The 72,089-nt window shown below is 33.2% G+C and overlaps 3 protein-coding genes across 3 annotated transcripts; 2 read left to right on the top strand and 1 right to left on the bottom strand.

Annotated features, from left to right (window-relative positions):
- The first annotated feature begins 26,313 nt into the window (after nucleotides 1-26,313).
- On the top strand, nucleotides 26,314-28,656 carry LOC139858467 (uncharacterized). The gene has a single exon (XM_071847320.1). The coding sequence runs from the start codon at nucleotides 27,704-27,706 to the stop codon at nucleotides 28,094-28,096; it is 393 nt and encodes a 130-aa protein (XP_071703421.1). The 5' UTR covers nucleotides 26,314-27,703; the 3' UTR covers nucleotides 28,097-28,656.
- Nucleotides 28,657-35,812: 7,156 nt separating this feature from the next.
- On the top strand, nucleotides 35,813-40,339 carry LOC139858457 (CO(2)-response secreted protease-like). Its single transcript, XM_071847312.1, has 9 exons — nucleotides 35,813-36,056; nucleotides 36,841-37,106; nucleotides 37,274-37,385; nucleotides 37,544-38,042; nucleotides 38,145-38,251; nucleotides 38,547-38,789; nucleotides 38,936-39,050; nucleotides 39,381-39,591; nucleotides 39,691-40,339. The coding sequence occupies exons 1-9, from the start codon at nucleotides 35,899-35,901 to the stop codon at nucleotides 40,239-40,241; spliced, it is 2,262 nt and encodes a 753-aa protein (XP_071703413.1). The 5' UTR covers nucleotides 35,813-35,898; the 3' UTR covers nucleotides 40,242-40,339.
- A 274-nt stretch (nucleotides 40,340-40,613) lies between these two features.
- Nucleotides 40,614-52,625, bottom strand: LOC139858448 (GDSL esterase/lipase EXL3-like). The gene is made up of 5 exons (XM_071847300.1): nucleotides 52,312-52,625; nucleotides 41,789-41,919; nucleotides 41,442-41,675; nucleotides 40,944-41,199; nucleotides 40,614-40,825 (listed from the first exon to the last, which is right to left on the bottom strand). Exons 1-5 carry the CDS (start codon nucleotides 52,595-52,597, stop codon nucleotides 40,635-40,637), a joined length of 1,098 nt encoding a protein of 365 aa, XP_071703401.1. The 5' UTR covers nucleotides 52,598-52,625; the 3' UTR covers nucleotides 40,614-40,634.
- Nucleotides 52,626-72,089: the final 19,464 nt, after the last annotated feature.

Genomic DNA, 72,089 nt, shown 5'->3' with positions numbered 1-72,089 from the left:
ATGATTTCAGATAAGAATAGTTATGAAAATATCTTCAGAAATATGGAGGATATTTATAATGAAAGATACGATGATATCTTTGAATATCTAAGATCAGAGAATGATGGAGACTATTGTCTGCAAGGATTTAGAGTAACGAGCAAGATATTCGCTAAAGACTTCAGCAGACATTGAATCATTTAGATTCTTTGAAGTCAAACTTATTCTTTGTGATTTGTCCACGACTTTCTTCATAGTTTCGCATAACCTGCTTTTCGGTACTAAATTTTCTCTTGAATGTTTCCAATATAATGATACACAGGAAGCACGATGAGGTATATAATTTCAGACGAGAATATTTTTGAAAATATCCTCAGAAATATCGAAGATATTGATGATGATATTTTTGAATTTCTAAGTTCGATGGTTGATGAAGAAGATTTTCTGCAAGATTTTAACATGAGTACGGAGCAAGATATTCGTTGAAGGTTTCATCGGATCCAGATTTACCTGGATTCTTTGAATATATGGTATGGTCCTTCTATTTGTCCTTGGTCTCCTTTGTGGTTAGCTCAATCCGTTTTCCAGTTTCAATTTTTCTGAGCTTTTCCAACATACTATTCTTTATCATCAAACTTCCAATGATTAAGGTCGTTTACGGTTGTCTATGGTTTCTGCTGCTTCATTCAGCTTTTTCAACATTCAAAGTATTGGTTTGTGACTGAGTGCTTTTCAAAATTTCAGAATGAGAGGTCATAATTCTAAGAGATAAATGTCATACATATAACTGTTGATGTAGATATGCTGTGAGTTTTCAAAGTACTGATTGCTGATTCTCGGTATTTGGTACGACAGTTCTTCTAATCAGATACATATGAGTAGATGATAGGATTTTAATGAATATGGTAATTTTTCATAAAGTCAAAGATCAATGATGTTGCTGGTAAGTTTACTGTTAATGTAGTGGAATACAAACAGTTTTTCGGTATCGATGACGAAAGGCAACTTATATATATCAGGGTTATAATAAGCTAATACGATTGAAAAGTCGAAGCTGACTTGCTGGAGCTGTGAAAAAGCTGGCTATCTTGAACAGCAGATGCAAAGTTATTTTCGGTAATAATAACGCTAAAGGAATTAGCACAGCTACGTGTTAAACGTTTACTCAGGTTCCGAGTGTTTTCAGGTGCATAACTATATGCATCAATCGTTTCTCCCGTAAATGAAGTGCGGTTGGTTCATCCTATCGATCGAGGTGTTTTCAAGAATCATGAAAGGTTTGAACGTGGATTGTAATCGTCAAGTTACAAATGAGATTTAAGATGAAATCAAGTGGCAAACTTGAAGAATTGTTTAGTTTCATATGTTATAATCAATATTTTAATTCATTTTAATTGTCCAATGTTATTAGTCCACAGTCGATAGTCCACAGTTGACAGTCTAATCATTCATATATATAGTTTAATATATAATATTCGAATTAATTAATACGTGTCGTGACCCGTATACGTCTCAGACTCGATCACAACTCAAAGTATATATATTATTATAGAATCAACCTCAACCCTGTATAGAGAACTCGATCATTACTGCATATAGAGTGTCTATGGTGATTCCAAATAACATATATAGATGTGTCGATATGATATGTCAAAACTTTGTATACGTGTCCCGATATTTAAAGTGCGTAAAATAAATAACGGAAATTAAATAACAATAAATAAAATTGCGAGAATTAAATTGCGACAAAATAAATTGCGATAATTAAATTGCGATAAATAAAATGTAATACGGAATTAACAGTTAGCTAGGAACAGTTAGCTAGGATTTTGTTAGCGTGGATTCTTAACAAAATTTCATGTTGTTAATTAGTCTGTTTCTAATCAATTTTTATTGTATCCATTTTTTCTTCATTATGCCACTTGTTGGATTCTGATATGTCAAAATCCTAATATTAAATTGAATTTGAATGAAAATAGTTATTCTTTGGTGAACGGATACGTATATCAGTGGATGTAAGTAGGATAGTAAATGACTGTTGAAACAGATTCGAAGAACGTACAATGTAACTTATTAATGTGAAATTTAAATATTCCTCGGGTATTACCTACCCGTTAAAATATTTTCACCATTAACAGTTTGTACAAGGAAATTTTTAATTAAAATATTTATGAAAACATATATACATATATATTTTCTTCAGATGTATTTATGGATTTAAAGAATTAATATGATATTAAACTCATTTGCTTTTCGGTTGGAACTAGAATAAATAATCTCTAAAACTTTAGAGATTACATATTCGCCATGTCGAACGAAGATAAAGGAGGTAGAACGATACGTATAACAATGCGTAGAACGAAGATCATACTCAAAGTACAGATGATGATATTGAAGCATGGATTGTTGATGGTACTGGTGCTATTATTGATGGTACTGTTGGTGCCGGTGATGTTGCTGAAGCTGGTACATTTTGCACCGTATTCTCCGAATTGATTTTTCAATCGCGAAGTTCGTTGACTTATTACTCCAGGATGATTGTCGGTTGGAACGAGCGGATGAATAAGGTTCAGAATTGTGGATAGAATATAATCTTGTCGAGTTACCCTGGAAATGAGACTGAAAATGGTGTCTCAAACAGGTTCGCCGGTAAACGCTTCAAGTTCATTGTCAAGAGGTGAATTCGGTTGGTGGAAGGGATTGCCTTCTGTGCGTTTCCATTAATTAAGTCGACTACGAACCCATCAGATGAATTAATAATGGCTGATTGGTTGATTCATGCCGATGACGCTGTTTTCGGAGCTTAGGTGAACGTCTATGTCGGAATAGCTGTCGGAATAACTATCGGAATAGCTATCGGAATCTGAGGGACTCGAACTGGTTGAGGGATTCATCTCATACGATCAGATGAAGGATTTTTGATAAGAAATAAGTTATAGGATGTAGATTAGTACTCTGCAATAAATAATTTACATTTGCATATATAATACTAAAATCCCATAAGTTACGGAGGAATCTACGGAAGCTGTCAGGCAATGTCTACAGTAACAGATATGCTAAGATATGAATTAGCAGATACGCTAAGATACGAATATTGTTTATACACTATTCATGCAATCATTGCAGTAAGATGTGTCTAGACTAAGAATGATAAGCAGGTAATTTCCTAAGGATGATAAGCAGATGATTTCCGACACGAAATGATAAGCAAAACTTTTGACATGCAGACACGGTCGAAGTCCAGACTCACTGATGCATCTAAACAACTATCAGTTAGACACACTAATACAAGACCTGGTTCGCTAAGACCACCGCTCTGATACCAACTGTAGTGACCCGTCCTAATCCATCCGAACAAAGTCCACATAGATTATAAACGATTCACAATAGTTGATTACATCGCGAGGTACTTGACCTCTATATGATACATTTTACAATCATTGCATTCGCTTTTGAAAAGACAATTTTTCATTTCATCGAAAGTTGACAACATGCATACCATTTCGTAATATATCTTACTATAATTGACTTAATAATAATATTGATTGAACTCCACGACTCGAATGCAACGTCTTTTGAAATATGTCATGAATGACTCCAAGTAATATCTCTAAGATAAGTAAATGCACAGCGGAAGATTTCTTTCATACCTAATGTATTTTGTAGTAAAAATACATATGACTATATTGAACAATGCAGGGTTGGCCTCGGATTCACGAACCTTTGTAATATTAAAAAGAGTAAAACTGCCCGAGACGGGACTCGAACCTGCGACCTCCCGTTCCCACACAACACCCCTTGCCATCCGTCTGTTAATGCTTTTCTGATAATCAACCCTCTTAAACTAAATATAACCCGTGAAAAACTAATCACTCCTGTCCTTCATCTTCTTCCTTTGCAGTTACTTGTGGTTTGTAAAATAGTGATGTATCCTTTATTGACTGATTTGGATTTAGTTATAGCACAAGGGTCGATTAGTTCCTTGAAACAGATAGGAAAAAAAATAAAAAAAAATAAAAAAAAAAGTTGATGTTGAGTGGTAACAGATTTTGGCTGGAACTGTAATTGATTCAAGATTGGTACGAAATTAGAGGTTCAAATCAAAATTATGCACAGCTTAATTGGTACTTTCTCTGACTTGTTATAATTCATATATATATATATATATATATATATATATATATATATATATATATATATATATATATATATATATATATATATATATATATATATATATATATATATATATTGATAAAGAATAAATATACAAGTATTAATAATAATAATTCTAATAATCTTAAATAATTAATAATAATAATAATAATAATAATAATACTAAAATATTATTAATAATAATAATAAGATACTTATACTTGTTAATAATTATTATCATAAACATAATATTTGGTATAGTGATATTAATATTTATAATAATAATGATATTAACAATGCTAGCAATGATATTAATAATTATAACTAATCAAATCGTATCACTTTTGTATTATAATTTTTAATAAAATTAATAGTATTGCTATTGCTATTAATATTGATAATAATAATAAATGTAATAATAATATTACTATATATCTGCTCTACTTAATATTTTATTGTCATAATTTATTTCCTAATTAATGTTTACTTAATTATATAATGTATAACTTAATATTTATATACTACCTATATTACAAAATACATTTAATATTAATTATACATGGAAATTATATTTATTTATATTTACATTATAATTATTTTGTATTTTGTTTTACATTTTCATTATATTTTATTATTTCAAATTTTCATATATCTTTACATTTATATAAAATATATACATATTTATTTTCAAACGTTTGTTCGTGAATCGTTGGGAATAGTCAAAGTCAAATGCATTCATGTAAACTGTTCCAAAGTTTTCGAGACTCAATATTACAGACTTTGCTTATCGTGTCGTTTATAGATTAAGATGATGTAACAGACTGAAACCCGGGCTAGTTGTAAGTGGACTATTTTTGCCCTTAGGGTTTGTGCTTAGTCTTAAGTGATTTTTATTTTAATTATTTTATTAGTGTTTTATTATAATTGTGTTGTGACCAGTTTGTGACAAGGGTCCCAGAACAGGTTTGTTTATTTTATTTGGACTTCGTTTGGGTTACCTAACCTTGTGCGAAAGATATCAGATAACTGGTAAATACCCGTGTGTTGAGAGGTATTGTGATATAACACAATTAAGTGTTATACCAGCTTCCACTTTCTCATTTTCTTCCCATTTTTAGAAAATACACCGTACCTTCATCCCTCCCATCTACCAAACCCTAATCCTTAAACATTGATCTTGAGCTCAAATTGGTGTTAGAATCGTGTTTGTTATCATTTACTAAGTCTATCAAGGTAAGTAACATGTGTTTTTGTGTTCAATTCGTTGTTAAATTCATGGTTTTGTGTAAGTTTGGTAAAAAGCTTAAATTTGTGTCAAAACAAGTGATTTAAGTGTTGTTATGGTCAAATTGTTGTGGGTTTTGAGTCTATAACAAGTAGTGAACAAGTTGTGGTCGATTTTGGTGTTTAAAACGAGCTCTAGATCGAGATTTGAGGATTTCATCGTGAAGTCCGTAGCCTTTGTTCAGTTTCTGAGGAAGATGAACACAGTCGGCCGACTGTCGGACGACAGTCGACCGACTGAGGGTGAACCGACCGACTGGCGAGTGAACCGACCGACTGAGATTTGCCTTCGGCCGATTGATGTATTACCCAATGAATCGACCGACTGGACAGGTCAGTCGACCGATTGTGTCGACAGTCGACCGACTGTAAGTGTCAGCCGACCGACTGTGTGTACAGGGCAGAACGTTCTACCAAAGTGCCTTTTTCTAGCCGTTATGCTGCCCGTTTATATTTTGGTGTTCAGGATGTAAATTTTGAAAGTGCATAAGTGTTAAGCATGAAAATTTTAGCGGACGCATTTTTTTATGAATTTGCTATAATTCGCTGTCAGTGTGTCTAATCTTGATGGGAACACTATTCTAACTTGGTTTTTGCTGTTCTCAGGAGATAAGGACAAGGAAGAAGCTCAGAAATAAAAACTGAGCAGTTGCTGGTAATTGGTGAGTGGGTCTATCTACGGATAGAGTTTAAGTAGCATATCATGCTACTGTGGTTGACTCTTTTACCATGCATAGTGTAGGAATTGCCAAGATAGAATAATATCGTTTGCCTGATGTTGTATGTGAATTATGTGTACACTGTGTGAATGGCACCAGTCGGGCCTAGGGAGACTGGGGACTCGAAACCGTGCCTAGGAGAGGTTAGAGTCCGTATGAGGTAAACCGTGCCTAGGAGAGGTTAGAGTCCGTATGAGGTCAACCGTGCCTAGGGGAGGTTGGGTCCATAGGCTACTAATTGTGGAGTATAGTGTGAATGATGCACCCCCTGCATCTGGATAACTATACTGTGAATTGAGTAGCAGGGACTATCGGTAGACTCAGGCCCGATCAGCTGGGAGTCGTGTGCTCGTACAAGCCGCCGATCCTCGTATTGTCTTATTGTGTGCTAGTTGGTAGTTAGCAAGTGTTGTTGTTAGTATATAGCTTGTGTGTGGCTTAAGCTATATCTGTTAGATAGATTCCATTCACTTAGCGGTGCGCTAATCCCCCACATATTCTCCCCTTGCAGGTTTAGGTACTGCTAGTCAGGATGGGTATTGATGCAGAAGACATGTTTGACAACCCAACTCTGATGTGGAATTTTGTATAAATAATGCTTTGTGAAAACGTAACACCGTTGTGTAAACTTAAACGTAATGACGTGATTTATATTGTGTTTGTTAATAAAGTCTTCCGCTGTGTATTTAAAAAAAAAAAAATGGCCGGTGTTACAGATGAAGTTTAAATTTGGTCGGAAATTCCCGGGTCATCACAGTGTAGGTAATGTAACATCCCATGTTTTTCCGTTAAATTTATTTTTTTAACACTATCTTTTTTTTAAATAATACCTTTCGTTATTTAAATTCGTAGTTTCCGTTGACCAACGTTTTTAAAATATTCGTTTGGTTAATTCCCGCACCCGCTTTGAAACTTGAGGGACCGAGGTTGCCAAGTGGGCAAACTAGTTGACTAGGTCAACTAGTCAACCCACCTTATCCATCCATTCATTTCACCTCCCACCTTCTTCCTCTTTTCTCTCTACTTCCCTTTCATGAACTCAAACACCCATCTTCATAAAATCATCATCTAAATCCGGATCGAGAAGCAAACTTCAAAACAAATTACATTTTCGTGATCCTCTCTTCATCCTCTACATTTTGGTACCAATTTCTTCACATTTAGGTAACATTTCTAAAACTCTAGATTTTCTCTAAATTCGTTTTATATACTTGAAATGGTGTTAGTTAGTGTCTATGGCTCGTGTATAACATGAATATATATTTTGTTTGTTCGATTTGTTGATTTGAGTAACTAGTTTGAACACTTGAAAATGGGTTTGCTTAATCTTTGATTTTGGAAGATTAAAGGTTGTTAAATTGTTAAAGTTCATGTTTTAATTGTGTTACTAGTATCACTAGCTTCAATTTGAAGTGTAGGTTGTTTTAGAAAACTTCATAAACTTGATTATTGGTTTTGGTGGATTTGGGTTAGGGTTTGATGAACTTGAAATGAACTTTTGATGCTTTGAATGACATGAAATGTTATTTGTAAGTGTTAGGTTGTATTGTATGCTTGATCACCTTCGAAACGGCATATCATTCATATAAATTGGTTGCCGAATCATCGAATTTCATTTATGAACTTGAGTGCATTTAATGAGGAGCTTTGAATGTGATTTTGGTTGTGGTAAAAGTAAATTTGATGGATGAAATGTATTTAGTTGTTTTCCTTGTCAAAATACCTTTCCGATGATATAAGATACATGTTTTGGTTGTTTGCGGGTCATAAATGGTGATTGGTTGAAGTTAGGTTCATGCATAAAACTTAAAAACTGCCAGAATTCTCTGCACAGGTAATGGCGCGGCGCGCCATATACCCGCGCGGCGCGCCAAAGTGGTCTGTCCAACTTTGTCGATTTTTGAATAATGTTTGCTATGCTACGCACCTCCGATTCACATGTAACTTGTTCTAACATGCTCATATATGATTAAAAACCTCAGAAAAATAGTTCGGGACCAGACCCGAACGTGTTGACTTTTCGTTGACTTTGACCGACCGAAGTTCGACTTTTTGTCAAACTTAACCAAATGATTGTGCAATCTTCCTAACTTGTTTCTATACTTGTATCTTGCATGAAACTTGACAAATTGATTCACATGCTATATTTAATCGAGTCGTAACGAGCCATAGGACTAATTGAACACATTTCGCCCGACCTTGTGACGTAACCGGTTAATTAATACAACTTACTTGTTTAGGTCAAGGCTAAGCAACTATCATGCACACGTTTACTTTGTGAAGTACTTTTATACTCGTGCACTCGAGGTGAGATCATAGTCCCATCTTTCAAACAACTTTTATGCTTTAAACTATGGAATGAGAAACATATACGTATCATACTTTTATACATTGAACACAAGTACGAAAATGAACATTCCACGTACGGGTTTGAACAAAAAGCCTCAATTCAATTATCATTAGTTACACTTGCAGGGTGTAAACATGAACTTATATTATGTGATCACATGGGCTTGACGAGCCTCATTCGGACGGTTCGCTACCGTTAGCGGATGAAATATATTTTCGGGTCTAGTGTATGTTCTAACACTACGCAAAGGGTGCAAAACAATTTAGTTTGATAATTGGGTGCACGGGATACAAACAACAACTTTGGAATGCAAATGATTTTGATAATCATCTTATACTAAATCGTGTGGTTCAAATACAACGTCTACTAAAACACCTATGATTTCACCAACGTTTTTCGTTGACAGTTTTCTATATGTTTCTCAGATTCATACTTGGCTATTTGATACATGCTTCCGCGTACACTCATACTTGCTTGGAGTCAACCATGCATGCATACACTCTGATTTCTTGCTTGGGGTCAAGCATACATACATACATACACTAGTGATAGCACCTTTGGATTCAAACATATTGTTTACATACTTACGCTATTTATAGCAACCGCGATTTTAAACTAATTATGTCGCAAGTTACCTCATTTATAATTTATACTTTTGCAAACTTAAAATTGTTGTCGAACGGTTTTGTAAACTAAACTTTGCAAGCATGATACGTTTCAAAAGAATGCGACATAATTTTGGTCAAACGAGTCTCATATAGGGACTACGACCAAGTTTCGGGACCTCAGTTAGCGACGCCGTCAATGACGATTTTGGTCGGGTCGCCACATTCGCCGGTAAGTGCTTCAGGTTCTTCGCTAAGAGGGCAATGTGGTGGATGGAAGGGATCACCTTCTTCTTGTCTCCAATGATTAAGGAGGCTACGAACTCATCCCCAATTCATCCAGAATAGATGATGACTAATTGGTTGATCCATTCCGGTCACACTGCTTTCGGAACTTGAGTGGGATTCCATTTCGGAATCCGAGGGACTTGAACTAATGAAGAATTTCATTTCGTACGATTGAATAAAGAATTTTTCGATATGAAATGATTTTCCGGCTATCGGGTGGTATTCTAATTATATAGAGCAAAAGGTTTCGTAGATTACGGAGGAATTTACTGAATATGTCAGGCAAAGTTTACAGTAACAGATACACTAAGATATGAATTAGCAGATATGCTAAGATATGAATTTTGTCTATACACTATTCATGCAATCAATGCAATAAGATGTGTCTAGACTAAGAATGATAAGCAGGTAATTTCCGACAAAAATGATGAGCAAAACTTTTGACATGCAGACACGGTCGAAGTCCAGACTCACTAATGCATCCTAACGACTATCAGTTAGACACACTAATGCAGACCTGGTTCACTAAGACCACCGCTCTGATACCAACTGAAAGGACCCGTTCATATACATTATAAACGATTCACAATAGTTGGTTACATCGTGAGGTATTTGACCTCTATTTGATACATTTTACAAACATTGCATTCATTTTTAAAAGACAAACTTTCTTTACAACGAAAGTTGACGGCATGCACACCATTTCATAATACATCCAACTATAATTGGCTTAATAATAATATTGATGAACTCAATTACTCGAATGCAACGTCTTTCAAAATATGCCATGAATGACTCCAAGTAATATCCTTAAAATGAGCTAATGCACAGCGGAAGGTTTCTTTAATACCTGAGAATAAACATGCTTTAAAGTGTCAACCAAAAGTTTGGTGAGTTCATAGGTTTATCATAACAATCATTTCAATATATTAATAGACCACAAGATTTCCGTTTATAAATATATGTACACTCGCAAGTGTATAAAAGTATTCTATAAGTTGTAGGCACCTGGTAACAAGCCTTAACGTTCATGTTTTACCCTCTGAAGTACACCAGATCAGGTGTGTTTAAAATAACCTCGAAGTACTAAAGCATCCCATAGTCAGGATGGGGTTTGTCAGGCCCAATAGATCTATCTTTAGGATTCGCGCCTACCGTACATAGACAAGTAGTTTAATGTTACCAAGCTAAGGGTATATTTCTGGTTTAAACCCACATAGAATTATTTTTAGTACTTGCGCCTATTTCGTAAAACATTTATAAGACAGCGCATGTATTCTCAGCCCAAAAATATATATAAAAAGGGAGTAATGAAACTCACAATACTGTATTTCGTAGTAAAAATACGTATAACGTCATTTAACAAGTGCAAGGTTGGCCTCGGATTCACGAACGTATCAATATTGAGATTCAATATTGCAGGAAAGTACGTAGACGCAACGGAGATGATAAACACTAGATTGACCTCACGAGCATACCCATGAACCATACCCATCACCTCCATAGCTATAACCCATAATTTCCTTAGCTTCGACTCATTCAAAAAAACTATTTTGAAATCACTCGGACAGTACTCCGTCGTAATATTTTATGTATACTAATAATATCTTGAAATAATACAGAGCAATATATATATATATATATATATATATATATATATATATATATATATATATATATATATATATATATATATATATATATACATACATATATATAAATCGATTGAGAGAGTTTAGAGAAATATATTTTCAAGTTTCTATGAAATAATGAAACCTATTGAATTCTATTTATAATAGATTTTTGAATTATTAAAGTGAATTATTAAAGTATGAATTATTAAAGTGAATTATTAAAGTATGAATTATTAAAGTGTGAATTATTAAAGTATGAATTATTAAAGTGAATTATTAAAGTATGAATTATTAAAGTGAATTATTAAAGTTAAAGTAAAGTAAAAGTAAAGTAAAGGTAAAGTTAAAGTATAGTAAAAGTATAAAAACTATGTATGTATAATACGCGTATAAATATATATAATATTAATTTAAATTGTTATATATATTTAATGAAATAAAATATAAATATCGTTATATTTATTATACTGGTTAAGTAATGATGTGATGACCCGGAAATTTCGACTAAATTTAAACTTAATCTTAAATGATTAATGACTTTGACACGATAAGCAAAGCCTATGAAGTTGAATCTCAAAATTTTGAACTATTCAATTACCCTTAGGTTGTTCTCAACGATTCGCAAACCATTATATGTAAATAGATACATATATATACTATAACTTGAAAACGTAACAAAGTTTTAATTGCATGATACCGTACATTAAACTTATTGGTTTATATATCTATTTGAATATATATGATTTCAAGTTATTTAGTAAACGATAGTAACATTCGTTTATTTATTCGATTGATAATTAGATAAGTTAACTAAAGCGTTTAAGATGAACCAGTAAAACACTAATTTGCTACAGTGTTTTCAAATTGCCACATTACTCAAAATGCTACAATGTTTTCGAAAATCACTATTTGCTACAGTGAAATTGACTTTGCTACAGTGAATTGCTACAGTGAATTGCTACAGTGAATTGCTACAGTAACACTATTTTAAAATGTATTTTAACAAATAGTGAGACGATGATTTATAGAAGTAAATGACCAAAACACTCAAACGTATAAGATACACTTTGAGTGACATAGTTTATGGATAATTTAAGGCTATATTTTAACAGAGGTACGAGTCACGAAATGTAAAATGCAAGTTTTCTCAGCGTACGAAAGGACATTTGAAAAACCGGAACCGGGACATAAGTCGAGTGATGACGTACGACTTATCGGAGCAAAAATTACAAGTCAACTATGCACGTGAATTTAATATAATATATAATTAATTATTTAAATTATATATATTATATTAATATAAAATTATGTCGACAAACAAGAAGTTAAACAAATGTGAGCTGTAAAACATCCCCATGCGATCGCATGGGAAAAGGCCTTGGGAGCCATGCGATCGCATGGCAGACCTGGCCTGACCACATCTATAAATTTGATCGAAATCTGTTTTGTAAAACACATATATTACTCCGTATAATATTTATTATTATTATTATTATTATTATTAAGATTAATATTATTATTATTAATCTTATTATTATTATTAGTATTATACATAAAATACTACGACGAGGTTATGAGATTGTCACTTTCAAAATGGTTTTCAAGCGAGCTAGAGCTAAGGAAATTATGGGTTATTGCTAAGGAAATTATGGGTAATGTTCGGGGGTATTTTTGTGAATCAAACCTCGTGTTTATCATCTCCGATGCGTCTACGTGCTTTCCTACAATATTGTATATCAATATTAAAGTGTGAGTTTCATATGATCCCTTTTACCCTTTACATTTTTGGGCTGAGAATACATGCAAATGCTTTAATAACTGTTTTACAATAATTATAAAGTGTGAGTTTCATTGATCCCTTTTTATACATATTTTTGGGCTGAGAATACATGCGCTGTTTTATGAAATGAATACAAAAACTAAAACTGATTTGTGTGAGTTTTATAAGATCCCTTTTACTCTCTACATTTTTGGGCTGAGAATACATGCAAATGCTTTATTAACCGATATACAATATTTATATGCGTGAGTTTCATTTGCTCCCTTTTTAATTGCTTTTGCAATCTAAATTTTTGGGCTGAGAATACATGCACTTTATTTTAAACACAATGGATACAAGTACATACTAAATTCTACACTGAGTTAAACCGAAAATCCCTTAGCTTTGGTAACTGTTAACTGCCAGTTATAAGATGTAACATCCCGCGTTTTTCCGTTAAATTTAATTTTAACACCGTCTTTTTTTTTTAAACATAATCTTTCGTATATAAATTAATAGTTTCCGTGAGTGACGTTCATTATATTCCCGCTATTTAATTTTGACATCACCCGTTTACTCGAGCGTTTTAAAAATATTCGTTTGGCTAAATCCCGCACCCGCTTCTAAACTCAAGGGACTAAAATTGACACGGGGCAAACTAGTTGACTAGGTCAACTAGTCCACCCCAATCACCACCATTCAATCCCTCCATCTCTCTCTCTTTCTCTCTAGCAAGAACACACACAAACCCCAACTTCATAGAATCATCATCTAAATTCGGGATTGGAAGCAAACTTCAAAACAAATTACATATTTGGAATCCTCTCTTCATCCTCTACAATTTGATACCAACCTCATCTCGTTTGGGTAACATTTCTAAAACTCTAGATTTCTCTAAATTCGTGTTTTTGATTTGAAATGGTGTTAGTTAGTGTCTATGGCTCAAGTCTAACATGAATATATGTTTGGTTTGCTCGATTTGTTGTTTTTGGAGTAACTAGCATGAACTTGAAATGAGTGTGCTTAATCCTTGATTTTGGATGAGTTAATGTTGTTAGATTGTTAAAGTGCATGTTTTAATTGTGTTACTAGTATCACTAGCTTCGTTTTGATGCGTAGGTTGATTAAGAAAACTTCAAAAACCCGATTAATGATTTTGTGATGTTTGACTAGGGTTTGATAGTTCTTGACATGAACTTTTGGATGCTTAAATGCCATGGAATGTTAATTGTTAGTGTTTAGTAGTAATGTATGCTTCATTACCTTCAAAACGGCATATCATATGTGTGAATTGGATTCCCGAAACTTAAAATGCAATTGATGAACTTGAAACTTTGAAAATGGACTTTTAAATGATCACTTGACGAGAAATCGGTTATGGAAAATGTTGTTTTTGTTTGATGAAACATGTTTAGTTGTGTTCCTTGTCAAAAGAGCTTTCCAACGGTATAAGATACGTCTTCTAATTGTTTGCGGTTTGCGTTTTGCGTTTGTTTGAAGTTTTACCAAGTCTTGAACATTTGTAACTGACAGACACCAGACCACGACCAAGGCCGCGGCGCGGCAACCCTGGTCGCGGCGCGACATAAGCCGCGTCCAGCTTCTGTCCAACTTTTCCATTTTATGAAAAATGTTTGCTATGCTACGCACCTCCGATTAACATGTAACTTGGCCAACATGTTCATATATGATTTCTAAGCTTAGAAAAATAGTTCGGGACCCGACCCGAACGTGTTGACTTTTTCGTTGACTTTGACCAAGTTTGACTTTTAGTCAAACTTAACCAAACTTTTATGCAATCGTTCTAACATGCTTTTATACTTGATTCTTGCATGAAACTTGACAACGTGATTCACATGCTATACTATTCGAGTCGTAACGAGCCATAGGACTAATTGAACACATTTCACCCGACCTTGTGTCGTAACCGGTTAATTGATACAACTTATTTGTTTAGGTCAAGGCTAAACAACTTTCATGCATACGTTACTTTGTGAAGTACTTTTATACTCGTGCACTCGAGGTGAGATCATAGTCCCACCTTTGCAAATACTTTTATTCTTTTAAATCGTGGGCTGAGAAACATATACATTACATACTTATATACATTTCACATGTATATATACTTTTCATACTTTTATACTTTGAACACAAATGCGAATACAAAGATACAGACGAGTTAGAACAAAAGTCCTCAATCCAATTATCATTAGTTCCACTTGCAGGGTGTAAGTGTAAGCGAGTGATTATGTTGTGTGGCCATACGGGTTTAACGAACCCTCATTCAGACGGTTCGCTACCGTTAGTGGATGAAATATAATTTCAACGTGCATAGTGTATGTTCTAACACTATATTCAAAATTCAGAGGGAAGATTCAGTTAAGCTTTGGTAATTGGGTGCTCGCAATACAAACTACATTCTTCGGAATAAATACGATTTGGATAATCATCTATACAAACTATTGTGGTTCAAAATATACTTTTACAAATACATTTATGATCTCACCAACGTTTTTCGTTGACAGTTTTCTATATGTTTCTTAGGTTCATACTTGGCTACTTGATACATGCTTCCGCACACTTTGATTACTTGCTTGGGGTCAAGCATACATACATACATACGCTAGGGATAGCACTTTTTGGATTCAAACCTTGGTCTACATATTTACGCTATTTATAGCAACTGTGATTTAAACTAATTATGTCGCTAAATATTTCATTCGTACTTTATAACTTTTGTAAACTTAAACTTGTTGTCGATCCGCTTGTTAAACTAAACTTTGTAAGTCTTGTACTTTTCAAATGAATGCGACATAATTTTGGTCAAACGAGTCTCATATAGGGACTACGACCACGTAACGGGACCTAAGTAGTCGGCGCCGTCAATGACGATTTGGTCGGGTCGCTACAGATGGTATCAGAGCGTTGGTTGTAGGGAACTAGGACGTGCATTAGTGTGTCTAACAGAGTCGTTAGGACGCATTAGTGAGTCTAGACTACAACCGGATAGTTAGCCATTGCATTCTGACATACATTTGCTATAGATAACACTTACTTGACTACTTGTGCATTATACTTGAATCATTCTTAGGCAAACTTTTTAATGGTACCCAAACTTTCATCATACGAACTCGTATTCCGCCAATTTTTGGTAAAACACGTGAATTCAAGATTCATACGCGTACGGATGACCGCGACTTCGTTAGCCACTCTAGCTCGGGAACTCTAATTCTTTGGTTGTTATCCACCCCATCTTAGCTTACTATCCATGAGTATTGTAAAGTCACCGTCACTACTCTAGATGAGTATCGTCATCACTATTTATCGCTACGGTTGCGTACTACTTGTTATCATGACTCGTTACTCTTTTCATACCTAAATACATATTGTCTGACTCGAACCACATTGACGTAAACAATCAACTATACACTTCCCTCGGGGAACGCATCTTCAGAGTTGCACCAATTCTTTCGATTTAATACGAGTCACGTTTGAGACGTCGTTACATTTTGTTTATTTTAGATTTTCGCGATGACACGAACTTGAATCTATAGAGTGATGTGGGAATGGAGGTATGAGTTAGCGTAATATAACGACACTCGATCAACGTGGTTATATTACGGTAAGACATACCAAAGTTCTAGTGACACGTGAGGGTGGTTAGACTCGATCAACCTAAACACCACCATGTGCCATGTACATGACTTCATCTTTTCAGGTTTGGACATCCGAAAACTCCGAGAATATTTATAACAACCATACCGGGGACACACCTTCAATTATTGTCAAATTATATTTATGCTTCCGAATGAATTACCGATTCCATTCGACTTCAACCGTATGTCACACGGGTATACTAGCTCGTCCTCGCGCAGTCTTGTTGACTAACTACAATTTACTCGTTATGCTCACATCGGGGCGGAAACTTCTCTTGCATCACCCTCGTAATTCCGGTTCAGGAAATCTTTATTTTAAACTTTCAATGGAGGGAGGGACTCTCCACGTAATACTAGTATTCACCTCGAGGGTGAATAGTTCCGACGAACGTTTTTGGAAACCGATAAATCTTCCGCGACGCGAATTTTCTTGAGAAACTTGTCCTAGCTAACGTTTTCAATTCCTAGCAAACTTGTTCGATATGCCTTAAGGAAATGTACCTCGTTTCGGATCGAGATCCTCGTTTCATTTCTAGACTTACAAAAAGCCTCGGGACCGCGTTTAGACATGAGTACCGCGTACCATCCACAACCCGACGGACCAAACAAACATGCGATTTAAACCTTGGAAACCATAATACAAGTTTGTATTACCAACTTCAAATTTACTTGAGAAAAGTATTTTCCTTTAACCGAATCCTCGTACTACAATGATTTTCATTCGAGTTTTAACGTCACTCCTTTTGAAACCACATGTGACCGGAAACGTCATTCTCCTTTTGTCGAACCAAGTAAACGATGACCAATTCACCGGGACCGGGATTATGCATGAGCGACCGAGAAAACTTATCCATATCCAAGAAAGACCCAACACGACTCGTTGTCGCCAAATGAGCTACGCCGATTTAGACGTAAACATTTCAAATTCCACGTGGGAAACCGCGTCACGTTAAGAGTCGCACCTTGGAAAGGTGCAGTCCGTTTCGGGAAACATAGAAAACAAAATCCGTGATATTTTAATCCTTTTGAAATCTTGGGGAGTTTTGGACCCGTCGCTAGCCGTTTAGATTTTCCGACCCATTTTGAGTCTCCGTTTATCCTACATTCGATGTATCAACTCAAAGACGTGTTTTGCGAAACGAGAACTTGTTATCTCCTTTGATGAACTCACTATCGACGATAACCCTCACTTCCTAGGAGGACCGGTTGAAACCATAAATCGTGAAGCCAAACCTTAAAACAACATATGATCCCGACCGTCAAAAATTCGTGGAAATACTCAAGGACGTACCTTCACTTATTCGTAGAATTTACAACGCAAGGTCTCGAGTAAGATTCAACAACTACTACTTCCAACTAAATTTCGGGACGAAATTTCTTTTGAGGTGTGGATAATGTAACATCCCGCGTTTTTCCGTTAAATTTAATTTTAACACCGTCTTTTTTTTTTAAACATAATCTTTCGTATATAAATTAATAGTTTCCGTGAGTGACGTTCATTATATTCCCGCTATTTAATTTTGACATCACCCGTTTACTCGAGCGTTTTAAAAATATTCGTTTGGCTAAATCCCGCACCCGCTTCTAAACTCGAGGGACTAAAATTGACACGGGGTAAACTAGTTGACTAGGTCAACTAGTCCACCCCAATCACCACCATTCAATCCCTCCATCTCTCTCTCTTTCTCTCTAGCAAGAACACACACAAACCCCAACTTCATAGAATCATCATCTAAATTCGGGATTGGAAGCAAACTTCAAAACAAATTACATATTTGGAATCCTCTCTTCATCCTCTACAATTTGATACCAACCTCATCTCGTTTGGGTAACATTTCTAAAACTCTAGATTTCTCTAAATTCTTGTTTTTGATTTGAAATGGTGTTAGTTAGTGTCTATGGCTCAAGTCTAACATGAATATATGTTTGGTTTGCTCGATTTGTTGTTTTTGGAGTAACTAGCATGAACTTGAAATGAGTGTGCTTAATCCTTGATTTTGGATGAGTTAATGTTGTTAGATTGTTAAAGTGCATGTTTTAATTGTGTTACTAGTATCACTAGCTTCGTTTTGATGCGTAGGTTGATTAAGAAAACTTCAAAAACCCGATTAATGATTTTGTGATGTTTGACTAGGGTTTGATAGTTCTTGACATGAACTTTTGGATGCTTAAATGCCATGGAATGTTAATTGTTAGTGTTTAGTAGTAATGTATGCTTCATTACCTTCAAAACGGCATATCATATGTGTGAATTGGATTCCCGAAACTTAAAATGCAATTGATGAACTTGAAACTTTGAAAATGGACTTTTAAATGATCACTTGACGAGAAATCGGTTATGGAAAATGTTGTTTTTGTTTGATGAAACATGTTTAGTTGTGTTCCTTGTCAAAAGAGCTTTCCAACGGTATAAGATACGTCTTCTAATTGTTTGCGGTTTGCGTTTTGCGTTTGTTTGAAGTTTTACCAAGTCTTGAACATTTGTAACTGACAGACACCAGACCACGACCAAGGCCGCGGCGCGGCAACCCTGGTCGCGGCGCGACATAAGCCGCGTCCAGCTTCTGTCCAACTTTTCCATTTTATGAAAAATGTTTGCTATGCTACGCACCTCCGATTAACATGTAACTTGGCCAACATGTTCATATATGATTTCTAAGCTTAGAAAAATAGTTCGGGACCCGACCCGAACGTGTTGACTTTTTCGTTGACTTTGACCAAGTTTGACTTTTAGTCAAACTTAACCAAACTTTTATGCAATCGTTCTAACATGCTTTTATACTTGATTCTTGCATGAAACTTGACAACGTGATTCACATGCTATACTATTCGAGTCGTAACGAGCCATAGGACTAATTGAACACATTTCACCCGACCTTGTGTCGTAACCGGTTAATTGATACAACTTATTTGTTTAGGTCAAGGCTAAACAACTTTCATGCATACGTTACTTTGTGAAGTACTTTTATACTCGTGCACTCGAGGTGAGATCATAGTCCCACCTTTGCAAATACTTTTATTCTTTTAAATCGTGGGCTGAGAAACATATACATTACATACTTATATACATTTCACATGTATATATACTTTTCATACTTTTATACTTTGAACACAAATGCGAATACAAAGATACAGACGAGTTAGAACAAAAGTCCTCAATCCAATTATCATTAGTTCCACTTGCAGGGTGTAAGTGTAAGCGAGTGATTATGTTGTGTGGCCATACGGGTTTAACGAACCCTCATTCAGACGGTTCGCTACCGTTAGTGGATGAAATATAATTTCAACGTGCATAGTGTATGTTCTAACACTATATTCAAAATTCAGAGGGAAGATTCAGTTAAGCTTTGGTAATTGGGTGCTCGCAATACAAACTACATTCTTCGGAATAAATACGATTTGGATAATCATCTATACAAACTATTGTGGTTCAAAATATACTTTTACAAATACATTTATGATCTCACCAACGTTTTTCGTTGACAGTTTTCTATATGTTTCTTAGGTTCATACTTGGCTACTTGATACATGCTTCCGCACACTTTGATTACTTGCTTGGGGTCAAGCATACATACATACATACGCTAGGGATAGCACTTTTTGGATTCAAACCTTGGTCTACATATTTACGCTATTTATAGCAACTGTGATTTAAACTAATTATGTCGCTAAATATTTCATTCGTACTTTATAACTTTTGTAAACTTAAACTTGTTGTCGATCCGCTTGTTAAACTAAACTTTGTAAGTCTTGTACTTTTCAAATGAATGCGACATAATTTTGGTCAAACGAGTCTCATATAGGGACTACGACCACGTAACGGGACCTAAGTAGTCGGCGCCGTCAATGACGATTTGGTCGGGTCGCTACATAAGAACTGGTGGGCGCGAGTAGTAGTATATGGATCCATAGGGCTTGATATCCCCGTCCGAGCTAGAGCACTAGCCTTTTAACGGACGTATGCTATTTGATAAGCGTACACGTTGGTTTGCGTGTATTATTAAGATGATTATACAAAGGGTACAAATTATATATACGTTAAGTTTAGTTACCAGGGTGCTCAATTTCGTAGAATATTTTGATAAACGTTTCTGGATGAAACAACTGAAATCTTGTTATCCACTTTTATATGCAGATTATGCGAAACACTAAAACTATGAACTCACCAACCTTTGTGTTGACACTTGTTAGCATGTTTATTCTCAGGTTCCCTAGAAGTCTTCCGCTGTTTGCTTATATGATAGACAATCTATGTGCATGGAGTCTTACATGGCATATTTTTCAAGAAAACGTTGCATTCATCAATTCATCACCATGTACCTTATTTAGACTGCATTGTCAACGGAAGTACTGTTGTAAACTATTATATAAGGTGATTGTTTATATGTAGAAATCATCAGATGTTGAAAACCTTTGATTTAATATTCATTTATGGTGTGCCTTTTCAAAAGAATGCAATGTTTATAAAACGTATCATATAGAGGTCAAATACCTCGCAATGAAATCAATGAATGACGTATTCGGCCAAATGGATTTGGAGCGATCGTCACAAATGAGTTGTCAAAAGTGATTCTAGATATTTATAAAAGTTATATACGTTTTAATAATAAAGTTATTTTTAAACTGAAAACGTCTTTGTACGTTTGAAAATAGATTAATAGAATATTATGGAAACCAATTCTCCACTAACTTTTGTCTAACTTTCGTAAATGATACTTTTTGTTTTTATTTATAAATAGTTTTACAAATTATTCTGAATATCGTTAAGAGGAATAGATTTTCTCAAATCATAGTGGACCTCTCAACAGAGACTTGTAATCATAATTCAATGTTTCTGATAATTCAATCATTTAATATATATTTTTTTAATTTCGTCGAAAATCATATTGAAACAAATACGTTCGTGTAAAGTATTATACGTTTAATACTTTATTAATATTATCAAGTTATAATATATATATATACATATACATATCTATTTATATATAACGGTTCGTGAATCGTCGGAATTTGGTCGAGGTTATAATGAATGTATGAACACAGTTTAAAATTCTTGAGATTTAACTTAAAAAACTTTGCTTATCGTGTCGGAATAATATAAAGATTAAAGTTTAAATTTGGTCGGAAATTTCCGGGTCGTCACAAATTTTCATTCATATTGATGACACTATTTGCCTAAATAAATACAGCCCGTCATAATGACATAATAAAAAATAGAAGCTAACGAAGGGCATATTTCATTTTTTAGGCAATATCAGGTGGTAAATTGGGCGGGTTAGTAATGGGTCAAAATAGACTGTGTTGACCTAGCCATATTGTTTACTCATTTTTCTTTTTAGTACTGTAAAAATACTAATATATAAAATATGAATAACGAAAACTATTATATAAAAAATACATTAATTTTTATAAATAACTCAAATGAGGATGTTGTAACTTGAGTATAATTTAAGCAATTTTTAACCATTTTAACCCGATTTACTTCATAGTTATCAAATTTATATACTTAATTTTACCCATAACCCATCCTTGCATAATGAAAAAGTTAATACTAATCAACTCATTGTTGACTTATTACAAAAGTCAATGTTGTACCTAATCCTCTTGTGCCACATACCCCTGATCCAAATATTTGTTCATATCACCTTTTGCCATATCCAGATTATCTGCAAGAACACATACCAACATGTGCTACTGCTATTAGTCATGTGTTATTGCAGTACCAAATAGATGTAGTATTATACCAGATATTGTAGTTGTATTGAATAGATGCAACAACATTATAAATGTTGTAAGATGTTTAAGTGACCAATTTACTAACCAAAGCGAATGACCCATTTATTAAGTTAATCCATGTTACTTATTAAGTTATGATGGAATAATAAAAGGTGGGTACTTAGCAATACCAACTATTGTCAAATTACGAATGCTACAGGGCTTTCTAATGAGCCAGTTAAGTTAGCTAAAGTGTACATATTCTTACTACACATCACCCTACAATCTTTCAGGTTTTGAAAGGTTCTACTTATGACACTTAGCATTGTTTGAGTATCAACCTTTTATAGATAGCTAACTTGTGTTAATAATGCAAAATCCTCAGGACATACTTTCAATAATGATCGACGATAGATCATTACTATCAACACAAATATTAAAATTCCTATAGTTTTAAGACTTACTTTTGGAATTCTATTTGTGAAGTGGTATGTCATTCAAACAACACGTTTAGTTCTATAGTACGAAAACTACACAATCTACTTGTATGTAACTGATAATAATGTGTAAATAAGTAAATTTAAGTACCTGATAGATTGCTCTTCGATTCTTCGTGGTGGGCTTCACCGTTGTAGCCAAACTTGCGAAGATCCTACAAATTTCGATAATTATAGATTCAACACATGTGTAGAGCAATTATTCATCACAACAACACCATTGTTCATCACTTAACATTAAATGATACTTTAAACACAAAGTATTTGAAATGAAACACAAACTTTGGACATCAAACTATAATCTTAACATTGAAACAACTAAAATGAGCTGGGCAAGGGCAGGTCAACACACAAACACGCCCAAATTGCCAGTCCTTCACATGCATAGTGAATAAGAATGAAAGTAGTTTCAAACAAAAAAGAGATCTTAACCTGTTCACATTTATCTCTCAAATAAACACATCTCAAGATTCAGACATACAACATTTTTATTTTATTAAATAAACATTATTCATTAAATTGATATTCAGAACTCACCTGACCCATTTCACCTTTTAAATGATTAATCCTATCAGTGTTAGGATTATTCGAGTAATAATCCAGTTGTTGACTCAAAACCCTCGAAAACTAATCGTTCATCCCAAAAGATCGAGCTGACAAAACTGCTCGACCATGTATACAATGTCATAGAAGTCTCCTTACCAATTGAACTGGAAGAAATATCATGCGAACAACATGCATCGCCTAAACATTGAGAAAATGAGATAGCATTGCTTGTCTAATCGATACATCATGCAACAATTCTTACGCATAGAAGGTCCCTCACAGCTAATGAAAAGAATAACCATTGTCACAGTTGTAGAAATGGGTCACCAATAAAACAGCTTTTTGCCATGTAAATTGTAATCATAAAATTTATACCTTAATAATATATGGCATGCTAATTCTATCTGTAGGCTGTACTACACACACAAGATACATGAAGGGTACTGCTAATTAACTTTGGCCCATCAGAAGGTCCAATTTTGAGATAAATACCAACACTATGCATGTATAAAGAAAGTCTAGTGTAATTTAGCGCTAATGTTTATAACTTGAATCCAAAGTCAAATTTCATCTTTATCACATCATATTCGTGCATCTTATACATTTCAATTGTGAAGAGCAAGGCATTTTTAGGGTTTAGAGTTTAGACCTTGATAATACCGTACAAAATCTAATTACATATCCTTTTAAAAAACTAATACAAATCTAAGCTAATGAACTAAGACTTTAACTGTGAAGAAAATCTAATGTAATTTTGCGCTATGGTTTATACATTGATAATTCCGCTCTCCGTTTTTTAGAATGTAGAACTCAATATATTATTCATTCCAGTGTTAATGTTTGTTAAGAGTTCACCTTTCCAGAGCACACCTTTACAAATTCTTCATTAAAATGAGAAGATATTAATCATGTTAAAAGATATGGGCATAAACTGATGTGTCCAGATTGGGATATAAACACAAGAATGTGAAGCTATTGATACATATTATTAGATTACTCCGGTTAAGTCTTCAGTTTACACACGACTTAAACCATAGATTTAAATTCAGATAAAAATTATAATTACAAGATAGCTAAGATGCAAACAAATCATATGATACACTTTATGCAAAGAAGCTTTGTTAGATGATGAAAATATATGGTAAAATGATGCATACTGATTAGAGATTGTACCTGTATAAGATTCTTCAATGGTTCCGCCTTCTTCAAATCAAGTTTATTGATAAAAGCTTCCCTTAAAACCTCATCACGTTTCATTTGTATATTAACAATAAATGATTCACTTAAGTCTCCACCAACACTACAAAGGACAAGAATTGTATCATCACGAACACGCAAATCTCTTTCAACTTCAATGGTGGAATCCACATGACTAGGATTATCAATGATTTTCATCTGTCGGGAATCATAAAACATAACAAAAAGTTAAACCTTTATATCAATAACACAAATTCGAGAGTAGAAACAAAGAATATGATATGAATTCGGTTGAAATCGACAGTTTAAATCAACCACGTCGAATTTGTACATAGATAAAGATCGCCAAAAAATAGTGTTTGTAGTATGAATTTCCGTCATCTATTTGTATTCCGCTAACGAATTCGATGAGAATACAGGGAGGATAGATACTTCGTATTAATAATTTATGTATGATTAAGGATAAATAGAGGTTGAATTGCGTTGTCGGTTGATATTTAGGAATTAGGGTTCATGAGAGCGCCGTAGGAGAAGAACAATGGGGAATCCTACTGCGTGTTTTTTTTTTTTTCAAAGATAGTATTAGAGATGACAACGTTGATTAATTAGTGATAATTGTAATTAACTAAGTAATTTACATGTCAGCAATTCTAATTAAGATATAATTAGGGAGTGCCACATAGGATTAATCTTCATGATTTATAAGGTGTATAATAATATAATATAATAAAAAATAAAATAAATAAATAAATAAATAAATAAATATATATAAATAAATAAATAAATAAATAGAATAGATAATAGATAGATAGAAATAGATAATAGATAATAGATAGATAGAAGATTTAACTACTACTAAAAGTTAGGGGGGCAATCTATGCTAATTTGTAAATGTAGGGGAAAAATTGTAACTATCTTATAACCAACCAGAAAACCTTGTATTTCGATTTCTACTAGGTTTTTTCATTTTCACTCTGTTCAAGTCCACATCTTGTGAATCCAGTTAAGCCTCTTTTACTCTACGTTATATACTTGTATATGTATCTATCTATATGAGCGTTGTTAGCAATTTATTAATGTTGTTCTGATGTTGAATTTGATATTGTTGATCATAATAAACTGGCTTTTTTGATTTTGCTTCTGTATGATATGCAGAATATTGTTTCGTCCATATATCGCATTTTTGTTATCGTTATTCCAAACATATTAAAACTTGATAATAATATCGATAATGATAATAATAATAATAATTAATAAAATTAATAACCTAAGTTGGAATCAGGGATAAAACCTTATGTTGATGAATTAAGGGATAAAAGCTTAAGTTAATGAATTTAGGGATAACACCTCATGTTGATGAAATTAGGGCTAAACCACATGTTAATGAAATTAGGAAGATAACTTTTTTTGTGCTGAACATAGGGATACATGGAGTCACATCAATAGATGACGTGGATAATTGAAACAATTAGAAGATAAACTTATTTTATTTTAATAAAGGTTGAGTTAGAGAATGATCTTAAGAGCATGCATTTATACCTATAAGCATTGTTAGTTTGTTATAGTTGCAATTGGTGAAGCTTTTTTTCTAAGTAAAGCAACTACTTTTGTGTTTAACACATTCAAAATCACGTTTATTTTGTTGTGAATGACTAAATGATAGCAATAGGTAGGCATTCATACATGCAGCTTAGACCATTTTTAACTTGGATGGGCGCGTTGGCGTGTTGCTGGCTAGGGTGGAGTGCTTGATGGGCGTGCTGGTAAACTGGTAAATAATGGGTGACGTGCTGAGTGGCGTGTTAGATGGGTAGGGGTGGGGTATTTTTTATTTCTTTTTCATTTTTCTTGATTTTAGTTTTTATTTTGCTTAATTAGTTATATTACATTATTATTTTTTAAGTATAAAAACAAATTAATTTAATAAAACACACTAAAATAAAAATTAATAATATGATTACATTAATAAAAGTCTTAAAAATAAAAATTACAATAAATAAATAAATAAAAGTCCTTAATTACTTTATTTAAAATTAAAACTTAATTCCTAAAAATGAAAAATAAATTAATTTAAAAACGAGTACATAAAACAATTTTAATTTCTTCCGTCAAACGAGTCTTGGCTCACGTAGCCTGACTCGAGAGAACTCGAATCGGAGGGCGGCCGATTCTAAGTTGATTGGCCTATGTTTACAAGATACAACTCAATTCGACAAGGTCGTGTCTTGGCTCGCTCTTTTTACGCATCCCATTGCTCATCCGTAAAGAGAAACATCAACAATTGCTTCTCTTCGTCGAAATACACAATTTCCGTAAATACGTATGGTGTTTCTTTTTCGAGGAACTTTCTTAACTTTGACCAATCAAAGTCAGAAATCTTCAAAAGATTTTTTCCCCGTCAACGTATGACTTCCAGTCATACTCATCTCTACCCCCGTAATGCACATCAATGGAAACTTTGTTCGAATTCATGGTATGAAAGTATTGTGTTTGATATGATGCGAATGTATATGTTGGAATGTATATGCGTGAATGTATATGTTCGAATTCATGGTATGAAAGTATTGTGTTTGATATGATGCGAATGTATATGTTGGAATGTATATGCGTGAATGTATATGTTCGAATTCAGTATGCAGATGTTTATATCACCGACCAACCAAAACATTACACGCCGACGAAATCATCCAGGCACGCCTTCACCTTCTCTGTGCCTGGTTCCAGCATGCCGGACTCAAGAGCCACCAACACGCCGCGTTAATGGCGTGTTGGTGGCACCGATGACCATTGCCGGGCGCGTTACAAACGGTCTTAAAGAGTGCTTAAACAAACTAGTGAATGTTGTTTCATTTTCATCCTCAAATAACTGTCTTCTGCCTTTAAGTAACATACTTGAGCAATTGAACTTTTTGTAAAATGATCATCATTTCACTTGCCGCCTGTTCGTGTATTATAACTACTTTCTGCATAACCTTGTTTTCATTCTTAGTAGTGGAACCTTGCATGCTGTGTACAGTGTACCATCTGTATCCTGTAAAATTTTTTATGTGACTGTATGTTTAATTGTTTATTGCATTTTTGTAAACCCTTCATCTATATTTGAGTTGTTTTCTGTTCATGTACGATTTATATACACGAGTCTGGTAATATCAGTTAGGAGTATGAATGTATGATTATTCTCTTTACTTTAATAGTATCAATAATAATATAATTTAGTGTATAGTGTATTCGATTTTTTCATTCTTTTCAGTTATTAGATATTAACCACCCTGAAAAAGCTGACCAAAGATGTTTTCAACTTAGAATCTTATTTAGCAAAATGGCTGGAAATTCAATCAAAACTGTTGCAAAATCCGTCAGCGAATTCCAATATCCCTGGCGAGACAAATTAACAAAATACAAAGATGAGCTCTCAAAGGGGGTTTGGGGATATTGGCAACTAGGAGCATGGAAGCCTCTTGGGATTAGTGCACGACGTAGGGCCCGCCTTCGTAAAGAAGTTTTGTTAGCTGGAGAAGATTGGCCGTATGATCCTGAAAAGAAAGAAATGAGAACTAAAAGAAAAGGGCACAAATGTGACAGAATATCAGCAGAGAAACGAGCAAACACGGCTGAATTAATGAAGAAAATGCCTCAGATGCTTGCAGATTACCGAAAGAGGAAATGGGAGAAGAAGATGAATGAAGAGGATGCTGCTGCTAAGAAATCTTAGGATCGAATTATTTTTGTTGCTCCTTTTAGTCTTTCGTTTATGTGTTTTTTTATTAAAACTTGAAACCCACGAGTAAGTAATCTGCTTTTCAAATATCGGAAAAAATCAAATCCATAGTGGTTGTCGAAAGTTGAGACCAAAAAGTCGGAACCTAAAATACGGTACAGCTTATAACTGTGTTATGATTCAAGGTGACAAAATGGACACGTTGAGCCAAAAAAAAAAAAAAAACTTTTTTCTTACTTGTCAAAAGAATTAACGTACTTTTGCTTAATAATTACTGTACATTATTACGTTGATGATGATGATTAGCTATTCTTAATATACCAGATTAGGTGGCTTGATGCCTTTTGAAATAATTTGGATGAGCGTTGGCCCATTGACCCATTAGATTCATTATTGGAACTTATCCATTAAGGCTCCTGCATTTGAGTGGAGCACAACACAACAAATGTCATAGACACATCTGCTACCCATTGAGTGTTAGTAACTACTAACTACTTTATGAAATGTTACAATGTACCAAGATTTTATTATTAGTGTGATGAAATCAACACCCCTTAAATGGTATTGTAGACTATGACAATCTGCAGTTGTTAAATCTGCAGTGTGTGTATTATTGGGTCGGGAGGGTTTCAAACTTTCAATTCAGATGTAATCGACTGCAAAGAGTCATCAAGTGTTTTCTAAGGCAAAACAATCATTCTTATTTCACTGGCGACGTCATATAGAGGAATGTTGTACTTATATATTTATCTTTATTGATGCAAACACGTTCTTCCTTTACATGAAAAATACGATATGATTCATATTGATATGTTCATGAAACATTAGAAATTCAAGAATTTATCATTCGAAAAGTTAATATTTCTAATTAAAAGCATCTTCAATATGAATTATTGGTGTTGCTAGTTTTGGTGATATATTCCTGCACATGGAACTTAAAGTACACGAAACATCCCCACATATTACCTGAAACAGAGTAGTCCCACATGTCCAATTGTTTATTTTTAGTTTTCTATTTAAACAGGGCAAATAGCATCATCGCTAGAAACAAGATTCAATACTTCCTCTTCCTATTTTTAACCTTTGAATTGAAGGGAAACTAAATATGGTACGGAGTATATATGTTTTGTGATAATATACAAAAAGCACTTCATGCTAATTAATGTGAAACCTTTTTCAAATAACATCACTGGGCTATTTTTCAATGTTTTATTAGATGTGCGTATTTCATGAGATAACATTAGAAACTGTTCTCTTACCACAAAAATATTTCAAATGATGGCAACACTTGTATTTTTCATACAAGAATATGTTTGATATATAAGCCTATTGTAGTTATATGAGCTTAAATTTATTCTTTCATAAGTTCAAACTAGTAATTTTGTTTCGCTAACAAAAAATTATGAGCTTATTAAAGAAAATACTTCATGAAATAATAGTGTTTAAAGATAAGTTTGAATCTTCAAAAGAAGAAATTACGTAAATACCTCTAATATAATTTTTTACTTTGTGTTTCTTTTATGTCATTTAGTACCCTTAAGCTCTAGTTACTTTTGTCAAACACTTAGCAACAACATAAGCTACAATTACTAGCTTCAAATATAAGCTTCAGTCATAGATTTTCAGCTTCAGCTACCAACTACATACTTTTATTAAACACATCGTAGATGAATATATGGAAATGATGTGTAAGCTACTTATGGATGTAACCACAACTAACATCACTAATGTCGGGCTATCGAACACAGGTTTAGAAGAATCTCAAGTATAAGAAAGAGATTATAATTTGGTTAATAGATTCTTATGGGAAAATGGTTTGCTAAGATGATCAATATTAAGACAAGAATTAAAATTCCATATTTGTAGTTATGGATTATTGTATATATACTTGCCTTAGTTGCATATGAAAGCAAACTGATTATAAGTTCTAGTAGAGGGTGACAATTGTTGGAGATATGGAGAACTTTAAACAATTAGAGGGAAGATTCCAGGAAACTCACACGAAGCTTCCACGAAGTTGTTAGGAAACTAACATGTAGCCTCCACGAAGTTGTGAGGAAATTCACATGTAGCTTCCACGAAGCTGTCAGGAAACTCACATGTAGCTTCCATGAAGCTGTCAGGAAACTCACATGAAGCTTCAAGGAATTGTTTTTAGCTTACTCCTTAAACCATTCTATAAATAGACCCTTTTGTAACTCATTGTAAACACACCACAAATATTCAGTAAATACATTCTCTAGTTGGTCCGTGGACTAAAGCAATCACAACGATTGCATATAACCACGTTATCTCTTGTGTCGATTTACATTTCTTGCATTTATAATCTTTCGTTCATTAAGTGGGTTAGTAATCTTGTAGAATTACTATCGGTGAGTGATCTTGTTGAATCACTTGCGTTGTTTTGGGTCCTAATATCCTTACAACTGGTATCAGAGCACAAGGTTTCGTTAAGGGAACGATGACGGAAGACGGAAAGTTTAGAATCGACCGATTCGATGGGAGAAACTTTGGCTTTTGGAAGATGCAAATTGAAGATTACTTGTATCAAAAGAAGCTACATCAACCTCTGTTAGAGACCAAGCCCGAAAGCATGAGCGATGCCGATTGGACGCTTTTGGATCGTCAAGCTTTGGGTGCGATTTGTCTTTCACTTGCTAAGAACGTTGCATACAACGTTGTGAATGAGAAGACGACATTTGCTTGCTTGAAAGCACTCTCTAACATGTATGAGAAACCTACCGCTTCTAATAAGGTATTTCTCATGCGTCAATTGTTCAATACAAAGATGAAGGAAGGTACGAGTGCAACGGATCATATCAATGAATTTAATAATATCGTTTCAAGGCTTGAATCGGTAGAGATTAAGTTTGATGATGAACTAAAGGCAATAATCTTGCTTTCATCATTACCGGAAAGTTGGTCGGGTACGGTTACCGCAGTTAGTAGCTCTACGGGAACTACTAAGCTAGCGTTTGAAGGAATAAGAGATTTGATTCTTGGTGAAGATACTCGTAGGAGAAACTCAGGGGAATCGACATCCGGTTCCTTGTTAAGTACTGACAACCGTGGTAGGAAATTTGATCGCGGTGAGAAGAAGGGTAGAAAGAATTCTAAGAAGAGGTATCCATCGAAAGATAGAAGTGAAGCTGTTTGTTGGGGTTGCAATCAAAAAGGGCACTTTCAAAGGAATTGTAAAAATGGTCCGACGAAAGGTGTGAACTTGACCGCAGATGAAAGTGATGATGCACTTTTGTGTAGTGTTGAAAATTCTATGGAGTCTTGAATTTTGGATTCAGGAGCTTCGTTTCATGCTACTCATGTCAAAAGCATGATGAAGAATTTTCGATCATATCAAGGCAAGATGAGATTGGACGACAACAAACAACTCAATATAGAGGGCATTGGAGATGTTGTATTGAAGACTACTCTTGGCTCTAATTGGACCTTGAAAAACGTAAGGTACATTCCTAAATTAAAAAGGAAACTTATTTCGGTTGGTCAATTAGATGATGAAGGTAACGCGGTTACTTTTGAAAACCGCCAATGGAAGGTGGTTAAGGGTAGTTGTGTAGTGGCTCGTGGACATAAAAGGGGAACTCTTTATATGGTTGAAGTGTTTGATGAAGATACAGTGGTTGCTACGGTTAATGTTGAGTTCGAATCAACTCTATGGCACCGAAGACTCGGGCATATGAGTGAGAAGGGTATGAAGATGCTTGTTTCGAGTGGGAGAATTCCAGATTTGAAAAAGGTAGAACTTGGATTTTGCGAACCATGTGTATATGGGAAGCAAAAGAAGGTGACTTTTGGGAAATCGGGAAATGCTCCTAAGTTGGAGAAATTGGAGCTTGTTCATACGGATGTGTTTGGTCCAACCAATGTAGAATCACATGGAGGTTCTCGCTATTATTTCACCTTCATTGACGACTCCACTCGAAAGGTATGAGTTTATTTTCTTAAAGCTAAATCCGATGTATTTAATACTTTTGTGAAGTGTAAAGCTATGGTAGAAAATGAGACTAACTTGAAGGTCAAGTGCTTGAAGTCAGATAATGAAGGGGAATATGGTAGTCTTGAGTTTAAAGACCATTGTGCAAAGCTCGGTATTAGAATGTTAAAAACAGTACCGGAGACACCGCAACACAATGGGGTCGCCGAACGTATGAATCGTACGTTAAATGAAAGGGCTAAGAGTATGAGACTACATGCCGGTTTGCCTAAGATGTTTTGGGCGGATGCGGTAAATACGACGTCTTATTTGATAAATAGGGGACCCTCAACACCGTTGGGTTTCCGAATTCCCGAGGAAGAATGGCAAGGTAAGAAGGTGAGTTATGGTCACCTTAGGATCTTTGGGTGTAATGCATATGTGAAGACCAAAGATGAGGATAGAGACAAGCTTGAAGCTAAGTCAAAGAAGTGTATTTTCATAGGCTACGGGTCGGATGAAATGGGTTATCGTTGTTGGGATAACGAGGCTAGAAAAGTAATTCGTTCTCGCGATGTTACTTTTGATGAAGATTCGGTCTATGGCAAACCGGAAACGGGGAGTTCTAAACCGAGTCATGTTACTTTTGATGATGTTTCTATTGATGATCTTGCAGGTTCTAGTGGGAGTACGGGTAACAATGAATTGCCAATTAACGGTGAGGCGTCGTAAAATGCTAATGATGGAGATGGTTCGGAAAGCGGTGATGATTCCGAACATAGTACGAGTTCTAGTGATGAGGAGGACACAAATGAAATCGGTCCAACCATTTCGGTTGCTCCTACAATAAGACGCTCGACTAGAGTGCCCAAACCTAATCCTAGGTATTCTCCATCAGCAAACTACTTGCTCTATACCGAGAATGGTGAACCCGAAAGTTACTTTGAGGCAAGAAAGACAAAAGAATCCATACAATGGGAGCTTGCCATGAAAGAAGAGATGAGGTCACTTGAGAAGAATAAAACTTGGTCACTAGTGAAGTTACCTCATGATAAAAGGGCGTTGCAAAGTAAATGGGTGTATCGAATCAAGAATGAGTTGGATGGCAAGAAAAGGTACAAGGCTCGTTTGGTGGTTAAAGGCTTTCAACAAAAGAAAGGAGTTGACTACCAAGAGATATTTTCACCGGTGGTGAAGATGACTACTATTCGTTTGATACTTTCTATGGTTGCATCCGAGGACTTACATCTAGAGCAACTAGATGTGAAGACCGCATTCTTACATGGTAACCTTGATGAAGAGATCTATATGAGGTAACCCGAGGGCTTTGAGGTAAAGGGTAAAGAGAAGTGGGTTTGTAAGCTAAAGAAAAGTTTGTATGGATTGAAGCAAGCACCTCGGCAATGGTACTTGAAGTTTGATGATTTTATGAAGAAGATTGGTTTCTTAAGATGTGAAGCGGATCACTGTTGCTACTTGAAGAAACTCAAGTCTTCTTATATAATCTTATTGTTGTATGTTGATGACATGTTACTTGCAGGTTCTAACATGTCCGAAATTAACAAATTGAAGGGATTACTTTCCCATGAGTTCGAGATGAAAGATTTTGGTGGTGCTAGGCAAATACTTGGCATGAGTATTGTGCGTGATCGTGTGAAGGGTACTCTATACTTGTCTCAATCCAAATATATTGAGAAAGTTGTAGAGAGGTTTAACATGGAAAATTCAAAGGCTCGTTCTATGCCTTTGGGTAGCACGATAAAGCTATCAAAAAGTCAATCACCTAAAACGGAAGAAGACAAAATGGAGATGGAAAAGGTTCCATATGCATCGGCCGTGGGTAGTGTTATGTATGCCATGGTTTGTACAAGACCCGATATTTCTCACGCAGTGGGAGTTGTAAGTCGTTATATGTCTAATCCGGGGAAAGAGCATTGGGAAGCGGTTAAATGGTTACTTCGTTATTTGAAAGGTACTTCTAATATGGGATTGTGCTTCTCTAAAAGCAATGTCATACTTAGAGGTTATGCGGATGCTAATTTGGGTGGATGTGACGATTCGGGGAAAAGCGCTACGGGTTATGTTTTCACAATAGGGAAGACGGCGGTTAGTTGGATGTCTCGACTACAAAAGAGTGTTGCTTTATCAACCACCGAAGCCGAATATATGGCTATTGCAGAAGCTTCTAAAGAGTTTGTTTGGATGAAAAACTTCTTAGGTGAGTTGGGTAAAAGACAAGACTATTGCGTCTTAGATTGTGATAATCAAAGTGCGGTTCATCTTGGGAAGAATCCGGTGTTTCATAGTCGTACGAAACACATCAAGATACGGTATCATTTTATTCGACAACATATAAATGATGGTACTTTATTATTGGAGAAAATCCTTGGTACGAAGAATCCTGCTGATATGTTTACTAAGGTTGTTACGACAGAGAAATTGAGGTTTTGCATTACCTCAATTGGTCTTCTAATGAATTGATGAGAGAATACCCCAACTAGAGAATTAGAGAGTTAATGTTTCAATTCTAACAAGTAGTGTTGAAGACCTTGTATCGAAAGTCTGCTCATCCGAAGTATGTGTTGAGTGTGCGTGTCCCAAATGAAGTTTGGCGGTATAATGGTGGTTTAACGTTCTTGGTTAGATCGTTGATATTTTGGGTTGACGAAGGTTGGGTTTGTTCAAAGTCTCCAAGTGGGAGATTGTTGGAGATATGGAGAACTTTAAACAATTAGAGGGAAGATTCCAGGAAACTCACACGAAGCTTCCACGAAGTTGTTAGGAAACTAACATGTAGCCTCCACGAAGTTGTGAGGAAATTCACATGTAGCTTCCACGAAGCTGTCAGGAAACTCACATGTAGCTTCCATGAAGCTGTCAGGAAACTCACATGAAGCTTCAAGGAATTGTTTTTAGCTTACTCCTTAAACCATTCTATAAATAGACCCTTTTGTAACTCATTGTAAACACACCACAAATATTCAGTAAATACATTCTCTAGTTGGTCCGTGGACTAAAGCAATCACAACGATTGCATATAACCACGTTATCTCTTGTGTCGATTTACATTTCTTGCATTTATAATCTTTCGTTCATTAAGTGGGTTAGTAATCTTGTAGAATTACTATCGGTGAGTGATCTTGTTGAATCACTTACGTTGTTTTGGGTCCTAATATCCTTACAACAATTTCATAGTTTACAATTAATACTCAAGTTTTAAACATCTAAGCATTCAAGCAACCATCTCTTACAATCTATCAACTACTCTAACAAGAACAAAAAGGGTTTATGTTAGAAACCTTAAAGCATGCATAAAGTAGAATTATCAAAGTAAATCACTTTGCCTTGCCCCATGAACTTAAATTAAGAAAGTGAAAAAAGTAAGACATGGAAGTGTACCAGAATCATCAAAGAGACTATGAATTACAAGACATACATATTAAGCAATGTACAATAACATATGCATAAAGTAAGACAACCAAAAAAGCAAAAGTTACTATTCGTAGTGATAAATTATGTATTTAAAGGCAAATGAACTCTATTTTTGTAAAATGGCCATTTCAGTTACATTAATGTACGTTTGTCAATAATGTCTACATTGTTTGGTTTCCTAACGTGAAGAAAACAAAATTACTGTTACAAATTACCATCACACTTCGTATATATTGCCTAACCATAACTTTAATAGAAGTATATTGTTTATGTATAAACTAACTGTTACAAATTACCATCACACTCGACTGAGCTCATAACCAAACCATGTTCGTTCTTCTACACGAAGTCTGTTTGGTCAGTTGATACTATATATAAATATAAGTGTGTGTATGCCATTGATAAGCAAGTGTGTGTTATATTTGCAAAAACAATGAAAGGTCTCTATGTTTTGTGTAGCTTGATTTTTCTAATATGTTTATTAAGAGGAAATAAGGCAGGTGAAGAAGAAAATAATGGTGTTTATATTGTGTATATGGGTAATGCTGCTACCTCAACAAAGAACAACATTCTCACTTCTTTACTTCAAAGGTAACATAAAATAACGGTGTTATTTATATTTATTTCGCGCGTTGCATTTTCACTGCCAACACAGTTGAAGGATGCAAGTTCGACCAATTGACTTACTTATAATCTGATTCTGGTTTTATATCATAACCAGCAGGTCCAGTTGGTTAAGTTTAGAACTCAACAAACACTAAATGGGTCAAGTTAGTCAAATGGGTCGAAAGTCACACAAAGTATAGTTAAAATTTCAAAACATCCATTTGAATAAAAAGTATGGGGAAGTTAACCCAACTAAATTTACCTGTTACCCAACTTGCCAAACCCGTAAATTTTTTTTTTTTGAACAGTCCAAACCCTAACATTTGCACATCTACTCAAAGTCATCTTCAAATACTGTATAACAAAATTGTTTAAGGATGAAAATGTTACATGACGGTTATAGATTCTTTCAGCATGCTTGATCCTTTTAGTACTGAAGGTTGCTAATTGGGTGGGTCTGATAACTAGTCAAATTGGGTATGGGTAAAAACTTGTACTTTTTGGTATAAGTCAAGACAGGTTTGGATTCGAAACGTGTATTTATCATCTCGAATCGTTTGACCCACTTCCTGTTAGATTATTTTGAGGACCCCAATTTGATATATTGGACATTTTGTATCGCCTGGATTGACTTTATCAGGAGTAAATGGGTCAAAATCGCCACCTCTATAGTACTTAAATCATATCACGGAGTTATGCTAACTCGAAGTATATATCATCTATTCATGCTTTTGCGAGTATGGTAGCAATTAACAATATCATACTTTAGGGAAACGAATCCAGTTGTGCACAACTACCAAAACAGCTTTTTAGGATTTGCAGCACATTTGACTGAAAAAGATGCACAAGATATTGCACAAAAACCAGGGGTAGTTTCGGTATTTCCAGATCCTATCTTGCAACTACACACAACGCGTTCATGGGATTTTCTGAAATACCAAACTCTAGTAGAAACTGATATCCCAACACGCGCTGCGTACAACGTTTCGAATTCAAATGAAGCTTCTGATGTCGTCATAGGTGTTATGGACACAGGTTGTTACCCAAAACAGTTATACAGTTAACATTGTCATCAAATTTTAAAATCAACATAATCTATTACATATTATTATCATGAAAGTACTAGTAATACATTCTTTATCATCCTAAATAACCCAAACAATTAAGTTCATCTACTGTGAATTGGATCTCTATTTATTCAGGTATTTGGCCGGAGTCTAAAAGTTTCGATGACGACGGTTTTGGTCCTATACCAAAGAAGTGGAAAGGAACTTGCATGAAAAGTGAAGATTTCACAGCCAAAAGCTGTAATCGGTAACTTAAACTGCCATTTAACATAGTTGTTAATCATATTCCACAAACTAGTTATTAATATAAACATTAGAACTCAGGACATGTTTACCATTCCCTCCCGACCCACCCAATTTGCCACCTCTACATAAACCAGCTACAATATTTTTTTGTACGCGCAGGAAACTAATTGGAGCGCGATATTACGCGGGTGATTACAGTTCCGCAAGGGATAGAAGTGGCCACGGGACCCACGTTGCATCAACAGCTGCTGGCAACACCGTACCTAACGCATCGTATTACGGGCTCGCAATGGGGTCCGCAAAGGGCGGTTTTCCCGGTTCAAGAATCGCAGTGTACCGTGTGTGTGGAATTAGAGGGTGTTCTGGATCGAATATATTGGCTGCATTTGATGATGCAGTTGCAGATGGTGTAGATGTATTATCTTTATCTCTCGGGTCAACTGCAGGATACGGACCAAATTTTCAGAGAGATCCGATTGCAATTGGATCGTTTCATGCTGAAGAAAAGGGGATAACGGTCGTTTGTTCGGCGGGTAATTCGGGGCCCCGAAGGGAATCGGTTGTTAACGTTGCACCCTGGATATTAACGGTCGCTGCTACTTCTATTGACCGTGATTTTCAGGCTGATATTACCTTGGGTGACAAAACAGTCATAAAGGTTAGTAATTTTTTAAAAAAAGAAAAATTAAAAATTCCTACCAATAGTTTATGTACTGTATTTATCTTCAATACTCACATATGTATTTATCTGATATTTAAGGGTGGAGGCATAAACTTCGGCGAGTTACAAAGATCTCCAGTATACCCATTGCTATATGGAAGCGCAGTTCTGAGAAATTCGTCCTATTATGACGAAAGTGACGCAAAGTAATCTATAAACAACTGTCTCAATGGTGTTTTCATAGTCTATGTAATGGTGGCAAAATGGGTGGGTTGAGCTGGTTGTGTAACTTGTTAAAAAGGGTAACTTTCGTATAGGTCAGGTTGAGACCAAATCACTTGCACATCCAAAAAACTTCATAAGTTCTGTTTATATACATTTTGTGTGTTAAATATGATTACAACAAAATATGTTAATTCATTAATAAGTAAATAGATTGAAATTGCCACCTTTAGTTATATGCTTTCAATTTGCTTAGTTAATAAAACTAGAGTTCTTCAGAAACTGCATACCACGTGCGTTAGACCAAGACAAAGTTAAAGGAAACATTATTCTTTGTGAGAATAGAGACGGAATATACACCGCAAAATTAAAGGTATCATCTATCAAGAAACTTGGTGCACTCGGGATGATTTTCATCAATGATGATTCGAGAGCAGTGGCTTCTGCCACCGGATCATTTCCAATGGCAACAGTTAACCGCAAAGATGGACATAACATCATTTCTTATGTCAGCACCACAAGGTAAATAGTAAAAATATGCAGTGCTTTTAATTTAAACTCAACAAAATGAACCATATTTTTTCATTCTTCTTATCTGGTATTGATTTGTGTTTGTGAACTGCGGACCCTGCAATTCATAACTAACCATTTTGAGTGAATATGTCAAGGAAACCTAAGGCAACTATTCAACCAACTGTAACAGTGACACAATATAAGCCAGCACCTGTAGTTGCCTATTTTTCATCTAGGGGCCCTTCATATGCTACACGAGACCTACTTAAGGCAAGTTCTATTTTTCTGTTATGCACAATATCAAGTATCACCTAAACTGTTACACACGCGCACACACACTCGGTATATTAGAAGGATCCTGCGGTAAGCACCGTTTTTGGGACAAGCCGATAAGCAATTATGAGCCACACGTTTTCAGCCTGTTAACATTTAGTGGTTGAATGATAAAAGTTAAAATGAAAGTTAATGTGTAAAAATAAATTTTAAGATGTATGTTAACGGGCTGAAAATATTATCATGCAACCACTGAATATGTTAACTGACTGAAAATGCGTGGCTCAATTAAAATGACTTTTTTTTTATGACCAAAATACCTTGCAGCCCGACGTAGCGGCACCAGGGGTGGCCATTCTTGCTTCATGGCCAGATAATGACTCGGTTGTAAAACTCGCGGGCAAAAATTCTCCACAATTTTTTATACTTTCCGGAACTTCGATGGCCTGCCCTCACGTTTCGGGCCTTGCAGCCATGATCAAAGCCCAGAACCCTAACTGGAGCCCATCAGCAATCAGATCAGCAATCATGACAACAGGTTTGAAACTTCGCACACACACACAAAAATAATAATAAAAAAATAAAACCCCTTTTATAGACCAATTTCATTAAACTTACTAAAACATGCAATTGTTAGCAACTCAAACAAACAACATGAAGAAGCCGATAACAACAAATTCTGGATCAATCGCTACTCCATACGATTTCGGTGCAGGAGAAGTATCATCAAGTCCGTTACAACCAGGCCTTGTTTACGAAACAGAAACAATTCATTATCTACATTTTCTTTGTAACATAGGCTACAGTGTTGCTACAATCAAACGAATCTCATCTACCGTTCCACCTGATTTCACTTGTCCAACTAAGTCTACCGAAAATCCAATTTCCAATATGAACTACCCATCAATAGCAATATCCAGATTTAATGGGACACAAAGTAAAGTAAAAAGAACAGCGACAAACGTTGAAAGTGGCGATACAACTTATACTGCATCAGTTGAAGCTCCAAATGGGTTGGATGTTAAAGTTGTACCGAATACACTTGAATTTACAGAAAACAATAAAAAGTTAACTTTTGAAGTGAAATTTTCTTCTGAAGGTAAATTGAGTGGAGATAATTTTGGGGCGATTACGTGGTCGAACGGTAAGTATAGAGTGAGGAGTCCATTTGTTGTGACCAGCAGGTAGAACACATTTTTGCAGAATGTTGAATGTGTTCGTATAATAAATGTAGCTTACTTGTATCGGCTAATCGCGATACATTTCATCGTCTAGTTATGCAATGATCCTCGATTAGAAACTTGTTGTTCTACCAAGATTGATCATAATTTAGATTGGTTTATAAGTTTATATTGAATGAATCTGTATGTATCTATTTGAATGATTTATGGATCGAAACTAGAACAAAGGATACAGGAACTTAAATGGAATTACATGAGTAACAAGAATCAGAATAATAAAAACATAAGTACGAACTTCTTTCACGCATTAAGAAGTTAGCTTATTAGTTATTACATTACAATTCAAAAAAAAAAAAAAAAAAAAAAAAAAAAAAAAAAAAAAAAAATTTTATAACAATAATTAAAAGAAATCATTAATATACTTCCCTAGAATTTGATTTATGAGGATGCTATATCCCCTGTTTGTAGGGTGATAACTGTCCCAAAAAAGGTACTTTGAATCATCAGAACATGTTGGCAACAAGTTGTTACATAAAATGGCAACCTCTATGTTCCCTGTACCACAACAACCTTTATCCACAACTTCAAATCCTGAAACATAAGTAAACATATTACATACATATATATACATATATATACAACTTAAATAATGTACAAACAATTAAAGTTATATAAGTCTTATAACTTATATAAGTCTCTAGTACCATACCATAATTTTTAGGGTGTTTGATAATATCAAGCAAGGGATTATATATGTCAACATAAACAATCCTTGATTCTGCAAGAGTGCTATTTAGGTATTCAAGTTGTGGTTGCAACTTGCTGTTATATATTTGTGCCGCTTCGTTGTACTCATCTTTACACATTCTAGCCACACCACCAGCAAGGGTTCTTTGTGATGGCAAACACCCGATCGGGGGTGCACCAAAAACTGCTATCCTTCTTGCTCCAAGTTTGTATATTTCCTATAATGTACGAATTAAATTAATAAAACTAAAAACATAACATGTGGGAACAAAAGTGTAAACAAATAAACTACATATAAATTTTTTCTTGTTCAGGCTACCGGGTGATAGGAATATTTATACTTGTACACTGCCTAACCGGGTTATTCCGTAACCATTTCCGACCCTTTTCTCTGGCCATCCTAACATATCAACATATAATGCTAACAAGGTTTGAACTTAATAACTCTTGTATTGTATACCTGTATGAAATTGGAACCGGATGATACCATGAGATCAGCATAAGATGGGATATCGTATTGTAATTTTCGAATGCCAATAATGAAGTAAGTGTTTGCAAGATCATCGCTACCCGCGACTACTAAGAATATGCTATTTGCTAATATGTATTGTGTTTTTTCTTCTCCAACCATATGCTCGAGTTTTTCGATGTATTCTTTGAATTGTTTTAGCTGGTCCTCGAATGACAAAACAGACTGATATAAAAAGATTAGGCTTGAAATTAGATTAATCAACGGACAAACTTGTGTATATCGTATATGAAAACAATGATTGATGGTAAGTTAATTTAGTTGAGTTAGTTAATTACCACAATCTTGGAAGTTTCAGGGTCATATCCTGAGCCACCAGAAGCAAAACTTACACCAGTTAAAAGTTCTTTATCATTAATGGAAGGATCAAGGTATGCTGGCAAAATGTCTTTAATTCCTAACTCTTCAACTGAAAAATCAAAAGATAAATATATAAATATATGCTCATATCAAGAATATTCACTAAAGGATTATCTTGCTACAGCCAAATTAATGGCCTTCTTTTTTTTTTGAAAGGCATAAATTACACTGTAACTAAGACCACTCACAACCATTAAACACTTCTTCTATAAGATAGACTATCACATCAGCACACTTCCTCACCGAAACATAATAAAGACATAATTACTCTCAAGTATGAACCATCATATCTAGCCTCAAAAGAACTGGGATCCAATACATTAGTTAAATAAAGTACTAATTTACAAGTAGTATTTTAATAATACTTGTATTTTTTTAACGGCTAAAATTTTATTAGAGGCTAGCTACCAAGGCGCTAAAGCCAAAAAAAGAGACATAAGTAATCATGTTTTTGATTTTGGACGTTTTTTTTCTTTCCAACTTTGATTTTAAATATTTTTATATATTAATTATTATTCGATAAAATTTATATCGATAAATTAGTTTTTGAATATTTTTTATCAGTATAGTATTCATCAAATATTATATAACACATAATAAAATAATTTAAAGTTAAAGTTGAAATGAAAAAGCTTCTAAAGTCAAAACATGACTATTAATATGGGACTGAAGAAATACTTATTATATATTTGATTGTTTTATAACAAACTGATTATATACCAACTTATTATATAATAATGAGTAGTATTTTATTTGGTATTATAAGGTCATATATATGTTGTAGGCAATCAATTTTTAGTTACAATCAACTTCAGAAATAATAATATTATTTAAATAATATAATATATAATATAATGTAATTATTCTATTTCAAAAGTATAAAAAATATATGCCGAAACTTCACAATTATGATAATATTATTTAAATAATATTTAATTACTATTGCAAAAAGTTAAGTGGAATATAAATTCTACGTTAATCATTTTATTATATAGTATCAAACACAAACACATCTTAAAATAACATTAAGACTTAACTGTTATAATAATAATAATAATATAGATATGGATAGTCAATTTTGGTGTATACATATAGTCAATTTTGGTACACAAAGTATGTATTTTTATATTGAGATTTTAGGCTATAAATACTCATGAATGCAAGCATTAAACTTGCACCATTTCTCACACTTACAAAGTGTTTCTTTCTTTCTCTCCATTATCATCTTTGTTCTTACACTTCATTATTAGTATTCTAAATCAAGAATCAAATCACTAAAGGTAGTTATAAGCCTACTGAATTATAACATCAAGAATCAAACCACTAAAGGTAGTTATAAGCCTACTGAATTATAACATCAAGAATCAAACCACTAAAGGTAGTTATAAGCCTACTGAATTATAACACGTTATCAGCACGATAATCTTAATACTAAATATGGTTGGCTCTGCCACCAAAATGATATATGGTCGGTTATACCACCAAAATGATATATGGTCGGTTATACCACCAAAATGATATATGGTCGGTTATACCACCAGAATGATATAGGTCGGTTATACCACCTGGAAAAATATATGGTCGACACTGTCGCCAAATTTTCATTTATGTTTACTAATATTTATATTTTTGTTATATAACATTTATTTATGATTGCTTACACATGGTCGACACTGTCACCTACTTATCATTTATGTTATATTAAATTTATGTTTAATGTTTATATACTTATACTCTAATTTATCATGATGTTTGTTTTAATTTTTGATAATAGAAAATGTCGAATCTGGAAAAGCTTAAATTTACTCCTTTAGAATCAACTGGAAACAACTACATGCCATGGGTTATAAAAGTAAAAATGCATCTTAAATCAATGGGCATTCTTGAAACCATAAATGAAAACAACACTTGTTCTGAAAAAGAACAAGCTACGGCATGTTGCTTTATTCATCAACATATTGATGAATGCTTACAAAATAATTATGTGACTGTAGAAGATCCCCATGTTTTATGGGAAGGTCTCAAAAGCAGATTCAATAATCAAAGAGAAATTTTACTTCCAGCTGCAATGGAACAATGGAGAACATTAAGGTTCCAAGACTTTAAGAAAGTAAATGAATACAGCTCAGCTCTGTATAATACATGTTCACAACTTAAATTCTGTGGACATGAAATTAGTGATGCAGACATGATGGAGAAAACTTTCTCCACAATGAATGCTGCAAACATCACAGTGCAAAGAAATTTGAGAATGCTAAAGTTCAAAACATATCCTGAACTTAATTCATATCTCTTAGTTGCAGAGCAAAATGATGAGCTATTAATGAAAAATCAGCAATCCCGTCCTACTGGTACACTTGCAATCCCTGAAGCAAATACTGCAAATAATTATAAACAGGGACAAGGACGCGGGCAAGGTCGTGGTTATAATAACCATCACCATCATCATGCCAAAAGCCATAACTATGGTAGAAACCATCCTTATGGTAATGGTAATGGGCGTGGACGTGGTCGTGGTCGTGGCCGTGGTGGTCAAAGAAATAGTAATCCACGAAAATATAAATATCAACCACAAAACAAGCCCATTAAACAAGATGTTGAAGAAAATTCTTCTAAAAATTCTGAAGAATCTTGCTACAGATGTGGTAGAATGGGCCACTGGGCTAATACTTGCCGAACATCTAAACATCTTGTTAAGATGTATCAGGATTCGCTGAAAGGTAAAGAAAAGGAAGTAAATTTTGTGGATAATATTGATCCAACAGTCACTGAGAAACCATCTGATTTATATGAAGATTTCTTGAATGTTTAAGTTGTGTGTCTTTTGAAAAATAAACGATTTAATATCGTCTGTCTTTGTCATTATGTTTGCTAAATGTTTCAGTACTATCTATTTGCGTTTAAAATATTGTGTAATATTAATGTACTCACTATTTATTTCTTATATATGAAGTTCAATATGAATTTTGCTGGAATACAACATCAATCAAGTGGTGGAGATCTCTGTATAGCAGACAGTGGAACTACACACACTATACTTAAATCCGAGAAATATTTTATTGATCTAAAACCAACGGAAGGAACTATACATACAATATCAGGACCTGCTAACTTGATAAAAGGGATAGGAAAGGCAAATTTCATACTACCAAATGGTACAAAATTTTTAATAAATGATGCCTTATTTTCTCCCAAGTCAAGCAGAAATTTATTGAGTTTCTCCGACATATACCTTAACGGGTATGATTATCAGTCAGTGACAACAGAAAATGAGAAATATTTAAGTATCACTGACAAGAGTCATGTGGTTGAAAAACTGCCAAGACTTAGTTCTGGATTACATTATACACATATAAATGTACCAGAAATACATATGGTAGTTAACGAAAAAATATATTGATCCTGGTGTATTCAGTTTATGGCATAACAGATTAGGCCATCCAGGATCAACAATGATGAAAAGGATTATTGAATGTACTCATGGACATCCACTAAAGGATAGAAAAATCCATCATGATACAATGGTTCCATGTACATCTTGCTCTCTTGGAAAATTGATAACTAGACCCTCACCACTTAAGGTTGAGAAAGAATCACCAATGTTTCTTGAAAGAATTCAAGGTGATATATGTGGACCAATTCATCCACCATGTGGACCATTTAGATATTTCATGGTTCTAATAGACGCATCTAGCAGATGGTCTCATGTTTGTCTGTTATCAAGCCGTAATGTGGCATTTGCAAAATTTCTTGCCCAAATTATTAAATTGAGAGCTCATTTTCCTGATTACACCATTAAAAGGGTGAGACTTGATAATGCTGGTGAATTTACATCTCAAGCATTTAATGACTATTGCATGTCTATAGGAATTGTTGTTGAACATTCTGTTGCTCATGTGCATACACAAAATGGTTTAGCCGAGTCATTGATTAAACGTTTACAGTTAATCGCTAGACCATTGATAATGAGAACAAAACTCCCTGTATCTATATGGGGTCATGCAATTTTACATGCTGCTGCATTGATTCGCATCAGACCAAGTGCAAGTCATAAATATTCCCCCCTACAACTTGCTTTTGGTCAAGAGCCAAATATTTCCCATCTTAGAACATTTGGTTGTGCAGTGTATGTTCCAATTGCGACACCACAACGTACAAAAATGGGTCCTCAAAGGAGGTTGGGAATATATGTTGGATATGAAACATCTTCAATATTAAGGTATATTGAACCTATGACAGGTGACGTTTTTACAGCACGTTTTGCTGATTGTCATTTTAATGAAACATTGTTCCCTAGATTAGGGGGAGAAATGAAAAATAAAGAAAATGATGTTTCATGGTGTGAACCTCAATTAAAGTATCTTGATCCTCGCACAAAAGAATGCGAGACAGAAGTTCAAAAGATAATGCATATACAAGAACTTGCAAATCAATTGCCTGATGCATTTACAGATACAAAAACGGTGACAAAATCATATATACCAGCAGTAAATACTCCAGCTCGAATTGAAATTCCAAAAGCTGGCAATAACGTCACTCATGAATCTTTGCCACGTCAGAAACGTGGAAGACCAATCGGTTTAAAGGATAAAAATCCTCGAAAAAGAAAATCAGCTGATAATGAAGTAAAAGAAAGTGTTCAAGAAGAACCACAAATCAGTACTCCTACTGCAGAGGAGATTGATGATGTCAATACAGAAATTGCAATCAATTATGCATATTCAAAAATATTATGGAACCGAAATGAAATGAAAAATCTTGATGAGAAATTTTCATTTAATGTTGCATATGACATCATGAATAATGATGATGATCCAGAACCAACATCTATGGTTGAATGTCAAAATAGACATGATTGGGCTCAATGGAAAGAAGCAATACGAGCTGAATTAGAATCACTCAATAAAAGAAAAGTTTTCGGATCCATCATTCTCACTCCTAAAGATGTGAAACCTGTAGGATACAGATGGATTTTTGTCCGAAAAAGAAATGAGAAAAATGAAGTTACAAGGTATAAAGCTAGACTTGTAGCTCAAGGTTTTTCTCAAAGACCGGGAATTGATTATGAAGAAACTTATTCTCCTGTTATGGATGCAATTACTTTTAGGTACTTAATCAGTCTGGCAGTTTCTAAAAATTTAGAAATGCATCTCATGGATGTTGTGACTGCTTATCTATATGGATCACTTGATAGTGATATATATATGAAGATACCTGAAGGATTTAAGGTACCAGAAGCATCAAATGCAAAACCCAAAGAAATGTATTCGATTAAATTACAAAGATCTTTATATGGGTTAAAACAATCGGGACGTATGTGGTATAACCGATTAAGTGATTACTTGATAAGCAAAGGGTATACAAATAATCTTACTTGCCCTTGTGTTTTCATTAAGAAAACAACATCCGGATATGTGATCATAGCTGTTTATGTTGATGATCTTAACATCATAGGTACAAATAAAGAGATCCATGAAGCCATTCAACTTCTAAAGAAAGAATTTGAAATGAAAAATCTCGGAAAAACCAAGTATTGCCTTGGTTTACAAATTGAGCATATGCCTAATGGTTTACTTGTACATCAAACAACATATACTGAAAAGATTTTGAAACGTTTCAATATGGACAAGGCAAAACCATTAAGTACTCCTATGGTTGTTAGATCACTCAATGTTGAAGCTGATCCATTTCGTCCATGTGAAGATCAAGAAGACATTCTTGGACCAGAAGTACCATATCTTAGTGCAATTGGAGCTCTTATGTATCTTACAAATTGTACAAGACCTGACATTTCTTTTGCAGTTAATTTGTTGGCAAGGTTCAGCTCTGCTCCTACCAAAAGACACTGGAATGGGATCAAACACATATTTCGATACCTTCGAGGAACTACTGATTTAGGATTATTTTATTCTAACGAATCAAAACAAGATTTGGTTGGTTATGCAGATGCAGGTTATTTATCTGATCCACATAAAGCTAAATCTCAAACTGGATATGTATTCCTAAATGGAGGTACTGCAATATCATGGCGTTCTCAAAAACAAACACTTGTTGCTACATCGTCAAATCATGCCGAAGTGATTGCATTACATGAAGCTACTCGAGAATGTTTTTGGTTGAGATCAATGACACAACTCATTACTGATTCTTGTGGACTAGAACGCGATAAAAGTCCAACAACTATCTATGAAGATAATGCAGCTTGCATAGCACAGATGAAAGAAGGGTATATCAAAAGTGACCGAACAAAACACATACCACCTAGATTCTTCTCATACACTCAAAATCTCATTAAGGACAACCAGATTGAAATGAGATATGTGCAATCTAGCAAAAACTCTGCTGATCTTTTCACGAAAGCACTTCCAACTGCTATTTTCAGAACACACGTTCATAACATTGGCATGAGACATGTTCAAAAGATGTAACAGCTGAAGCGATGTCTACTTGAGGGGGAGTCAACTCCATGCTGCACTCTTTTTCCCTTAGCTAAAGTTTTTTCCCACTGGGTTTTCTTTAGCAAGGTTTTTAACGAGGCAGTAATTTATAGTTGATCTTCAACAAAATAAAATTGCTATCCAAGGGGGAGTGTTATAATAATAATAATAATATAGATATGGATAGTCAATTTTGGTGTATACATATAGTCAATTTTGGTACACAAAGTATGTATTTTTATATTGAGATTTTAGGCTATAAATACTCATGAATGCAAGCATTAAACTTGCACCATTTCTCACACTTACAAAGTGTTTCTTTCTTTCTCTCCATTATCATCTTTGTTCTTACACTTCATTATTAGTATTCTAAATCAAGAATCAAATCACTAAAGGTAGTTATAAGCCTACTGAATTATAACATCAAGAATCAAACCACTAAAGGTAGTTATAAGCCTACTGAATTATAACATCAAGAATCAAACCACTAAAGGTAGTTATAAGCCTACTGAATTATAACATTAACAACACATAAAAAATGATATGTTAATGACAAAGAATGTATATTTAACATTCGGTCTGGTCCAATTTTTGATTTATTTGAGTTCGGTCAGTCTCAAAACTCCTTTGACATGCTCTCCTCTAGTCTGATTCAGTCCGGCCTTCAAGTTACTTTTTTTTTTCTATTTTTTCTTTACCATGCACACCCCTAGTATTATTATAGCTAAAAGTACAAACAAATATATAATACATTTATGCTCAAACATGCAAAATTATCACGGTGTGGATCACGAAATGGTGAGGGCGGGTTGAGAACAGGTCGCTGCCAATAGTGCCCTTGTGAGCACGGAGAGTGAGGGCATAAAACAATTAGAAGACCTATTTTTTTCGAAAAGTGTTAGAAGACCTCTAAGTAAATAAGAATTTTGGAGTGTTTGATTACCTCTTAAAGTAATGGTTTACCGTTGAATGCTAAACCATTTAACATTTAACACGTTCGTTTCTAGCCTCTGAATGACATATGTTGCTGAATGATTAAGTATTAAGTAATGGACCATTCAGAGCTGAAGTACTCTCATAACCATTAAGCACCTAAATTTATGTAATATTCTCTTCGAATTATATCAAAATTACTTATTAAACCAACTTCATTCAATATGATTTAGACCATTCGTATTATTTATATTAATAAAGTAATTTACACCATTCGTATTATTCATTCAATATGATTATCAAACATGTTATTGTCATTCAGAACCAACTTCATTCAAAACTATTGAATCATTCAGATTATGAATCATTCAACATTAAATCATCAAGTATTATCAAACACAACCTTAGTGTACTACTAATAGGTTATGAGCGCTTCGCTGCATGCATTTTAACCCAGTTAAACCTAACAAGTTCGCATATTTTAATTTTCTATATTTAAACCACTCAAACACACATAATTTAACTATAATAGTAATCTTTATATATATGTCATGTATGTACGTTAAAATCATTTAAAAGAGTTACCATTTTATAGTTTAATAATTCAAACACACATAATTTTTGATAAAATGCTTAATTTTATTAGTATACCCAAGTTCAAAAATGACTAATGTTTATATAATTTTATAGTTTAATAATTCAAACACACTATTTGGAACTTAATAATATATAAATAGACCCAAGTTCGAGTCTAACAACTAACAACTAACAACTAACCTTGCCTTTAAAAAAAAAAAAAAAAAATTAATTCAAACACACATAATTTAGTTATTTAAAATGCTTAAACAAAAGATTAACTCTAAAACAAAACTTAATGTTAATCGCTATGTACTACTTATTGATGCGCATTAATAATATTTAATACGATTATCCTTAGAAAAATTAAAAGTGATATGTAATTGTAAAAGTTACATATTATATAAAACGTAAAATCCTTTTATATTATGGTTAGAAAAACACATAAAATGTGTGATATCCCCAAAAAAATAACATGACGTGGTAATCATATGTTAGGCATCTTTTGAAAATAAATGATAAGTAGCTCAATTTAAAAAGAAAAAAGAAAAATAACGAAACTGCTCGTAATGATACAGAGTAAAACGGCAAAAAAAATATTCTTGTTTTCTTCTCCAAATGAGCAACCGACCTTTTACAAATCTATATATAGTAATTATTTACTTTCTAAAATATCTATACACTGTTGATGGTCCAAAACTAAACATACAAATTTGTGGCTTCATGAATTGAATGCAATAAATTATGATCTTACCATTTGATTGGTTGAGTTTCCATACACGTCGATAAGTTGGTGACAATATTTACTTTCTGAAAATTCTTAAAGGCGTTCGTACATAAACTTTTACTTAGAGAATAATTCTCACACACTAATTTTTAATCCATATACACCGAATTACTTATTTTACCCTTAATTATATTTTTAATAATAATATAAGTTCAACTCTCTAGGGACATAACTGTGATTTTAGGAGACAAAAGTATACATGGATCAAAATGTGGTGTGTGAGAATCACCTCCCTTTTACTAATGAAAGTTACCAATTATTATAATTATTATTATCCTTACATACTAAATATCATGGAAAATCGATCATTTTAAGACCACTCTTAACCATAACACAATGTTATGGCATCACGGAGTGTCACATCAGCGTCACATCAACAACTTCTTCCATCCTTAACCAACCACTAAATACTAACAACCATAACGTACTCATCACACACTTCCCCACACCCACTAAATTAATTAATTTTTTACCGGTACAAGTAATAAGGAAAAATGTACAACAAATTAATACAAGTGTTCCGTGATCCATTTTGCTATCCAACGACAAAATGAAGTACAGGTGATCAAGGGCTAAGCAATGGCTAATTGCTAATATTGGGGTGATAGGAAGACGGAGCCAAGGGCTAACCGTTACTAGTGCTCTAAGGCCCTCACCCACATCATACGACAACCAAACTTACCCTCAATATTTTCATATTAACAAACCCCCCCCCCCCCCCCCCCCCCCCCCCCCACCTATGTCCAAACTGTCTTTTTTGGAGTGTAAAATATAAAATCTAGGAGTATAAAATGTAAATTAATTATTTAATTAAATTAAATCCTGCAAACTCCACCGAAATCTTCACCGAACCTTATCTTCCTCTTCGTTGCGAGTTATTTTCCAACACCACCACCATTAAACTCAAAATAATTTTATGAACAAAATTCAAACTAACTGCAATCGAAACGAACGCTTTTTAAAAAACGTTAATCATTTCGGGCTACTTTTCATAGTATATACACACATATATTAAACAACTCAAACTAACTATATCATGTCAATGAGTTTTAGCAATTGCTAACGTCATAAGCTTATAAAGAAAAAGACCTGAGCTCCAACCCTTCTGTCCCCTTTTTCTCCACGATTTTTACCCTCATCTCTCGCTCGACATTACTTTCATAAGACGTTAAAATTGCACAGGCCATTAGGTATAGTAGACAGTAACCACATATATCCAAACACAATCGCAGCAACGAGCGGCAGAATTTTTCTAGTTATAACTAAAATTATAAGTAAATACACCTAACAAATTATAAGCAGATTCTAAGAGATTAGGCTGGGAATGTATTAATTTAGAAACAACAACTAATATTTAATATCACAAATGTAAGATACAACGATGTGAGATCCTTAGAATACAAAATAAGACGTTTCTTCATCTCAACAGTAGAGAAAATGCTCCCCCTACACCCAATGAGCATAAAGAGTGCTTATAAAAGAACCGATCCACCTCTGGTTATATTATAAAATAAAATATAGAAAAAAGCCCCATATATATATATAATGCATATATAAGTATATAATTTATAACGTCAACTCAGAAACGTATCATATTTAACAACTCTAAGTACTCCATATATATTTTGAAAATTGTTTATAGAGGTTAAAAACAAGTAGATGGATGAAAGAATCAAGTGATTAAAAAAGTCAAAAATGGATGTTTTACCAATCAAGTCTGCAGGTGTCTTATTATTTGTAAATCTTCCAGATGGTTGTCCGGCCACGAAATCTTTTCCATAGGGAGCAAAATTTGCTTTTAATATCGTGTTCAAATTATTGTTAGCCCCTTGATCAACTATCGAGTCGCCAAATGCGATTACTGCTGGCACATGCACATTTTTGGGCAATGTCACTCGTGTACTACCGCCGAGCGACAGTATAAAGATCAGTAGGATGATAATGAGTGAAGTTGAAAAGGATGAACGTGTAGTAGAAATATGGGGCAGCATCATGTATGGGAACGTATATGTAAACCAAACAACTCACTGAACCAAAAATGGAAATATATATGAATAATGGAAAATGGGAAAATGGGAAAATGGAAATTATTATGTAGACAAAGAAGCGGAAGTTTGCTATCGTTCTACATATACATACATCATATCTACTATCTACCATAATACATATAATTTTCACATACATTGTCTTGTATATGCGTCATTTAATTAATAAAAACATATTTAGAATTGATTGATATTCATCAATGAATACTTATTTAATTACGAGTAATATTTGTGGGTGAATATATGTTATATATAAAAACTAGGTTAATTGATAAAAAGTAGATAAACAGATTAGTTTTTTTTTTTTTTTTTTACTTTACTTAGAGAGGTCCCAATGGTTTAGTCTTAGTCTTCCAGGACTAACCGCCACATCAACGCCACATCAGCACTTTCTCACCACGATTAACCCGAAGACTAAACACTACCAACTATGACATACTCCCTCAGATAAATTGGGACCCACTTATATTATTTAAAATTAAAGATTGTACAAGTTTAAAAGCAGAAGTTACAAATACTCTTAACATCACATCCGTCCACAAAAATGTTACAAAAGCACTGAAACAGTGACGAGGTGGAGGGTGGCACCCTGGACTAGAGGTTGGACGCATTGCTGCCATTGGTGTCCTCCTGGACTAGAGGCTGAGCGGAGTGGAGGACGGTACCATTGGGACCTCTCTTACTGAGGATGAGAGTATTTTTACTTAGTTGTATGTTGTTAAATCGGGTTATCAGTTATCACGTGATCGTTAAGACCTTTTGTTGGCCTAAAATATTTATTGCAAAATTTATAAGTTTTCTGGTTTTCTCTTAAATAAGGATTTTTTATGGGGTTTATGTTATGTTATTTTTTTAGAACGGCTCATTTATGTTATTATATAATTATTATATGACATATAATATGGAGTATAACAATATGGATAAATATATAGAAGGAAATAGGTTTTGGTGTTAGAAAGAGGTTACTGGCCCAACTCAATTGTGGTCTGGGTTTGTTAGGATTTCTAAGTTTATTAGCATTTTATTATGTACTATAAATATCTTATGAGTATTGAATAATAATGAAGATGAATTCATTGTCTTTCAAAGAAAAAGAAAAAATTTGTAACATTGAAGAACATTGGTATTGTCAACAAAGTTGTCTGCTCAATTCATGTTTAATCCTTAGGCAAAGCAAACACAACGTAGAAAAAAAGACGTTACGAAAAGAAAACGCAGTCAAGCAAGACGCAACCAAATCAGCGAGTATCAGTGTATTCAGTGCAACAAATGGGAAAAAAACTTTCTTTTATTTCTTTATTCAATACATATTTTTTTATTTCATTTCGAACTTTCGCGATTCCATCGTTCGGACTGCTTGGGAGTGTTAGAAGATAGGTTAGTGGTCCATCCTAATTGTGGACTTGGTTCCGTTAGGTTTTCAGATTTATTAGGTTTCATTATATATTATAAATATCTTATGAGTATTGAGGTGAATTCATTGTCTTCATTTGGGAGTATAACTAGAAAAGATATGTGAATATTATTAACATGTGTTTTTAGCCGAACTTATTAGTCAAATTACAGGTGAGTAGTTACATGTAATAAATATGGTACTCTTTGAGTGTTTTCGCAAGGATAAATAAAATAAAAATAGTCGTGATTTTCTACTCAAATGCCATTAACTGCATTATTGAAAAATATAGGGTCCCTCAATCCGTCAGTTTGCCACCTATATAAATATATCTTTCTAATTCTTCGTAATTGTGGTTTTTTCTAGCGATGTATTCGATCAATCGATCATCATCCATGGTTTTGTAAGAGAAATAATATGTTTATTACAAAAAATTTACAAAACGTTATCTAAAAAATGAGTTGGCTGAATTAAATTGTGAAAGAAAAATATGAGAGAAATAAATATAATTTTGATTGTTGTATCTCATATGTTCATATGTCATGGTATGTTATTTTGTGAATTATTCTTTGTAAATTTATGCGAATGCATCATATCACTTTTTGCAATATGTAAGACATATTTGGTTGAATTTTTTTTTTGGAGTTTTTAGTTTTTATTAAAGTTGATAGCTAATAAAAAAAAATTTGTTTGGTTATAAGAACTAAAGTTTTTAAAAGGGGGGAAAGCTAAAATATAATAGAAGTAACGTTTGAGAAATTTGTCAATTTACTATTTGTTTTAATAATTTCAGCTACTCTACAAACACCTAAATACATATAAAAAGTTAACAGCTACCATCTTTAACCTAACAACTAATAGTTAAAAGCTAGCAGCTAACGAGTAAAAAGTTACTATCGATCAGCTACAAGTTACGAGCTACCAGTCAGTTTTATCAAACATACCCGTATTATTGTAGAAAAAAAAATATTTACTTTTTAATAAATTTACTTGTTAAAGTATATAACAATCACATTTTTTTGATATTATAAAAATATAATCGTTTACTTTGTATATATTTTTTATAAATATCGATTAGTATTAGTATTTATTTATGTTAAAATAAATAAAAGTAAAATTCTAAAAGTGAATTATATGAATTAGTGTTCATTTATGCTAATGATACGCATAACAATCTGTCTCAAAAGACACTAATAAGCAGCGTCCCGGGTAGGCTTTTCACCCGGCATAGGCCTATCCCGGGAAACAACGTCTTCCCGGCATCTGACCAGAAGGTTATTTATGCATGCACCCGGGAAAGCGTACATCGGATAGCAGCTAGCCGGGAACACCGTATAAAATCTGGCCTGGACAAACACACACGTAACCGGCATCATGTAGCCAGTCATGATGATTGTAACCGTGAAGAAACACTTAACTGGATTAGGCTAAGAGTTCTGACAATTTAGCCGGAACCGACATGCTACTGGTACCGTTACCACTTCTCGGTTCTGCATTTCAACTCGGCATAATGATACCCTCCCGGGATAAGCACGTCGTCCCGAAAAATGTGCACTGTTCGGAACAGATACCCCATCCTGGAACAAGCATGCAAGCAAGTTGCATGCCACGTCAGCCCACGAATCTAGGAAAGTTTGTTAGGATCTATTTGATTATTTCCATGAAAAGGACAGGTGCCACGTCACCCCTCGGGATTGGCAAAGTTCGTTACAACCATGAAAGGGACATGTGCCACGTCATCATTCCCTCCTAACATCTATAAATACATGAACAAGATCGTTTATTACACAACAATGGATGCATTAATGTTACTCTGCTCAAATCAATTGCGATAGCATTACTCTAGTCGTTAACTCAATTCTGATCAACGCTCCGATCATCATCGGAGCCAATCTTCACTCTAAGATATTAACTTATTCGATTCCGATCGAATAAGATTAATTCAATCGATTGTTTTAAGCCCTTGGAATCCAGATTCCAAATCGGGGTTCGCACAATTATTGGAGTTAAAACATTCGACTCACTCTTCCAAATCAAGCACTCAAACCCGAAATCAATTTACCATAACGATTTTGGTTTGATCATATGCTAATTGCTATAATAAAGTTATGTGCGGTGCGACGTATTTGTATGGCTATTTTAGTAAGCAAAAATGTATAACGAATTTTTTTTCATCTGCGATTGACCTATTTCACTCACTTCAACTCTCTTACTTTTCAAATCTTGACTATCCAATTTAAAATAATGACTATACAATTTCAAATAATAACATAATGACTATGAAGGTTGTCTCACTAGCTTAATGGGTCTGTTCAAGACATAAAAAATGAACTATTATCACTGTTAAATTTATAATACATATATAAAAAGATATATAGAGCCAAAAATTTATCAATAGAAAAGAAGTTAATATGTTATTAAATAGTATGATAAATTAATTTTTATACTTTTATTTGTAAAAAAAAATATAAATAAAAGTATTTATGATATATGACATAACAATTTTTGGGCCACAACAAAATTCGAAACCCTGTTCGACTGCACACATAACACGTGGTTGAGATTCCCCTATTGACTATGCAATTTATTATTAAGTAATCATTCATTTTGAAACTATATACTATGTATTTGCATATTCGAAATTCATAACCATTATTTGAAACTTCGTAGTCATTATTCGAAACTGCGAAAACCTTATTTGAAATTTCATAACCATTTTCAAAATTTAAAAGTAATTATCTGAAATTTATAAACACTATATGAAATTGCATTGCCTTTGCGAACCATTATTCAAAATTGCATAATCATCATTACCGTTATGCAAATTGCATAAGTATTATTTACAAAACATTATATAACGTAATTTCATGAAATTCAAAATGATGATTTGTAAAATGGATTTTATAAAGTGATTTATATACTTAATTTATATAAAGTGACTTATATTGTATGTCATTATGCAGTTTTTTGAATAATTAGTTGAAAGATATTTTAAGACTATATTATTACTCAGTTTACAATTTAATCACAACTCCCTAACGTCGCTCTTTTGGACCAATAACATTGCAAAATCAATTACGTTAATTAGTATATATATATATATATATATATATATATATATATATATATATATATATATATATATATATATATATATATATATCAATATTTTTATAAAAATGGTGAAAATTAACCTTTCTTCTAAAACATAAATAATACTATATACTATACTTTTCAACTTTACAAATTAATACAAAATTTTTTACTTTTTTTCAAATCAACCACACCGTTCTTCTAAAACATAAAAATTATAAATAGTATAATTTTCACACCGTTTAAACAAAACTTTTCACTTTTTACAAATTAACCACAAAATTTCACACTTTTTACAAATCAATTACGAAAACTTTCACTTACTACAAATCAACTACGTAACTTAAATTAATACAAAACTTTTCATTTGTTTACAAATTAACCACAAAACTTTTCACACTTTTACAAATCAACCAAACACTTTTCACTTATTACAAATTAACCACATAACTTTTCACTTTTTAATAATCACTCATTGTTATTATTATTATTATTATTATTATTATTGTTATTATTATTATTATTATTTTAACTTATTACAAATCCTTTTCACTTTTTACAAATCAATCACAAAACTTTCACATATTATGCAAATTAACCACAAAAATTTTCACTTACTATAAATGAACCGCATAATTTAAATTAACACAAAACTTCTCACTTTTTAGAAATCAACCATAAAAAATTTCACACTTTTTACAAATCAACCAAATAACTTTTTTCACTTTTTAATAACTACTTATTATTATTATTATTATTATTATTATTATTATTATTATTATTATTATTATTATTATTATTATTATTATTATTATTATTATTATTATTATTATTATTATTATTATTATTACTACTACTACTACTACTACCGCTACATATTAACCACATAACTTTTCACTTTATTATTGTTTAAATTTTTTATTTATAACAAATCCACCACATCAATTTTCACTTTTTAATAACTTTTTTAATATATATATATATATATATATATATATATATATATATATATATATATATATATATATATATATGAAATGCCCCGTTCATATCGATTATAAACGTTACATAATAATTGATTTCATTGCGTGGTATTTGACCTCTAAATGATACATTTTACAAACATTGCATTCGTTTTTAAAAGACAAACTTTCATTACATCGAAAGTTGACAGGCATGCATACCATTTCATAATATATTCAAACTATAAATGACTTAATCTGTCATTTACTTAATAATAATCTTTATTGAACTCTACGACTTGAATGCAACGTCTTTTGAAATATGCCATGAATGACTTCAAGTAATATCTTTAAATGAGCAAATGCACAGCGGAAGATTTCTTTCAAACCTGAGAATAAACATGCTTTAAAGTGTTAACCAAAAGGTTGGTGAGTTCATTAGTTTATCATAATCGATCATTTCTATAATTTTAATAGACCACAAGATTTTTATTTTTATTTCTCATAAATATACATCTCATATCAAGCATTTCGCAAACTGCATAGAGATAAAAATTATTCATATGGTGAACACCTGGTAACCGACATTAACAAGATGCATATAGAATATCCCCAAAATAGAATCCTCTCGTCTGTATAATAATAAGTCGAAGTACTAAAGCATCCGTACCTCGGATGGGGTTTGTTAGGCCTATAGATCTATCTTTAGGATTCGCGTCAATTAGGGGTACTGTTCCCTAATTCTTAGGTTACCAAGCTAAAAGGGGCATATTCGATTTCGATAATCCAACCATAGAATGTAGTTTCGATTACTTGTGTCTATTTCGTAAAACATTTATAAAAACAACGCATGTATTCTCAGTCCCAAAAATATATATTGCAAAAGCATTTAAAAATGGAGCAAATGAAACTCACAATACTGTATTTCGTAGCAATTATGTATATGACGGCACTGAACAAGTGCAGGGTTGGCCTCGGATTCACGAACCTATATTAGTATATGTATTTATATGTTGGTCAATATCTGTCTAACAATTTAAGTCAAGTCGTAGTGTATCACAATCCTAATGCTCGAGACCGATATGCAAAAGTCAACAAAAGTCAACTTGACCCAAAATGACTTCTAAAATCTATACATGTTTATTTTATAACTTAAATATAGTCGTCTTATATATTTAAATATATTTATTAGATTTTATTAAATTAAATACAAGTCATTTATTAATAAATAAAAATTTATATATGATAAAAATATACTTTTATATATCTCAAGTAATAAAATTTATACAGTTCGCTCAATATCATAAAAATATAGTGGTATGTATTATTAATGTAATTGTATCACATATTTATTTGATAAAATAATATTGATAATAATAATAATGAACAAAAGTTGTATTATTTTGTAATAATAATAATATTTATTATTTTAATTAATAATAATAATAATAATAATAACATTATTTATGTTTATTAATGATAATAATAATTTTAATAATAAATAATATTATTATAATCATGTTAATGATAATAACAATGATAATAATATTGTTGTTATTAATAATACTAATAATATTCATAAAATGATAATTTTAATGAATACATTTTCTAACAATTATAGTAATCTTAATAATAACGATACTTTTTAATATTAACTGTAATAATAATAATATTTTATATAAAAATAATAATTCTATTCAAAATGATAATTTTTAATAATAATAACACTAAAATGATAATAATAATGATATTTTATAATAATAATGATATTTTTATAAAAAAATAATTTTAATACAAATGATAGTTTTAATGTATTAATGATACTTTTAATAATAATAATAATAATAATAATAATGATAAAAATAATGAAAATGATATTTTTATCTAAATCAATATCTTATAATATTTTAATTTTACCATGATACTTATACTCATTATTTCCTAATAGATTTGTTTAATAGCTTTTAGTCCTCTTTTATATGGCATTCATAATAATGATAATAATAGTAATCATAATAATTAGATGATACAATATTAGTTTTAATGATAATGATAATAATAATAATAATAATAATAATAATAATAATAATAATAATAATAATAATAACGATAATATTAATAATAACCTTAATGAAAATAACGATAGTAATAATAATAACAATAACAATTTTTAATAATAATACTTATATTAATAAAAATAACGATAATAATAATAATAATAATTATTAGATAGTAATAGTAATGACGATAATAACGACGATAGTAATAATAATCATTTTAATAATGATACTAAAATTAACGATAATTCAGTTGGCTATATCTTTTAATTCGTTCATCGAAACCATTCGATATCTAAATGAAAAGTTATTAATTTTTCACCAGCTTTCCAATGACATGCATATCATATACCTTATCTTAGTAGCATATGTATTAAATTCATGATTTATCATAAACTATTTAACGACGAAACTAAGCATACAAAACATGCATAATCATATATACTCGAGCACTAGTCAGGGATACACTATTAATATATAAAAGATAAGATATGAATGCTCACGTATCAATATTGTGATTCAATATTGCAGGAAAGTACGTAGACGCAACGAAAATGATAAACGTTAGGTTGACCTCACGAGCAATACCCTCGAACAATACCCATAACCTCCATAGCTATAACCCATAATTTCCTTAGCTCTATCCCGTTTGAAAACTTATTTTGAAATCGCCTGAACATAACTCCGTCGTAGTATTTTATGTATACTAATAATATCTTGAAATAATACTGAGTAAATATATATATATTATAATCGATTGAGAGAGTTTAGAGAAATATATTTTCAAGTTTCTATGAAATAATGAAACCTATTGAATTCTATTTATAATAGATTTTTTAATTATTAAAGTGAATTATTATAGTATGAATTATTAAAGTGAATTATTAAAGTATGAATTATTAAAGTGAATTATTAAAGTATGAATTATTAAAGTAAATTATTAAAGTTAAAGTAAAGTAAAAGTAAAGTAAAGGTAAAGTTAAAGTATAGTAAAAGTATAAAACTATGTACGTATAATACGCGTTTAAATATATATAATATTAATTTAAATCGTTATATATATTTAATTATATATATCTCATACTAAGATATATTATATATCATAATATCATGATAATGAAACAATTTAACATCTCTTTAGATATAATAAACAATAGGTTAACAACATTTAACAAGACCGTTAACCTAAAGGTTTCAAAATAACATATACTTGTAACGACTAACGATGACTTAACGACTCAGTTAAAATGTATTTACATGTAGTGTTTTAATATGTATTTATACACTTTTGAAAGACTTCAAGACACTTATCAAAATACTTCTACTTAACAAAAATGCTTACAATTACATCCTCATTCAGTTTCATCAACAATTCTACTCGTATGCACCCGTATTCGTACTCGTACAATACACAGCTTTTAGATGTATGTACTATTGGTATATACACTCCAATGATCAGCTCTTAGCAGCCCATGTGAGTCACCTAATACATGTGGGAACCATCATTTGGCAACTAGCATGAAATATCTCATAAAATTACAAAAATATTAGTAATCATTCATGACTTATTTACATGTAAACAAAATTACACATCCTTTATATCTAATCCGTATACCAACGACCAAAAACACCTACAAACACTTTCATTCTTCAATTTTTTTCATCTAATTGATCTCTCTCAAGTTATATCTTCAAGTTCTAAGTGTTCTTCATAAATTCTATAAGTTCTAGTTTCATAAAATCAAGAATACTTCCAAGTTTGCTAGCTTACTTCCAATCTTGTAAAGTGATCATCCAACCTCAAGAAATCTTTCTTATTTACAGTAAGATATCTTTCTAATACAAGGTAATACTCATATTCAAACTTTGATTCAATTTCTATAACTATAACAATCTTATTTCGAGTGAAAATCTCACTTGAACTTGTTTTCGTGTCATGATTCTGCTTCAAGAACTTTCAAGCCATCCAAGGATCCTTTGAAGCTAGATATATTTTTCTCATTTCCAGTAGGTTTATCCACAAAACCTGAGGTAGTATTGATGTTCATAACATCATTCGACTTATATATATATAACTACCTTATTCGAAGGTTTAAACTTGAAATCACTAGAACATAGTTTAGTTAATTCTAAACTTGTTCGCAAACAAAAGTTAATCCTTCTAACTTGACTTTTAAAATCAACTAAACACATGTTCTATATCTATATTATATGCTAACTTAATGATTTAAAACCTGAAAACACGAAAAACACCGTAAAACCGGACATACGTCGTCGTAGTAACAACGCGGGCTGTTTTGGGTTAGTTAATTAAAAACTATGATAAACTTTGATTTAAAAGTTGTTCTTCTAGGAAAATTATTTTTCTTATGAACATGAAACTATATCCAAAAATCATGGTTAAACTCAAAGTGGAAGTATGTTTTCCAAAATGGTCATCTAGACGTCGTTCTTTCGACTGAAATGACTACCTTTACAAAAATGACTTGTAACCTGTATTTTCGACTATAAGCTTATACTTTTTCTGTTTAGATTCATAAAATAGAGTTCAATATGAAACCATAGCAATTTGATTCACTCAAAATGGATTTAAAAGAAGAAGTTATGGGTAAAACAAGATTGGATATTTTTTGATTGTTGTAGCTACGGGAAATATTGTAACAAATCTATATTAATCATATCCTAGCTAACTCATATTGTATTATACATGTATTCTAATATATTATGTAATCTTGGGATACCATAGACACGTATGCAAATGTTTTGACATATCATATCGACCCATGTATATATATTATTTGGAACAACCATAGACACTCTATATGCAGTAATGTTGGAGTTAGCTATACAGGGTTGAGGTTGATTCCAAAAATAGATATACTTTGAGTTGTAATCTAGCCTGAGACGTTTATACACTGGGTCGTGGATTGATTCAAAATAATATATATCAATTTATTTCTGTACATCTAACAATGGACAACTAGTTGTAGGTTACTAACGAGGACAGCTGACTTAATAAACTTAAAACATCAAAATGTATTAAAAGTGTTGTAAATATATTTTGAACATACTTTGATATATATGTACATATTTGTTATAGGTTCGTGAATCGACCAGTGGCCAAGTCTTACTTCTCGACGAAGTAAAAATCTGTGAAAGTGAGTTATAATCCCACTTTTAAAATCTAATATTTTGGGATGAGAATACATGCAGTTTTATAAATGTTTTACGAAATAGACACAAGTAAATGAAACTACATTATATGGGTGAATGATCGAAGCCGAATATGCCCCTTTTGCTTGGTAGCCTAAGAATTAGTAAACCGAACTACTAATTGACGTGAATCCTAAAGATAGATCTATTGGGCCTAACGAACCCCATCCAAAGTACCAGATGCTTTAGTACTTCGAATTCGTTTTTATCATGTCCGAAGGATTTCCCGGAATGATAGGGGATATTCTTATATGCATCTTGTTAATGTCGGTTACCAGGTGTTCACCATATGAATGATTTTTTATCTCTATGTATGGGATGTATATTGAAATATGAAATCTTGTGGTCTATTATTATGATTTGATAATATATAGGTTAAACCTATAACTCACCAACATTTTTGTTTACGTTTTAAGCATGTTTATTCTCAGGTGATTATTAAGAGCTTCCGCTGTTGCATACTAAAATAAGGACAAGATTTGGAGTCCATGCTTGTATGATATTATGTAAAAACTGCATTCAAGAAACTTATTTTTGATGTAATATATTCTTATTGTAAACCATTATGTAATGGTCGTGTGTAAACAGTATATTTTAGATTATCATTATTTGATAATCTACATAATGCTTTTTAAACCTTTATAGATAAAATAAAGGTTATGGTTATTTTAAAAATGAATGCAGTCTTTGAAAAACGTCTCATATAGAGGTCAAAACCTCGCGACGAAATCAATTAATATGGAACGTTTATAATCAATATGAATGAGACATTTCAGTTGGTATCCGAGCATTGGTCTTAGAGAACCAGAAAATTGCATTAGTATGTCTTACCGAGTTTGTTAGGATGCATTAGTGAGTCTGGACTTCGACCGTGTTTTTCTTCAAAAATGATTGCTTAACATTTTTTTTTTGTTGGAAACTATATATTATTAGCATGTAAATATTATGTGATATATTAATCTCTTAACGTGTTTGATATTGTAAGTTTGAAGAATATTTGTATGTGATATATTATTATAATCAGTTTTTCATATGGAATTGTAGTAGTTGAATTGTATATTAGCTACTAAGTATGAACTTAACGGGTAGGTAGTACCTGAATTTAAACTTATAAAACGCTAATATGAAGAAAAAGCTTTTATAAATGAGTTCATATTATGCTACGAAATACTATTGACTACTCTTAATATTCTGTATGATTAACTCGATTCAGTTGGCTATTTTGAAGGAAATGGCACCGACTACTCGACACACCATGAATATGAGCGAAGAGGAATTTCGTACCTTTCTTGCTGCAAACATAGCCGCAGTACAGGCTGCGCTACATACCAACAATAACTCTGAATCTAGCAATGCAGCTAACGGCGTAAGAAATCGTGTAGGATGCTCCAACAAAGAATTCACTGCCTGCAAACCTTTGGAATTTGATGGAACCGAAGGACCAATTGGATTGAAACGGTGGACCGAGAAAGTCGAATCGGTGTTTGCCATAAGTAAGTGTACTGAAGAGGACAAAGTTAAGTACGCTACGCATACCTTCACAGGTACTGCGTTAACGTGGTGGAACACCTATCTTGAACAGGTAGGACAAAATGCTGCTTACGCACTACCGTGGTCGGCATTCAAGCAATTGATGAACGAGCAGTACCGTCCTAGAAACGAAGTCAATAAACTCAAGGCAGAACTTAGAGAGTTACGAACACAAGGGTTCGACGTTACCACATATGAATGACGATTCACAGAGTTGTGCCTATTGTGTCCGGGAGCATTCGAAGATGAAGAAGAGAAGATCGACGTATTTGTAAAAGGGTTACCAGTAAGGATTCAAGAAGATGTGAGTTCACACGAGCCCGCTTCTATACAGAAGGCAAGTCGAATGGCTCATAAACTCATAAATCAGATTGAGGGAAGAATTAAAGAGCAGACGGCCGAAGAAGCCAACACAAAACAACTCAAGAGGAAGTGGGAGGAAAACGGTGACAAGAGTCACCAGTACAACAACAACAATAATTACAACCACAATCGCAACAACTATCCCAACAACCGCAACAACAATCGCAACAATAACCGCAATCCTAACAATAACTACAACAAACATCCCAACAACAACAACAACAACTACAACAACCGTTTCAACAACAATAACAATCCCAACAACAACCTCAATAACAACAACGGCAACAAAAACCAAAACAGCCATGTCATAGGTGTGAAGAAAATCATCAGGGATTTTGCACGACATTTTACAACAGGTGTAAAAGAAATGGTCATGGCGCGACAAAGTGTGAAGTCTACGGACCAAAGTTTAACAAAACTAAAGGAACAAATAATGTCGGAACAAGTAATGCCGAAACGAATAGTGTCGGAGCAAGTAATACCAACGCTGTTTGTTATAAATGTGGAAAACCGGGCCACATTATTAGAAATTTCCCGAATCAGGGGAATACTAATGGGCAGGGCTGTGGAAGAGTTTTCAATATTAATGCGGCAGAAGCACAAGAAGACCCGGGGCTTGTTACGGGTACGTTTCTTATTGACGATAAATCTGCTTATGTTTTATTTGATTCGGGTGCGGATAGAAGCTATATGAGTAGAGAATTTTGTGCTAAATTAAGTTGCCCATTGACGCCTTTGGATAATAAATTTTTACTCGAATTAGCAAATGGTAAATTAATTTCAGCAGATAATATATGTCGGGATAGAGAAATTAAACTGGGTGATGAAACGTTTAAGATTGATTTAATAAGAGTCGAGTTAGGGAGTTTTGATGTAATAATTTGCATGGACTGGTTGAAGAAGGTGAGTGCAGAGGTCGTTTGTTACAAAAACGCGATTCACATTATGCGGGAAAAAGGAAAACCTTTAATGGTATACGGAGGAAAGAACAACACGAAATTAAATCTTATTAGTAGTTTGAAGGCGCAAAAACTAATAAGAAAAGGTTGTTACGTCATTCTAGCACACATCGAGGAAGTTAAACCTGAAGAAAAGAACATCAGTAATGTTCCCGTCACAAAAGAATTTCCTGATGTATTTCCGAAAGAATTACCGGGATTACCACCACATCGATCCGTTGAATTTCAAATAGACCTTGTACCAAGAGCTGCACCAATAGCTCGTGCTCCATACAAACTCGCACCCAGCGAAATGAAAGAATTACAAAGTCAGTTACAGGAACTTTTAGAGCGTGGTTTTATTCGATCAAGCACATCACCATGGGGAGCTCCTGTTTTGTTTGTCAAAAAGAAAGATGGTACATTCAGGTTGTGTATCGACTACCGAGAGTTGAAAAAACTTACCATCAAGAACCGCTACCTACTACCGAGAATCGACGATTTATTTGATCAACTACAACGCTCGTCTGTTTATTCGAAGATCGATTTACGTTCTGGATATCATCAAATGCGGGTGAAGGAGGATGATATTCCAAAGACTGCTTTTAGGACGCGTTACGGTCATTACGAGTTTATGGTTATGCCGTTTGGATTGACTAACGCACCATCTGTGTTCATGGACCTCATGAACCGAGTGTGTGGGCCATATCTTGACAAGTTTGTCATTGTTTTCATCGATGACATACTTATTTACTCGAGGAATGATCAAGAGCACGAAGAACATTTGAGAAAAGTGCTAGAGTTGCTGAGAAAAGAAAAACTGTACGCTAAGTTTTCAAAGTGTGCATTTTGGTTGGAAGAAGGTCAATTCCTCGGTCACATAGTGAACAAAGAAGGTATTCGGGTGGATCCAGCAAAGATTGAAACCGTTGAAAAGTGGGAAACCCTGAAAACTCCAAAACACATACGCCAGTTTTAAGGACTAGCTGGTTACTACAGAAGGTTCATCCAAGACTTTTCCAGAATAGCAAAACCCTTGACTGCATTAACGCATAAAGGAAAAAAAATTGAATGGAAAGATGAACAAGAGAAAGCGTTTCAATTGTTAAAGGAAAAGTTAACTACGGCACCTATATTGTCATTACCTGAAGGGAATGATGATTTTGTGATATATTGTGATGCCTCAAAGCAGGGTCTCGGTTGTGTATTAATACAACGAATGAAAGTAATTGCTTATGCGTCTAGACAATTGAAGATTCACGAACAGAATTATATGACGCATGATTTGGAATTAGGCGCGGTTGTTTTTTCATTAAAGACTTGGAGGCACTACTTATATGGGGTCAAAAGTATTATATATACCGACCACAAAAGTCTTCAACACATATTTAATCAGAAACAACTGAACATGAGGCAGCACAGGTGGATTGAATTGTTAAATGATTACGACTTTGAGATTCGTTACCACCCAGGGAAGGCAAATGTGGTAGCCGATGCCTTGAGCAGAAAGGACAGAGAACCCATTCGTGTAAAATCTATGAATATAATGATTCACACTAACCTTACTACTTAAATAAACGAGGCGCAACAAGGAGTTTTAAAAGAGGGAAACTTAAAGGATGAAATACCCAAAGGATCGGAGAAGCATCTTAATATTTGGGAAGACGGAACCCGGTATAGGGCTGAAAGAATTTGGGTACCAAAATTTGGATATATGAGAGAAATGGTACTTAGAGAAGCTCATAAAACCAGATACTCAATACATCCTAGAACGGAGAAGATGTACAAGGATCTCAAGAAACATTTTTGGTGGCCAGGTATGAAAGTCAATGTTTCTAAATACGTAGGAGAATGTTTGACGTGTTCTAAGGTCAAAGTGGAGCATCAGAAACCATCAGGTCTACTTCAACAACTCGAAATCTCGGAATGGAAATGGGAAAACATTACCATGGATTTCATCACTAAATTGCCAAGGACTGCAAGTGGTTTTGATACTATTTGGGTAATAGTTGATCGTCTCACCAAATCAGCACACTTCCTGCAAATAAAAGAAGATGACAAGATGGAGAAGTTAGCACGACTGTATTTGAAGGAAGTCGTCTCCAGACATGGAATACCAATCTCTATTATCTCTGATAGGGATGGCAGATTTATTTCAAGATTCTGGCAGACATTACAGCAAGCATTAGGAACTCGTCTAGACATGAGTACTGCATATCATCCACAAACTGATGGGCAGAGCGAAAGGACGATACAAACGCTTGAAGACATGCTACGAGCATGTGTTATTGATTTCGGAAACAGTTGGGATCGACATCTACCGTTAGCAGAATTTTCCTACAACAACAGCTACCATTCAAGCATTGAGATGGCGCCGTTTGAAGCACTTTATGGTAGAAAGTGCAGGTCTCCGATTTGTTGGAGTGAAGTGGGGGATAGACAGATTACGGGTCCGGAGATAATACAAAAAACTACCGAGAAGATCATCCAAATTCAATAACGGTTGAAAACCGCCCAAAATCGACAAAAGAGCTACGCCGACATTATAAGAAAAGATATAGAATTTGAAATTTGAGAGATGGTCATGCTTAAGGTTGCACCTTGGAAAGGCGTTGTTCGATTTGGTAAACGAGGGAAATTAAATCCAAGGTATATTGGACCATTCAAGATTATTGATCGTGTCGGAACAGTAGCTTACCGACTTGAATTACCACAACAACTGGCGGCTGTACATAACACTTTCCACGTCTCAAATTTAAAGAAATGTTTTGCTAAAGAAGATCTCACTATTCCTTTAGACGAAATCCAAATCAACTAAAAACTTCAATTCGTCGAAGAACCCGTCGAAATAATGGATCGTGAGGTTAAAAGACTTAAGCAAAATCAAAATACCAATTGTTAAGGTTCGATGGAATGCCCGTAGAGGACCCGAGTTCACCTGGGAATGAGAAGATCAGATGAAGAAGAAATACCCACACTTATTTCCAGAAGATACGTCAACACCTCCAACTACTTAAAATTTCGGGACGAAATTTATTTAACGGGTAGGTACTGTAGTGACCCGAACTTTTCCATGTTTATATATATTAAAAAAAATTATTATTTACATGATTGAGTGTTCCCAACATGTTAAGCAATCAAACTTGTTAAGACTTGATTAATTGAAATAGGTTTCATATAGACAATTGACCACCTAAGTTGACCGGTGATTCACGAACGTTAAAACTTGTAAAAACTATATGATGACATATATATGGTTATATACATAGTTAACATGATATTATGATAAGTAAATATCTCATTAGGTATTTTAACAATGAGTTATATACATAAAAATGAGACTATTGAATTAAGAAACACGAAAACGATATATATAACGATTATCGTTATAACAACGTCTTACTAAGTACATATGAATCATATTAAGATATTGATACACTTGGTTAATTATGTTAAATAATAAGTAAATATATCATTAAGTGTATTAACAATGAACTACATATATAAAAATAAGACTACTAACTTAATGATTTTGAAACGAGACATATATGTAACGATTATCGTTGTAACGACATTTAACTGTATATATATCATACTAAGATATATTATATATCATAATATCATGATAATGAAACAATTTAACATCTTTTTAGATATAATAAACAATGGGTTAACAACATTTAACAAGACCGTTAACCTAAAGGTTTCAAAACAACATATACATGTAACGACTAACGATGACTTAACGACTCAGTTAAAATGTATTTACATGTAGTATTTTAATATGTATTTATACACTTTTTAAAGACTTCAAGACACTTATCAAATACTTCTACTTAACAAAAATGCTTACAATTACATCCTCGTTCAGTTTCATCAACAATTCTACTCGTATGCACCCGTATTCGTACTCGTACAATACACAGCTTTTAGATGTATGTAATATTGGTAAATACACTCCAATTATCAGCTCTTAGCAGCCCATGTGAGTTACCTAACACATGTGGGAACCATCATTTGGCAACTAGCATGAAATATCTCATAAAATTACAAAAATATTAGTAATCATTCATGACTTATTTACATGTAAATAAAATTACACATCCTTTATATCTAATCCATATACCAACGACCAAAAACATCTACAAACACTTTCATTCTTCAATTTTATTCATCTAATTGATCTCTCCCAAGTTATATCTTCAAGTTCTAAGTGTTCTTCATAAATTCTATAAGTTCTAGTTTCATAAAATCAAGAATACTTCCAAGTTTGCTAGCTTACTTCCAATCTTGTAAAGTGATCATCCAACCTCAAGAAATCTTTCTTATTTACAGTAAGATATCTTTCTAATACAAGGTAATAATCATATTCAAACTTTGATTCAATTTCTATAACTATAACAATCTTATTTCGAGTGGAAATCTCACTTGAACTTGTTTTCGTGTCATGATTCTGCTTCAAGAACTTTCAAGCCATCCAAGGATCCTTTGAAGCTAGATCCATTTTTCTCATTTTCAGTAGGTTTATCCACAAAACCTGAGGTAGTAATGATGTTCATAACATCATTCAACTTATATATATAAAACTACCTTATTCGAAGGTTTAAACTTGAAATCACTAGAACATAGTTTAGTTAATTCTAAACTTGTTCGCAAACAAAAGTTAATCCTTCTAACTTGACTTTTAAAATCAACTAAACACATATTCTATATCTATATGATATGCTAACTTAATGATTTAAAACCTGAAAACACGAAAAACACCGTAAAACCGGACATACGCCGTAGTAGTAACAACGCGGGCTGTTTTGGGTTAGTTAATTAAAAACTATGATAAACTTTAATTTAAAAGTTGTTCTTTTGGAAAAATGATTTTTCTTATGAACATGAAACTATATCCAAAAATCATGGTTTAACTCAAAGTGGAAGTATGTTTTCCAAAATGATCATCTAGACGTCGTTCTTTCGATTGAAATGACTACCTTTACAAAAACGACTTGTAACCTGTATTTCCAACTATAAACTTATACTTTTTATGTCTAGATTCATAAAATAGAGTTCAATATGAAACCATAGCAATTTGATTCACTCAAAACGGATTTAAAACGAAGAAGTTATGGGTAAAACAAGATTGGATATTTTATTATTGTTGTAGCTACGGGAAATATTGTAACAAATCTATATTAATCATATCCTAGCTAACTCATATTGTATTATACATATATTCTAATATATTATGTAATCTTGGGATACCATAGACACGTATGCAAATGTTTTAACATATCATATCGACCCATGTATATATATTATTTAGAACAACCATAGACACTCTATATGCAGTAATGTTGGAGTTAGCTATACAGGGTTGAGGTTGATTCCAAAAATAGTTATACTTTGAGTTGTGATATAGCCTGAGACGTTTATATACTGGGTCGTGGATTGATTCAAGATAATATATATCAATTTATTTCTGTACATCTAACAATGGACAACTAGTTGTAGGTTACTAACGAGGACAGCTGACTTAATAAACTTAAAACATCAAAATGTATTAAAAGTGTTGTAAATATATTTTAAACATACTTTGATATATATGTACATATTTGTTATAGGTTCGTGAATCGACCAGTGGCCAAGTCTTACTTCCTGACGAAGTAAAAATCTGTGAAAGTGAGTTATAGTCCCACTTTTAAAATCTAATATTTTGGGATGAGAATACATGCAGTTTTATAAATGTTTTACGAAATAGACACAAGTAAATGAAACTACATTATATGGGTGAATGATCGAAGCCGAATATGCCCCTTTTGCTTGGTAGCCTAAGAATTAGTAAACCGAACTACTAATTGACGTGAATCCTAAAGATAGACCTATTGGGCCTAACGAACC

The sequence above is a fragment of the Rutidosis leptorrhynchoides genome, chromosome 1 (assembly GCF_046630445.1).
Source record: "Rutidosis leptorrhynchoides isolate AG116_Rl617_1_P2 chromosome 1, CSIRO_AGI_Rlap_v1, whole genome shotgun sequence".
Lineage (NCBI taxonomy): Eukaryota > Viridiplantae > Streptophyta > Magnoliopsida > Asterales > Asteraceae > Rutidosis > Rutidosis leptorrhynchoides.
This window is presented reverse-complemented; position numbering and strand designations above follow the sequence as displayed.

Bases quoted from the DNA above. Each gene is read 5' to 3' on its own strand.
- LOC139858467 (XM_071847320.1), top strand. From the start codon at position 27,704: ATGGCTGGAAATTCAATCAAAACTGTTGCAAAATCCGTCAGCGAATTC.
- LOC139858457 (XM_071847312.1), top strand. From the start codon at position 35,899: ATGAAAGGTCTCTATGTTTTGTGTAGCTTGATTTTTCTAATATGTTTA. The intron at 37,386-37,543 runs GTAACTTAAACT...TTGTACGCGCAG, and splicing joins ACAGCCAAAAGCTGTAATCG to GAAACTAATTGGAGCGCGAT. The intron at 39,592-39,690 runs GTTTGAAACTTC...TGCAATTGTTAG, and splicing joins ATCAGCAATCATGACAACAG to CAACTCAAACAAACAACATG.
- LOC139858448 (XM_071847300.1), bottom strand. From the start codon at position 52,597: ATGATGCTGCCCCATATTTCTACTACACGTTCATCCTTTTCAACTTCA. The intron at 41,920-52,311 runs GTAAAACATCCA...TTGATTTTTCAG, and splicing joins GACACCTGCAGACTTGATTG to TTGAAGAGTTAGGAATTAAA. The intron at 41,200-41,441 runs GTATACAATACA...CGTACATTATAG, and splicing joins CCGGTTCCAATTTCATACAG to GAAATATACAAACTTGGAGC.